The sequence below is a fragment of the Harpia harpyja genome, chromosome Z, assembly GCF_026419915.1.
Source record: "Harpia harpyja isolate bHarHar1 chromosome Z, bHarHar1 primary haplotype, whole genome shotgun sequence".
NCBI lineage: Eukaryota > Metazoa > Chordata > Aves > Accipitriformes > Accipitridae > Harpia > Harpia harpyja.
This window is the reverse complement of record NC_068969.1, coordinates 70278229-70339176: the sequence shown is the minus strand read 5'-3', so window position 1 is coordinate 70339176 and position 60948 is coordinate 70278229. Positions and strand designations below refer to the sequence as shown.

The following is a 60948-nucleotide window of genomic DNA, read 5'->3' as shown; positions in this document are numbered from 1 at the left end:
TCCATTTTGGCACATAATACTTCACAATTCAAAAAAGATTTAGAAACCAAGGACTTCCTCACCCATACCCACTCTTCATTCTTGTACTTAAGACAGCTTTGGTATGGTATAATAAAAATGCTAGACAAAATACTAAAAATTCAGAAGAAGAAACTAAGCAATAAAATTAGATGGGACACAATGAGGTAATGAGTTAATTTTCCATATAAGGCTGTTTAGAGAGTTCAAATGTAAAATTCCTTTGACATTTATGTGTTTCTCACTAAGATACTGGGTGGTGGAAGGGGTATCCTGAAACACATTCATGCCAAACATACGATTTTGGTTTAGCTAAAGGGGTGTGTGTGTGTGTGTGTGTGTGTCTGTGTGTGTCTGTGTCTGTGTCCGTGTGTCTGTGTTACTTCTGATGAACCTGAAAGTGCTAATGGCTCTGCTGGTTACTTTAAAAAAGCCAAATTCCCATTTGGAATTTTGAAGGGATGTGAAATAGGCTGTTATTTTCAGATTAAAAACAAGGATGCTAAAAGAGGAAGCTCAGCTGAGAGAAGGGCAAAGCCAAACACAATAACTATTATTAAATCTCTCTTGTCTTGACTCTCGCCCTGTCACCTCACTAGTTTCATCCCTTCTGCCTTCCAGGATAAGAATTTTCTTCAAAAATAAACACAAATTCATATTTGCACAATATACCTACTATTGTGGTTATCTGTACTTCAGCTTTTGGGCAAGTGGCTTAGTTAAAGGAAACAAACAAACAAAAAAGTCAAGAAATTTTAATTGCTGTATCAGGATGAATTCAGTCCATCGCTTTTAGGTGCTTTTCACCTAGAAGAAAATGGTGGTGAGGGTGAAGATTAAGAGGAAAACAAAAAAGTATTTGGGGTCTGAGCCTCAACGGTCCTTTATTTTGCACCATACAAGCCTCTTTGGTTTTCTTTCTGTATTTGCAAATTTTGACTATCCAAACTCAAGGATGCTACCTGTAAGCTTACTTACACTTCACATCCTGCTTCCCCTTCAACTTGTGATGCTCTTGCCACAAAATGTTTTCAAGCCAATGTGGGGCTATTCATAATGGCATTCAAAAATCACCAGCCTAACAGAAAGCTTAATTTTAATTGAGAAGGATGTAGACTGAAACTAGTCACTGAACCTGCCCATTTATATTCACAAAGAGAAAATTCTCCCCCTTGCAGAGGTAATCTGTATCTTTAAAAATGTCAGTTATTCCATTGCTAACACTTCAGATCTCTCCATTTCTTTTACTTTCTACTGTAAGAGTCACTAAATCAACAGATAACTGTATCATATTTAAGGCTATGTGGTAACAGTCCTCATCTGAGGGATATGCAGCTATAAACTTCAGTTGGCAGACAAGGGTACATCACTGCAAAGCCAGCTTTGAGATTTCATAATGTGAAAAGTGGTAGGGAAAAAACACTGCCAGTGTTTGAAGACAATCTTGTAGTGGATGAAAATTTCAGTCTCAGATCCCTCTAAAACTTAACACTGCTTTTTAACAGAGGTAAGCTGTAGTTTTAAAAGTGTTAATTAGATGTTAAAAACTATACCTGCCCCTGAGTTCCACTACCAATCTCCGTTATACAGCAAGCTTATTTTCCCTTTTTTGTGTGCTGCACTCATTAAGTGTCTCAAAGCTAAAAACCAGTGACATCCACATGTTACCAAGTGTACCAATAAAACCTGGGAAAAATTCTTACCTTTTAGATATGGTAATCTAAAGTTTCACCTAAAAGACTTGAAGATAGGAAAATAAACAGTAATGACATTTCAATATGACAGCACTGCTTTAAATGGTAAGCTGTTTTTGCTCCCCCTTAAAATCATACCAGATTTGAAGCAATTACTAGTTAAAAGAGCCATTGGTTGTGAACAACTAAAAATCTATTACTATTAAAAACAAGTTACATTGCTTATAGGTAGTTTTTTCAAAATAAACCACACACAACCTTTGAAAATAAAGCACTCTTTGGTGGACAATAGTTACTTTGTGTACTCAGTACTGTGGCTTCATAAAAAACTTCATACAAAATAAGAAAGAATAGCCAATTAACACAGGAGAGTACCAGTACTAGAACAAAAAAGCTTTTGTGGTTGATTTTCAGTCTCAAGTGGAGACTTGAGCCCAGTCTGAACAGACAACACAGATTTATATATTTAAAAGCTCCCACCATCTTTTAATTTCTGGTGGTCAGCAGCTAAGTGATTGCCATCACAATTTATACACATGCATCATACATACTAGCAAGCCCTCTTTATAATAGAGAGCTTAAGTATTTACACCTGAGTCTGAATGTACACAGATTTTGTTGGTTTTCTTTGAGGAAATGTTAGCACGTTAAGAAAGGGTCTGCCAAGCATGTTGACGCTTCATTTTATTCTACAAGTACGGAAGAGATTCTTCAGTTTCACTTTTGCTGAAAAATGGAGCCAAAGTAATCTTCCTTGAATTGCATCAAGTCCCCTCTAGTCACATGCCCTCATTCCTGAATATCCTCTTCAACACTGGTTGCTTATTTGAAACTTAACGCAATACTGTTTTAGTCCTTGGGATGGATTGGCTGCTGAAATAAAACATATTTGAGGAAAAATTTAAGTATGTACTTAATATGTATTTCAAGCTAACATTTCTGGCAAGGTAAAATGAGCAAACAATACTTCAAAGAAAGAAACAGAAGATAGAAGTCACTGCATTTAAGAACACAGCAATACTGGTTGTAAAGAAGGCATGGACTGGTCTGATCACAGACAACATGAAGAAAGGTTCCGTTCCATACAGAAAAAGCAACAGAGGATTCAAAGTACCATAATTTCATTAAGCGCATTTGCTGTAAAGCATTCCTTTTCTTTCTCTCCCTCTGAGGTATCAGACTGTAGGAAAAGTAGAAAGAATAGTAAAGAAACATTAATTTTTTTAAAGCTCGATTTAGATTACATATAGACAAGCTCTGAAATGCTGCAGGTAGTTTTCAGTGTTTGAACAAGGGTGCAGAAGGCTGCTTTACAATTCCCAGCAAAGCAAAAGCATGAGATTTTTAAAGCGTGTTCCTCTTTGTTAGTTTTTGTGCTATAGCTCTCTGGTTAAAAGAAGTAAAGGAATCTATACAATACAGTTTTCATACATCTTCCCCCACACTCCCAATTTTTTTTTTTTTGCAGTAACTTGACCTGCATTCCCTTAAGCACCTCTACCTACCAAAATTCCTTCACCACTCAAGATTTCATTTCTAATCAACTGCTTACTATATACATAATCCTAATCCTGTTATGTGTAGTAACATGGAAAAGACTGTTTCATTTGTGTCTTACTATGATTCAGTTGGTTTGGATCTGGTAGATGCACCGTGTTAAAATACAAACACGAACTTCTCAGTAATTGGCAAATCTACGTGGAAGACGTCTTAACTGGAGAAACAAGGGCATCCACTGAAAGGCTATGGATAATGCTCCAGTAATGTGATTTCTTGCAGTTCAACAACAGTGTTATTTCAATCACAAGATACAATGTGTTATGTCTGCCAGTACTGGTCTTTCATAGATGGCAGCTGACATCTAGAGATGTTCTGCAAAGGAAATGCAGTGAATGTTATGAATAGGATTGAAATTCCCTAAATTCTCTTTGCAAAGCCAGAACAGAGTGTTTTAGCTGTAAATGGCTGTTTTGTCTGAAAAACCAATCTGGAGGCATTCTATGATAGTGCCTCCAACAGTCTGAAGGATGAAATGGCAAATGAATTACCCAGCTCTGTGGATTATGCTGCGTTAGGATGGGTCGCATATGTGATTCATCTACAGTAAGAATTGACTAAAATGACCTAATGCATCAACAAATAAGATTAATGTAAAAATACTGCAAGATGTTTCCATGGAACATATCAGACAAGAAAATGAAAGAGTAAGGGTACACAGTAAAGTTGGAAGTTCAGAGAAGCCAACAAGGTCTTGGCAAAGACAGAAGTTGGTTAGGGCATGATCTCAATTTTGTAATAATAATTACTCTCCCCTACCCTGCAATCCACTTGATCTGGAATAGGTCAATCAATTTGAGCACTATGAGGTAATGCAAACTACACAGACTTCAACAAATTAAAATAAACTTAGATGAAAAAACAAAGGGATGCTTAAAAAAAAAAAAAAAAAGTGTGACATTTTGCCAAATGCTACAGGAAAAATAAAAGGATACCTACAAGATTAACAAGGTCCTGCATTCTAAGTCCATGAAATTGTACAGTCATACCAAATACCCTTTAGAGGGACCAGCACCCAACTAGCCCTCTCGGATGACAAGATAATTAGAACTCCAGAACTGTGATATAACTATTTAGGACAAATTTGATCATTGGATCCAAGCATAAAGTGACTGAAAATCTTTGACCTCAAAAGTTAGAAGAAAAGAAACAGTATATGGAATGAAATATTTGGGGTAGAAGTTTTAGAAAATCCATTAAAATATGAAGTAGTTTACGAAGCTTAAGATCAACCTGATCCTTGTTCCTCAGAGTCATAAATCTGGCAATACACCTAAAGGATTTATTTCAAAATAACTGAAATCTTCTATGAACTCTATTTTAGGGAACTTGTTTCCTCCTAAGGATAGGTATTCTCATCTCACACAACACAAAGGTCAACTTGGAGATGTGTTTTCCAGGAACTAAAAATCTCTGTTCAATTACACATGTGCATGTATACAGCTACCAAGTGTTGCAAAGAGCTTAAAACTGGGAGAGGCATGAAGAATAAAAATAGCAGGCAGAATCCCATCAATTCTGTTTGGACCGAAACAGACATGGTGAAAATGTTCCAAAATGAAGATAAAAACTAACGAACCAAACAGGAAAACCCTGAGAAATACTTCAGATTTTTAGTAAAACATGCATTTCAGGAAAAAGAGATTTTTTTTTTAACATATTATTATACAAATCAAAATGTAATTCGTATAGCCACTGCTAAAAATTCTCTGACTAGTATTTACTGCAGTCTACTATTAATGACTATTTCTGTTGCTTGATAGAGTGAATTTTTCATAACTTCTGTTACCTTCAAGGTAACAGGATGAGGAAGGGAAAAGAAGAGCTCTGTGGGGAAAAAGCTGCAGAAGAACTTGGAATTTTCAGCAGTATTTATAAACAAAGCTACTTAACTATTTCTTACGTTATTTGCCACCTTTTACTTTTCCCAACAAAAGGAAGTCTCTTCAACACCTGACAGACCCATTCAAAAGTTTTCCACTATAAGCACAAGACAAATTCTGGTCAATTGTAACCACTGGAAGTTGCTTGGAAATTGTTTGAAGCTCCACTCTCAGGCTCATCTTTGATAATGACCTGGAGAGCTGCCATAGAGGGGCATGAACACATGCACACACAAAGAAACATAGTAGTAGTGTGGCCACATGCTTCTGGGCCAGAAGTCACTTTCAGCCTTGCACAAATCCATCCAAATTTAAAATTTCACTAAGCTTTACTGAACAGGCTAAGTTCAGATTATCAGCCATACTCCCAGTACAAAATCTCATAGCGGTATACACATGCATTTTACACACTTCACCCTCTCCACTACTACTGCATATCAGTTGTCCATCAAATTCCTCTTAGTTTTGACTTTGTGTACTGACTAATAATTGACTTAATGCTGTGAACAACTTTTCTACCTCTTAATCCAGGCAGAGGTGTGGCAGAGAAAGGCACTTTTTTGTTACCAAAATCCCTCACCTTCAGTAATTCTGACTCACATTAGGAATTACAATATAAAATTCTCAAAGCTGAAAGACTGAGCAATGTAAACAAATGACGTAAGATTTAAGGTTCCAGATATTCTCAGTACATGACATAAACCATAAAATTGTTTCTCATTTCCTATTGCTAGAAGGAGTTAAATTGTGGCAAAAGCTCCTGTCAGCGATGGATACGCCAGCTCAAAGTATTTGCCTAGAAAACAGTTACTGGATCTGTAAAGAGGGTAACTCTCACCTTTTTTAACTGTTTTTTCTTGCAGCAGACCTGGTAGTTCTTTTAGTAATGTCTGTACTGTCAGAAATGCTAGGTTCAGAGGTTTTATTTTTCTGAACACTGGACTGCAGAATTACTCTGGAAAGAGTAGGAAAAAAGACAGATTATATAACCTGAAAGTTTCTAGGAAAACACTGAAAAGAGGGTATTACAGTTGCAGCAGAGCTAACAAGTATCAGCTGGCTTTTCACAAATCATTCTGAAAAGCAAACTGTTCTGCCTGAAACACATCCTTCTCTTCGTAACATCCTTGTTACAATTACGGTAATGCAAGTTGTTTTATTAGGAGCACAGCAGTTTGTTTTGTTCGTTGATTATTTTTTTTTGCTTTCAAGGAATGGATTAAATTAATGGTTTTGGATTTCCTGTTAGGTTTTGGGAAGACAAAAAGCTAAGAAACTGCATTTTAAATTACTGCAACAAAACAACAAAAAAAGATAAAATCTGAAGTATGCAACCAAACTAAACATTATTTTCCAGACTAACACACAAAGGAACTCAGAAAAAAAACCCAAGTAATTCAATTTGTGAAGATCAAAGTCTAAATCTCCTGCAATTAACCATGAGATATTCCCTTCAAATATAGTAGGCTAGGAAAATCATTGCACATGCTGGCATTTTGCTCTTACAGGGAATTCCTACACCACAGTCAAAACTGAGCTTTACATGCTGGTTGTGCTCAACTGGTTCTCTGGAAGACTCTAGAGCAATATATTGACTACTTCTTAAACAGGCAGATAAATCCTAGTGTTTAGTGTTACTTCAATAAGAAAGTAATTCCAGATTGTGAAATGCAAACAACTATTTTTAGCCACCAGCCAACTGGTTCATATGGAAACCATGTCTTCTGTATTCCTAAATACTTGCAGTGAAATTATGATACTATGGAGACAAAAAGTGACAACTGGTCAATGGAGTCCACAGATATCTATTTAGTGCATCATTTTATACGCCTATTCCCCAGTAATTTGTCTGTGCAAGATTCCAACTATAAAACTATGCATCATTTTAGAGGTTTAGAGCTACAAGTAACATAACTGTTACTGGTTTTTTCCCCTGCTGTTATTAGACTCTAATTTTCAGTGGCTTCACTGAGTCCATCTCTGCCAGCAGATTGTATTAGATTGGATATCAAAACCTTCATTAACTTATATAAACAGCAGTCTGGTTGTTTAATACTCCTAAGAAACTTTTCAAGATACAAACATAAAATGTAACTTTTGCAGCAAAAATGGACAGGCATACGTGGAGGAAAATATGAGTATTTTCATACTCATGTAACAAATTCACCAAAAACAGAAATGGAAAAAAACCCCTATGCTGTCATTGTTTTATATGGGTTTGATACCAGAATTAGAATATGCATTGGAGATAACACAATTTCATCTAAAATAAACTCTTTACAGCAGTAAAACTGATCAGCAACCTTATTTACCACATACTTTTAGACTATTTAGCAAACAGATGACCACAAAGTTCAAGTATTTTAAATTTCTACTTGAACAAGTCTCTCTTAATATTTCAGACTTGCAAAATCTTGTTACTTCATTTGCAAAAGTCCAAACCAAACAGTCTTCTATTCCTCCAAAATAAGATACAAGATTGTAATGGCAAGGACTATCAGAATGCAAAGCAAATTCTACTGTAAACACAACACATTCAAAGTTGGAGGAATCAGTTGAGAGGCTGAAAACAAAAACCATACAGCTTCAACATCATATCATGCTTCTGTAGACAACACAAATTCTTCTAACAAAAATCTGTTTTCCTTGCATGCCCAAGGTGAAAAAGTTCAAAACCTGGAAGTTCACTTTATAATTTCTATTGTGCTTGTAAACCAGTCCTAACAAGTTCTAATATTAAAACTTAAAATTCTCTTCTCAGTGCCACAGTTGTCATACAACACGAACAAATTTGAGCTACTGCACTTTCAACTACGCTTTAAAAATTACACCAGTGGTGAAAAAAGACTTGTACTGTACCTTTTATCTGTGCCACTAGCAACTTCCAGGACTGAACGGAAAGGTACAAAGCTGGTTTAACACTATAACATTTAGTCACTGAAATATAAGCATGACCAGATCATGGCACATGCTGGTTTAGTAGTGCTCATGCAGACAGAAATATGGAAAAATCATGTTTCCTCCTTAAATATATACCTGAAGTGTCTCTCTGCATAAAATGCATGCAATGTACATATCTAAAAGAGCAAAGTTATTGAAACATGATCTAATGGTTATAATCTTTCTCTTACAGGTGTCCACTCTTTCCAGACACCAGAAGTTCAGAAAACAGGTCAGTATACAATGGCTTAAACCCATATACTTATCTAATATGAACTGAAAGACTATGAAGTGTTAAGATACCACCTTGCATAAACACTAAAATATTCATCTTTTCAACTTATCATAGGTAAGTCCTTACTTCCCACAGATTTTTATATTACCTGTTCAAAACAAAGAAAGAAAAGAAAAGAGGTTCTAAATGGGAACACGACTTACAGCAATAGTCACCATATATAATTACACCTTAAAACCAAACCAACCACAACATCATCCTCTTAAGATTGCTGTATTTACCAAAGGGTAGGGATAGAAGGAGCTGCCTTATGGGATCAGCTCAGAGCCAGCTGTGAGCATGGTAGAACCTTTAACATCATCTGCTCTTCAGTTGATATACCATTTTTACATCTCAGCAAATTCACACAAAATTCATACCCCTACCCAAAAGTAAAGATTAACTGAAATCCCTGTGAAAAAAACATTTGCTGAATGATCGAACAGACATGTTTAAATCAGGCTAAAATTCTAGACTTTCAAGGCTGATAGCACCTCAGGGAAAACAGATGAGGTCCCATTTACACCATCATCTGACATGGTGTTACAACTAAACACCCCTGAGCTGTCTTTGGGCCCTTAACTGTCAGCTTAGGAGCAGTAACAGTGCTAACAGAGTTTTTGTTAGAATGCTACTGCATACATGTTTAAGGTAAGAGAAGAAACTATCTTTAATGTATGGAATTTTGATTTAACACTATTCAACTAGCAGCCTCACTTGACAGCAGGTTCATTAGATAGTTTTTATAATGGACATGAGATGAGGCCACAGTAGACGAAATCCTCCCAAAATCTCAGCACAAACAAAAAATCCCAAACTATATTAGAGAAGGGTAAGGTCCTCATTTCACCTACCTTACTGCTTTGTAACTGTTAATGTAAAATAGCATGTCATGCTGTACATGACAAGGACAAACTTCCAGAAACACCAGCAGAAAGCATATCTGATGTACACAGTTTTCTAAATCATTGAAATATGATTTGGTTTTTTTGTAAAGACAAAGCAGAACACTTCCTGAACATAGGCTACAGGATGCAGTAATAGCCACACTACTAAAATAGGTAATCCATGTATCATTAAGAATTTTTCATCTCCAGTTCATCTATAACCGAAGCATGACTTGGTAGTTCTGGACCTAATATACTCCCCAAACACCAGACTACTTTATACACTACTTTCTTATTCAAGCTAATATATTGGTGTATTGGCTTTGTGTGGCAAGGTTTTGGTAGCAGGGGGTGGGGGTTACAGGGGTGGCTTCTGTGAGAAGCTGCTGGAAGCTTCCCCTGTGTCCGACAGTGCCAATACCAACCAGCTCTAAGACAGACTCGCCACCGGCCAAGGCTGAGCCCATCAGTGACAGTGTTAGCGCCTCTGTGATAACATATTTAAGAAGGACAAAAAAGTTGCTGGGACAGACAGAAACGGCAGCCAGAGAGAGGAGAACATGTAAGAGAGACAACCCTGCAGACACCAAGGTCAGTGAAGAAGGAGTGGGAGGAGATGCTCCAGGCGCCGGAGCAGAGATTCCCCTGCGGCCCATGGGAAAGACCATGGTGAGGCAGGCTGTCCCCCTGCAGCCCAGGGAGGTCCACGGTGGAGCAGATATCCACCTGCAGCCCATGGAGGACCCCACACCAGAGCAGGTGGATGCCCGAAGGAGGCTGTGACCCCGTGGGAAGCCCGCGCTGGAGCAGGCTCCTGGCAGGACCTGTGGAGAGAGGAGCCCATGCTGGAGCAGGTTTTCTGGCAGGACTTGTGACCCCGTGGGGGACCCACGCTGGAGCAGTGTGCTCCTGAAGGACTGCACACCGTGGAAGGGACCCATGCTGGAGCAGTTTGTGAAGAACTGCAGCCCGTGGGAATGACCCATGTTGGAGAAGTTCGTGGAAGACTGTCTCCTGTGGGAGGGACCTCAAGCTGGAGCAGGGGAAGAGTGTGATGAGTCCTGCCCCTGAGGAGGATGAAGCAGCAGAGATAATGTGTGATGAACTGACCGTAAACCCCATTCCCCATCCCGCTGCGCCGCTGGGGGGGTAGGTAGAGAATCTGGGAGTGAAGTTGTGCCCGGGAAGAAGGGAGGAGTGGAGGGAAGGTGTTTTGAGATTTGGTTTTATTTCTCATTACCCTACTCTGGTTGATTGTTAATAAATTGAGTTAATTTTCCCCAAGTTGAGTCTGTTTTGCCCATGACGGTAATTGGTGAGTGATCTCTCCTGTCCTTATCTTGACCCACAAGCCCTTTGTTATATTTTTCTCTCCCCTGTCCAGCTGAGGAGGGGGGAGTGATAGAACAGCTTTGGTGGGCACCTGGCATCCAGCCAGGGTCAACCCACCACAACTGGCCTTTAAACAAATCAAAACCTGCTTAAATGGAAAGTTTTTGGGTCAGTAGCACCATCTTTTAAATAGTTCACAACTTTTTATCACCATTTAACTCAGAGTGGGGTGGGGCGACAGGTGCACCACCAGGACACAAGAGCCCAAACTCCACAACCCAAGACAAAATCCACAAAACTTGAAATGCCAGCAAGGTAATACATCTTGGAGAGAAATCAATCCACACGACAAGCTTTCTTAAAAGAAAAATGATTACAGTATCCTAGGAAGGGATGAGGGGAACAGAGGTTACAGAGGAGCATGTCTTCTCTGACTTGCAATGGGCATTTTATTCTTGCCAAGGTTACCTGTTTTATGAGGTCTGTTAAATGCAATATTGCTTTCTCCTTCATCACCTCATGATTTTTAGGAAACTAGGCCTGAGACCTGTTCCAAGACATTGATAGGCAGCAAGTGACTGGTACTCTTCAGTCTACAGGGCTCCAGCCAACAGGACTGCCAGGCTAGCCCAGAGAGATTCGCAATCCTGATTGATAATTTGATCTCTTAAAACACAAGGGACACTAGCTGCATAATGGAGAGAATGTTAGTCTAGCTTTTAAGAACAGCTGGAGTGTTTTCTCTTCCCAGACATAAACCAACATTGTATGATTGTCAATCCTGGATATGAGGCAGCAGCACCAGTAACCCTATTGCTTGCACTGTGACACATTTACCAACATCAAACAGTCTTTTCTCTTTCCCTCTAGCAAGGGAGTTTTTAGACAGAACACAGAAACCATAAGAGAAAGAAAGGATGATAGTTGAGTGAAATTGATCTTACAGTACAGGAAAACAAAGGACAGATTGTTTCACTTTTTTAACCCGTGTTTTAAGTTTAGCTTTTTAGTCTGTGTTTAGAAATCTGAGGTCTGACTTCTGGAAAACACTGAGACAAGAAATACTGCTACATTTGATGTAAAACTTTGAAAACAAGCCTCTTATTTAAGTATGTTCTTTGACAAAGTTAGGTACCAATGGGGAAAAAAAAATAGCTAAAGTGATCTTTAGTTCATTTTTTTTTTTCCTCCAAAAGAACTGATTAAGATAACCTCAGCTAAGGCTAATAGGATAACTAAGTTGTCCACAAGTCCCTCAGTTCTCATTCTTTAGTTATTAGGTCATTTACTTCAGCAGAAAGAGTCCCATGCTTTTTAAAAGTGCAGAAAAAAAGTTGCAAGGCCAAAGGTAAGGACAGAAACTCTTAACCTTAATGCTCTGCCAGGAGAGAATGCCTTTTCTTACTTAGTACTCTGGTGTAAAACACTTTTCCTGACCTATTTTTTCTCTGAGAGCACCAAAGTTTCAAGCATTCATCCAAAGTAACCATTTCACTTTGGGGGGGGGGGGAGGGGTGGAGCAGCTCCAGGGAGACAGGGTAGCAAACAAAGAGTTCCTGTTTGGGTTTCCTGGAAGTTCTGCATGCTTCTGAAGTTTTGTTTGGCCAAAAGGTGGAAGTTGTCATTTGATAAAAACATTGCACCTTTTAAGTGGAAGTGAGGCACAGCAATCACTGCAGCCACTCTGACAAAAGCAGAGTGGAGAAAGAGTGAAAACTGTGCTCAAGGAACTAGTATGTTTTTAATGCTTTACTCAGCCTCCTGAATCCAAGTAACGGAAAGGAGGGATTTAACTAGTCTCATAAAGCTCTATAAAAATGTAATTGAGAACAAAAGAAGATTAAACATGATTGGCTGGGTAAACAAGTGAGCCTTGACCTAATACTGCAACCTGCCTCATCTTCTGTTATGTTAAAAAGGAAAAAATTACTGTCTCTTATGGCATGTAATACTATGATCTCTTAGAAAAAACAAAGACCTACTGACATTTCTAACAAATTATAATTCCTAGCATTTCATGTGAGTAAAACCATGCTTTGGGAAACTAACCTCCTTTGCAAGTTCATGAATTTTGAAGTAAAACTGGAGCTAACATCTTCATTTGCAATACGCAAAGGATAGGATCATATTTTAAAGCAGTACTTTTTCCTTTTTACAAATACAGTTTTCTTTTTTGGAGGAGCATGCAGAGAAGAAAGGCTTCAAAATTATAAATTATCCTAATTAAAAAAGCTCTGCACCTTTTTGTATTGCAAGCCAGCCATAAAAATCATTCAGTTATTCCAAATAATATATACAAAAATATATACAACAAAGCCAGAGCAGTGAAATTTACTCTTGCAACAAAGCCAGTAAGAAACATGGTATGAAAACATGCATTTATGAGACATACTAGACAGAAAGTGTGAGCTATTGTAGAGAAATGGAATGGGACACTTACACAGTGGCTCTCTCTCAGGGGGTCCTGATGGTTACTATGTTCTTAAACCATCTAGACAGAATAGCAGGCTGGGCAGAAGGGAGCCACATACAATCCACCAGATGACAATGCTACACAGTGTAGACACCAGCATAGCTAGGAGCCATCTAAAAAAGGGGTTGGAGGGGGAGGAAAAGATGAACAAAAATTCAAAAGCAAAAGCTATTGGTGCATTTTAGCTTGTTTCAAGTTCTTCAAAAGCATATTGCTCTATAACCTTTGCCAAGCATTTTCTTACTTTCTATGACTGTAACAATCCATGCAACCATAAATTGCCAAATGTAGTATCCACATGTTGCTGGAATCAAAGCAAATTTTCTGAAATCCTCGCTAAAGTTGTCTATTCCAAAGAAAGCCTGTATCGCTCTTTTGAAAATAAGTGCATGCTGGAGCAGTAGTACATCTCTTAACACTTGCTGCCATCTCTTACGCAGTTTGATCAGCCTGTACTCATACATCCTACTTCACAATCATATATTTTAATACTAAAACATTAGATCAGAGCCAGATCAGCTTGTTGGAAGAAACAATTTATGTAAACACCCAGATGATGGGGTATATTACCTTCCTGTGTTCAGAGTAGCAAAACCTAATTCATAATCCTTTGCCAAAGGTGCAGAATATTGCTTGTTAGAACATACACAAAATATCCATTCATCAAGGCATATAGAGTTTATACAACCAACTTCAATAAACATTAACAAACGTTATACACAAATCCTTTGCGACTTAAACATAAGCAATGCCTCTAGTTCTCAAAGACTGTAATTGTCACACCTTCTGGTGCTCTTATTTTGCCTTTTTTTTTTCTCTTCTGTGAAATAAAACTACATAGAAGATTTAGAAGCTTCTTTTTGTTTGCTTAGATAAAATTAATCAATCTCACTGCAAGGTTAAAAATTTCTAACAGTCTGAGCTAAAACGGAAAAAGACTGATACCTCTTCTAGTAGGGAAGACTTCTGACTCATATAGGGCAGCTAAATATTCCTAGTGATATTTTGGTTTAATAATAGTAACACAAAGAACGTAAGAAGTTATACATCCATTTTTCACCAAATTATTTCAGTACAAGCCGCAAACCATACAAATAACTTGGGGGAACAGGAGGAGGGAAATTCTAACTCCTTGTGCCACAATGCACACTATAGAAGACAACTATAAGCTCTAGATCAATTATTTTAATTGTACAGAAGTACATGCTAACTAGTGTTAACTAGAGCAGTCATGTTGCAGAATGTTTCATGAATGCAGTAATATTTTAATAGTTGATAGGCTTTCTGCATATTAAGACAATGGCTCTGAATAGATTATCATACAGTCTACATTTACTCTATGGAACATACAATAAATGAGATCTTTCACAACCTTTATTATATGACTTAAAGTACTTTTTATGAAAAAATATTATGAAGTGGAAACTAAGGCACTATGTGCCTTAGAAACTAATGTGCAAGGTATTTTTTTTTTTTACTGTGCTATTTGAGGTAACTGAGGTGATGTGTTTTGGGTTTTTTTTAAATGTCAGTTGGGTACAGGCTTTGTTCTGAATCTGTTGTTTCTTATCTGATTGCCTGTGTAAATGATGAGCATGAACAAAAGAGAATCTTTTAAAACAAAAGTAGAATTCATACATAGCAATGTGTGATGGTTTCCAAGGACACATTCCTTTACATTCAGCACATTCTTACTACGTACCTCTCACTTTCTCTAAAAGTCTGATGACACTGTTTGGTCTTAAAAAAAAAAAAAAAGAAAAAGAAAAAAGGCCAGCAGCTAGCAGCATCATCCCCTACAGAAAGACAGCACAACGAAAGCCTGGTTGCCTTTGGTCTGTGACTGGTGCTGTGTTATTTGCAAAAATCTGACAGCCAGGGGTCACCATTCCTTTCCCAGCAATCAAATGACATCCAGATATGTCTTGCAAGTCTTGCATTCTCTTGTAGTTTATTTAAGGGCAGACAGAAAGTTTTTCTACCTACAGTTGCTACAAGCTACAACAGATGCAAAGGTGACTACAAACTTTCTTTTACAGGTGGTGTTTCAGTACTTGTCTAAAATCAAGAGACTAGTATACCAGGTTCCCTGACAGAAAAGGCACTCCTTTTGAATTTATTTACTGAAATAGTGCTAATCTCTGCCTTCCAGATCTACCAGCCATTATCCTAAAGCCCACAGGATTTAGGGAAAGTTCCCCTCCAAGGAAGAAGAAATGAAAGGAAGCTAAAGATTATTCTTTCAACTCTTCTTCTTAGGTAGCTGACTTTACGTCCAAAAGCAGTGCGCACCTTATTTCAGCCAAACACCACCACACCAGGTCATATTCTTCCATTTTTATACTACCACGGTAAAGACAAGATAATGTTTGTGAATAAACTAGAAGTAAAGCATTCAGAAACACTACAGGAGCTTGTAAAGCGCAGACTACCGGAATCAAAAACAATGCAGAAAACTAGAAATTGAGTAATGCAGTTCTTTAACCAAGTTCTTCTGCCTCCTTAGTGCTCACCAAGTCTTCTGAGAAATGAACATCATGAATCTCATGCTTGTTTTAAATGAGTAAAAGCAGCCTTGGCAACAAACTTTTGGGGCCAAAGGGAAGTATGTATAAAGAAGAGGATAAAAGTATTTCTGGCATTTATACATTCAGAAACTGACTTACGTTAGAGGAGATGCAGTTGGAACTTTTGCCTGCCTTCTACTTTTCAGAGCACGAAGCTTATCACCTTGTGTTACACAGTTTGTTTCGTCTTCATCACTGTACTGGATAAGCGGAGAGGGGGAAGGGATAAACCAAGATTAAAATACAGACACTTAGACATTTAAGAATTAACCTTATCTTAAATCTTAAAGTTAGAATTATCCCAATAGGAAAGTATGCCAGCATAAAATCAAAGAAAATTCACTTGCATAAATACAATTCTGTTCTTTCCAGTTTCCTGTTTGCTGCTCTTACAGCTGTGAACCATTAAGTGGTATCATGAATTACATTCATCAGAATGTTGTCTACCTCTAGAACAGTGGACATGTATTATCAAATCTTTGCTTAGGTACAGTACGATCTTCAATCAAGTACAGTATTTCCCTCCTTCACTTGCCTTTTTAAAACAGCAGTACTGTTTTTTTAAAAGGCATGACCAAATGGTATTAGAGAAGTTGCAGTTACTTAGAAACTAAAAGGAGCAAAAAACCTTTCAACCCTTCCCTTTAAACACACACAATGAAGTAACAGAAAATCCAAAACAAAATCACAGTGTTTTTGATTGCAAATTGTACTTTTTTTGTTCTAATATTTACCTAAAGACTAAAGTATGATAAGGGTGCTCCTACTTCACCTGTGTACTGCACTTCATTTTTCATACTTGCTCTCCATACCTTTTTCCCCCCATATCCCTCAATACAAAAAGGGCAAACAGAAAAAGAATCTGATTAACACAGTTCTAGTGTACACACAGGTTTGTTCAGAACCTGAGAGATTCTCAAAAGCAGTTACAACTTTTACAAGAGCACAATATTTGGATGGTTACCAGTTCAGTGTCCTTTTGGATGGTTCTCCTGCTTCTTGTGTCATTAATTGAAATATCAACTACTCCTGACAAAATTCTTGTTACAGCAATTTTATGGTTTCCTTTCAATTTTGCACGGAAAATATCCCCTTCTGTCCAAAGTTCTGCCTGTTTGCTATCATAACATGGAAAAAAAAAAAGCCCCAAACACAACAAATTAACACCAACGATTATTAAGTGTACAATAAAAGAAGAAGAAAAAGAAATCTAGCTCTATTTTTTAAATCATTTATAGTCAATCTACTTACTCCATCAGGAAGTGTTGCTGCGGTCCAATCACTGAACCAGGTCTATTTATTCTAATCCAGGCAATAGTTTCAGCAGCTGTCATCCGATAATGCTTCATAATATAACAGGCAATAAGTGTGCCAGTTCGTCCAAGACCAGCTGTGTAAGATAAAAGAATGGCTTCTTTTATATACCCATCTTCATCTGGAATCTGCAGTAGCTACATTGTTACTTGGACAAATAGTTACTTGCCTAGTTTATTAAACAAACCTGTTACTGATCAACTTGGTAAGTGCAACTTACCTTTTGAATTTTTGTTTCCATATACAAGGTTATTAACACATTTTTCACAGGTTTTTTGAGTGAGGTAAACTTCCAAAGCCAGTGACTTTACAAATATCTGTAAGTCTATCTATCTTTATTTACCTATCTATCTATGAATATGTTTATAGGTATGAGAATTATCCCATGCATAAAACCAAACAGCTGGCTTTCTTCCAAAGTTCTCAAAGCACCTTCTTGCAAATTGATCATACACTACACTGAAACCAGTTGCTCTTCCAATCCCTCCTCTTACTTACTTCTTACTTTAGTTCCCAAGGAAAAGGCAAATTTTGCAATCAGCAAGTCGGGGTACTAACTGACACAGGCAAAAAGTACTCCAGAATGAGGAACCTTCTTTGCAATGGCCCTCAAAACAGTTCTATTTACCTTGGGAAAAATAAGAAGGAAAGGAGGACAGCTCCAGCTAAGTGGTTCCTCTCCTCGATCATTTGCTGTAAATGTCAAATCACACATCACCTTCTCTCATTTAACAATCGACTGATCAATCCCAATGTAAGATCTTCAGTATAACCCAATAGCCAAGACAATCATACAGCATTTTCCATGCCTCGCCCAGCTTTAAGAATACGCTACAGCATTCTACTCTTTCTCAATAGTAAGAGCAGGCTGAGGAACAAGGTAGTCTAGACACCATTAGTATGATAAATATCAAAGATCTTAATTTGAATGAAAACAAAGCACTTCTACCACTGATACTCAATATTCAGTTGTAATCAATTAAACAATACGCCCCAAATTTATCCTCAGTGCAGAGTAAGAGTATGCACTTGCTTCCTAACAGTCAAGATGCTGTTTTTACAAATTCTTCCACTTCATGGTATAATCCTGTTAAACATGCAGCAAATGGGTGGCAGATCCGGGAACAAAAATGCAGTCTTTGCAGGTCCCAGGCAAATGGGTTAAAAGGCCTTTCTCCTTCAATCACAGCATTATCAGGTACACTAGTGAGGCAAAGTTTGTGGAGAACTAATGTCTGATAGACTGCTGAAGATAGTGTGGGAAGGGAAACGTAGTTCCTCTAGAACCACAGAAAACTGTATCTTTATACTAGCCGCATTGGGCGTGCTCTGAATATCTTTTCCTTGGCAGTCTCAGAGCATGCCCAGTGTAGCTAGTATAAGAGGTTTCTGAGGGATAAAGATTTCCGTGGTTCTGGAAGAACACTCATACTTTATGAGTGTTTAAGAATCCCCTCCAAAAGCTGCAATGATATTTTCAAAAGTTTATAACTTGATATATGTAACTGTGTATTTACAGAAAGATCTATAAACCCTGTCAGGACTTCAAATTCCTGCTCAAAAGCATCCTTTGAAAGTGCTAACACTTTCTAGCAGAAAGAGCTGTTAATATTGGCAAATTCAGTTTCCCCAGCCTCATTCTTGGAAACAGCTGGGAAGATTTTTCTGGAACTTAAAAAAATTAGAAGATGAAGTGCAGAGCAGAAGCACAGAAAGAACTTCTACAGAAAAGCTGCAGTTTGGCAGAGATGTTAATAACTAGATATAACGGAATTATAGCACAAAATACCTTAGGAACTGTAACTATAAGCATCACGTGTAATATAAAATGTTTTTACACTATACCTTTGCAATGAACGGCTATAACACCTTCAGCATTTTCACAAATATTTAGAAATGTTTTAACTATAGTATCAGTAGGTGTGCTTCCATCAGCAAAGAAGAGGTCAAAATGCTCAAATCCAGCATCTGTAAATCGTTTGGCATCATACAGTTTTTTGTTGAGGCGTATTATAGTGGTGACCTTATGTTTCCTGAAGTATGGGAAATAAGCCTCTGGAGCATGGTGGGGATAGCCTATTTGAAAAAAAGAAGCAAAAAAAAAAAAAAAAAGAAGAGAGTAAGGCTCAACTGCAGAAATAAACAAAGACTCAAAAACAACAGATGAAAACACTTTCAAAATAGGACTCATGTTCAACATAAAGAAATAGACTAACTGAAAATGGAATTTTAACATAATCACCTAGGTTAGATACAATTAAACCAAGCATTAAAATTTTACCGCCAGGGTTCTTATAAAAGAAAAAGAGCCAAGGAAAAAACACTGTTTGAGGAACAATTCTTAAAGCTTGTTCTTACTAATAACAATCAACTAAGAAAGCAGTGGGCTTGTGTCCCCCACCTCCTTTTTTAAGCATACCATTTTCAATTTTACTTCTTGAATGAGGTCCACTGAAGGCAATGAATTTGTTTGGTATTATCCAGTTAAAATCTCCATTTTCTGCTCTCTGTCAAGAGAAAATGCTTGGTTTATCATTATCCCTGTATTTTCAGGCTTTTCCTTATTGTTTCAAAATACATGCTAGATAGAAGTGATGTACAGTATTTGCCAAAGGAAGTTATGTTAGTCGCCTGCTTTCCGTTCCATTGGGAGGATGCCAGGTGCTCTCAACCTCACTTTTCTTGCCTGTGTTCTCCTCTTTCTAAATTAGAGTTTTAGAACAACAAAAATGATGCCCTTCAGATGAAGGGAAACTTCCAATTTTTGAATTTTTTATAGGTTTCTAAATTATGACCTTGGCCTTATCTCTGTTGACACTTTAAATCGTGACTTTTTAGATTCTAAGAGCACTTAATTTTCTCTTTACAGATAACTGGCAGCTTTGCATTTCTGAGACTGCATATAGTCAAGAGTTGCAGTCCTTCACTGTCTCATTTGTTTCCCATGCCCCAGAGTTAATTTTATAGGCTTGGAGCTTCCCAGCCCTGTTTCCTTCTTTACCTCAAAGAGTGTTATTATACTTTGCCATGTGTTCACAGACACATACTTTAATTGCTCTCCAGAATTCAGTTAGACTTGGACTTGTATGCCCTTGAGTTTCTCATCAAGACTGCTCAAGAATATGCATGACCTCTAAAAGGTGGCCAAATTCCCACTGCCTGATCATCTTCCAGGGCTTTAATAATAATGGAAAAAAAGTATTTATTTCCATTTTGGTTTCTGCTTTCCCGCTCATGTTTGAGGCTCACTACACTTAAATCTGAATTTTAATATTCTCTCTCTGATCACACACCTTTATTTAATGATCAAAGTTTAAAGAGACAAAACAGAAATGGAACCTAATACTACAAAAAAAAAAAACCACGTTATAAACAATCAGCTTAGCATTAGTAACAGCAAACAAATCAGAAGATTGATACTGAACACTTACTTCATAATGCTCATATTCATTTACATCAAACTTATTGAAATCCAGGAAACCATATTGCAAAGCCTAAAATTCAGAATACAGCTTTTAACAAAGACAACACCTTTTCAATGGAGACAGTTTATCACTCTTTTAGGTTACTGAAAGTGCCTTAATACCTGTTCTACTCTTTCAGAGAGATTTCTTCATATATTTGAAAAATATAGATAACTCAGTCTTGGTTCAAAAACGATATGAAACTTTTAATATAAATGAAGTTAGACAAGCAAATCCACTCTTTTATGTTTTCATCGAATCAGTACAAAATTCCAGACTACAGAAGCATTCAGTCTTTTTATTATTGCTAAGTGTACAAAATAAAAAAGAGAAAGATAACTGGCAAAAAATATCTACTGAAATTATGAGTACATTCTGAAGTCTGCATTCAAGGATTGCAAATATTTTTGTGCATGAATGCTATTCAGTCTCTTTACGATGCTAATGTCTTCACTGACTTTAAATTGTTTGCAGACACAGTCCTAAGCAGACACTAATGTGGTCCCTGATGTCCCATAATTATCCATGACCATTACATTAATATGGTATAAAAAATGTAAACATTTGGGTAACTGGCAGTTTACCCACTTGTTAAGTCAGGAAGTACAAACACAGATAATCTCATATCTCCAGATATTTAAAATACTACATTCTAATCTCCTCTTTCACTGCATAATCTTCTATAGTTTTCCTTGCTGTTCACCAGTACTAAGAAGAATAGTAATTCAACACTCTTGGCATACAAGCAGCCAATATCAAGACATCCAAAAAAGCTGAAAATCACAAATCTGCAAGAAGCTGACTTAATCAGTAAAAATACCAGTATTTGGCAGAGATACCCATAATACAAAAGACAGTAGTAGGGTGGAGAGCTGCAGAATTCCCCATTTCACTACTCATACAGACTAAAAAGAATGCATATAAATTCCCCTGTCCTTCAATGCCATATTACTTCACCTCTGTATTGCTATAAAACACTAGATTATGATAATTTGTAGTTAAAAAAAAAAGCACCTGCCTCATAACATTTTTTCTATTTGTATTACTAAAGCAAAACTTGAAGTCATTAGCGCATGCTGCAAATGCCTAAAAAGTATCACTAACCAACTCAAAGCCACTTTCAAAGGCTATATTCAGCCTAAAATGTAACACCAGGGGGCATATAATAAACCTATCACACAAATCTTAGGGATTAGATGTGTGAATTACTGTCCTGAAAGATTACTCAGAATAAAACTCAGAACTCCCTCTTTAAAAATCTTCACTAGTTGATTATATAAGGTATTGGTTGACTTCCATGGATGCTGTATCTAGTTTTGTTACAATGCATAATACATAATAAATTAGGCAACAATCAGAAAATCTGCTACTGCACAGCTCTAATTGGATCCTAGCTTCCTAAGCCTTCTTTTTCTACTGGGCAATATTTAGTTGACCTTTTGCAATACGAAAAATATTGTTTTACTGACCTTGTTTATTGCATGAAAACAGTCCAGCAATGTCAGATGAAAACTGCAAGTACCAAAGGAAGCATCCCTATAAGATATGATGACCAAACCAGTAAAATTATCCCGTTTTAATCCAAGTGAAAGCAACTGAGGATACTTCTCTAAAACACCTTTAAAAAATTGCTTAAAGATAATTAGTATTACAGTGAAATAATTATGCCAAGTGATTACTTCCTGTCCCCCACCTTGCATCTTATAATAATAACAGAACATAAGATAAGTTATCTTAACAGATGATCCAAGAGTAAGATTACTCCAGGTATAGTTTTGGTAAAGCTGACCTGTTCAATTTCTAACGTGAACATTGAAAGTGGCATATTTCAGTGTTCATGACAACAAAGGACAACACAAACTCCTTGTGGCAGAAGCTAATGCCTAAATTAGTATCATATTCTAACATACAATCTTAGAACATTTTCTTCTGAAGTACACTTTCAAAGAAGTCAAATTATAATATACTGCAAATTTTTTCTTCAAACTCCATTTAAAAGAAAAGATGCTGCACACATGCATTCTATGTATATGTGAACAGCATCTTCTTACTAAAACTGTCAAGATACACATTTATGTAGATATATTAAAAGACTTCCCTTAAGATGCACAAAATAGTTTATGCTTAAACACAAGGAGAAACTGGTTTTCATTAAAACCCTTTCTTTCAGCTACGATTTTTTAAATTCTGTTGATCCAAGAATGGCATGTGCTTAGTATGTGACCATTATAAGATTCCATAAGCACTGCAGAGTAGGCATTCTACAGGAATACTATAGTCAATTCAAAAAATAAATTTAAATTGAATCTACATCAAAGAATATTATGTCTTGGGAGAACACCTTCTTTTGAGACCATGCAGCCCTCAGCAGCAAAGAATCATTAATGTTTCAAAAAAGTAAAAAAATATATCATGTTCAAATTTCAACTGAGAGGAGGAAGAACTTCTGAAGAACCTGGATGGCTGACTCTACAACTTTTTTGTATCCTTTTCCTCTCTAATGAATTGGTGTGAAAGCTGGGGAAAAAAAGCAGGAAAAGGAAATAACAGAACCCCATTCAAGTGAAAGAAAGGGCAGGTGAAAGTGACATTGTCTCTTAGGCCACCTGACCAGGAAGAACAAGTGGATTAGGCCCTCTACAGAGAGATAGGAGCAGCCTCACATTCACAGGCCATGGTCCTCACAGGGAACTTCAACCACTCTCATATCTGTTCGGGGGGCAACACAGCAGGACATAAACAATCTATGAGGTTCCTGCAATGAACTGGTGACAGCTTCCTCCTCCAGGCGATGTGGAAGCCAATGAGGAACAATGCTCTGCTGGACCTCATACTCACCATGGAGGTGCTCGTTAGGGATGTGAAAGTCAAAGGCAGCCTCGGATGCAGTGACTATGAGATGGTAAAGTTCAGGATCCTGAGGGCAGGGAGGATGGTCAAAACCCAGGTGACAGCCCTGAACTTCAGGAGAGCAGACTTTGGCCTCTTCAAAGATCTGCTTGGAAGAGTCTCATGGGATAAGGCCCTGGAGGGATGATGGGCCCAAGAAAGCTGGTTAATATTCAAGGATCACTGCCTTCAAGCTTAAGAGCAGTTCATCCCAATGAATATGAAGCAGGCAAAAATGCCAGGAGGCCTGCATGGATGAACAAGGAACGCCTGGCTGAAGTCACACACAAAAAGGCAGCCTACAGAGAGTGGAAGCAAGGACAGGTAACCTGGGAGAAATATAGAGACATTGTCTGAGCACCCAGGGATAAAGTTAGGCATGATAAAGCCCAAGTGGAATTGAATCTGGCCAGGGACGTCAAAGAAAACGTGAAGGGCTTCTATAAGCACACAGGCGACAAAAGGAAGACTAGGGAAAATGTGGGCCCATTGCTCAATGAGACAGGGGACCTGATTACACAGGACATGGAAGAGGCTGAGGTACTGAATGCCTTCTTTGCCTCAGTCTTTACTAGCAAGATCACCCTTCAGGTATCCCAGGTCCCAGAGACCAGGGGGAAAGGCTGGAGTGAGGAAGATGTACTCTTGGTGGAAAAGGATCAGGTCAGAAAACACTTCTGCAAATGGGACATACTTAAGTCCATGGGCCCTGACGGGATGCACCCCTGAGTGCTGAGGGAGCTGGCTGATATCACTGCAAGGCCACTCTCACACTGACGACACAAAACTGGGAGGAGTGGCTGACATGCCAGAGGGTCGTGCTGCCACCCAGAGGAACCCTGACAGGCTGGAGAACTGGGCTGACAGAAGCCTCGTGAAGTTCAAGGAGGAGAAGTGTAAAGTCCTGCACCTGGGGAGGAACAATCCCAGGCACCAGTACAGGCTGGGGGCTGCACAGCTGGAAAACAGCTTTGCAGAAAAGGACCTGGGGGTCCTGGTGGACACCAAGTTGAACAGGAGTCAGCAATGTGCCTGCCCTGTGATGAAGGTCTACGATATCGCAGACCACATTAGGCAAAGTATTGCCAGCAGGTCGAGGGCAGTGATCCTTCCCTCTCCTCAGCACTAGTGAGGCCACACTTGGTAGCACTGTGCCCAGTTCTGGTCTCCTTAGTACAAGAGAGGTATGGACATATTGCAGAGAGTCCAGCACAGGGCCGCAAGTATGATTAAGGGACTGAGGCATCTCATATAGAAGCAAGGCTGAGGAAGCTGTGACTATTCAGCCTGGAGAAAAGAAGGCTCAGGGGAGACCTTATCAATGTATATAAATACCTGAAGGGAAGGTGCAAAGAAGACAGAGCCAGGCTCTTTTCAGTGTTGCTCAGTGACAGGACCAGAGACAATGGGTACAAACTGAAACACAGGAGGTTTGCTCTGAACATCAGGAACCATTTTTTCTCTCTGAGCATCACTGAGCACTGGAACAGGTTGCCCTGAGAAGCTGTGGAGTCTCCATCCTTGGAGACATTCAGAACCCATTTAGACATGGTCCTGGGCACAGAAGTTGGACTAGATGACCTCCAGAGGTCCCTTCCAACCTCACTGTGATTCTATAAGTGAAAAAAGAAATTCTTTGCATCCTGCTAACAGAAGTTTTCATGTTGATAATGACCCTAAGTAGCAACTACCTGACTGACTTTTTGTTATTCTACGGGAAGGTACTGTTTTTTGCAGAGATGAAGATGATCTTAAAGGAGCGGAGCCCAGACCAACATCTCCATTGATCATTAACGTAATCTGAATTCCTCTATTTGCACCAGGTTTAGTTGCACTAGTAAACTCGAGAAAATGGTGAAGTTTGCAGACACTTCAGCAGACTGTATTCTTTATCCCAAAGGCTGGACATGTCTTCAGAAGTCAGCTCTCAGTAAGTCTTATTATGTAACACATCTTTGCATTTCTTTCAGTAGTGCTGTTGACCCAGTGATGGTCTGGGAATTTGGGCAGGGTATACAACCTGAGTAAAAAGCTGCTATCTCCATCACCCACATACATCTTTTATGATATTTAGAAACAAACCTTACACTCTTCCTAATGAGGACTTTTGTTCTCCTGGGAATATAAAAATGGAATTTAAAAGTGAGAAATGGGATGATGGAAATACACAAATAAAGAGAGGTGCTACTACACCATTATACTGTGGTAATGGCAGGGAGGAAGTAATAGAAATTCAAATCATCAAAAGCCCGTCTCTTGGCAAGAGAGCTAGAAAACACAAACAAGCAAGGACTGAATTAATCACCCCATAACAATATATGTGGACAGTAAACTTGCCTCCTAAAAAGTTTTTTGGCCATTCTTTTCTGCATACTGTGGCAGCCAATGGAACACTAGTTTAGTCCAACTTTTAGAAACTCGTTTGGAAGAAACTAAGAAGCTGCTGCTCTGCATGACAGATCAACTTTATTTGCTACCTTAAGCAGCAGAGCATATACCACAAAGAGAAGTCTGTGGTCTCAAACAGCTAGGATTACATTCCCTCAGGGTCAAGCAACCATGAAGCAATGGTTTTACACGCTTCCTCATTGGTAAAAAGAAATACTTTAAAGTCATGCTAAGTCATATGAGGTTAGCTAGCATTCTTTATGCACAAAACAGTCATCGCGGGTTGCTGCATACATTCAACAAATGGGAAAAATGGAGTGCTAAAAGTATTAAATTACAAGCCATTTGTGATGAATGACAGATATTTTGATATGTTTAACTATCAACTACTGGCACAAATCCAGACTGCCAAGTGAGAAGCAACGGAGATCAAAAAGCTCAACAAGAGTGCACACAAAGCAGTGTGGCTCCTTCACCTTCTGTCAGTGCACTTCAGTACCAGCTGCTAACACCCCTGTTTAGCAGTCTGCACTTAAAGCTCAGGCGGTGAATGTGTCATGTGTTAAAACCAGCACCACCCCCACCACCCCAAATCAGTACTGATAAATGCTACATTCTTCTTCAAAATATCAAGTTACAAAAAGTTCTAAGAACTCGTTATTTACCTGAAAGGAAGATATGAAACGCTTCCAGCCAATATAAGCCTGTACACGTCTTCTGGGGATTCTCTCAGGTATATTATCTATTTTTGTGCAAAAAGACAGAAAACAAAATAAAAAAATTATTTTAAGATTGATATTAATAACTTCAAGTCACTTGTTTACTACAGAAGGCATAATTAATTATCACAGAGCTCAAATGTGATGGGGAAGAGTGGCATCAAGAACAAATGTATGCAAGTGTGCAACAATAAAACTAATATAAGTGATATAAAATACTGGTCAACCTAGAGGAATATATATTTTTAAACAAAATTTATAGATTCATGCAGGAGTTGTTCAACTATAGGCTAAAGCGAAAAAGCTTCTGTCTGTCTGGATTCTTCCATGTTTCTACTGCAACTCTGCTGGACCAGTTTGCAGATTTTTTTTTTTTAATTAAGCTTTCAAGATGTAAATCAAAACACAAAACCTCACAGAGATATCAACAAAGCTATGAATCATCTGGTCTACAAAACAGTGTGTACCCTCAGCAAACAAGACTAAAACAGTAGTTCGTGTATGTTTTGATTTTCCTACAGCAGTACATTTGCTTTATTCCAAATCCTGTACTTCCTCCTTTGTACTCGTGAACCAGTATCCAATAACTAAATCCAGATGCCATAAAGAAAAAAAAAAAAAGAAATCTGTAGCTTCAGAAGCAAAAACCTAAGAACAGAATGAAGTAACATACTTGAAGCACTGTATCAAACTTTCTACCGTCAAAAACACTCAGAAAAGAATTCACAAAGGACCAACTCACAACAAATATCCATATGGTCTTCCATCATGACATGCCTGATCCCTCTTGGATAGCCTCTAACACTAAGCTCTCCTTAAAGAATACCGTTAAAACTCCTCTTTTATGCAAATCAGGTTTTCCAATCAAACACCATCCCCAGCATAGCCAGGAGGTAACAACTGTTAATAACAAGCTGTCATTACATTAACAGGTAATTTCAAGTGAATATTTTTTCTTTAAAACTGCATTAACTAAGCTTTAACACACTACAGAAAGTCATTTTTTTGTCATTAACATTCCGTAAAATTATTCACATCTCTTATATTAATGACCTTTTTCCTTAGAGGTTTTTTGTAAGTAAGAATCCTAAGGAGTATTAATTAAACATCCCCCAAAAATATAAGTGTGGCATTTTTGCTTTCTGCTGCTTTTGACATTTTTTTTCTTTTAAAAGGTGGCATTGCCTTTCAAATTTCTTTGATGCTGCTGCAAAGCCAGTTTGAACAAATGGCCTAACACACCTTCAACATCCTCTCTACACATACACACATTCTTGTGAGGTAGAGAATCAGAGGTGGAACAGACCTTGCTAAAAAAAAAAAACAAACCACCACCGAGCAACCAAACCCAGCCTGAAACATATCCTGAACAGACAGCTAAAACATACATGGTAACAGGTGACCCCTTTCATTTTTCCTCTGATTTGATTACTGTGTTAAGTATTTTCTGAGCATTCTTCCTGTGCAATCAGCAAAACCAAGAAAAAACTGTCTGTCTTGTTTTAAGTAGTTTAGTTAAGTAATGAAAACTGCATGTTTTTTGTGTGTGTGTCTGCTTTCACTGGGGAGGGGTCAGTGACTTTTGCATTAATATTTGCAAGCATACACCCGGAATAGAAGAGAGACTTAAAAAGCCCCCAAAATATCACTGAATAGCTGCTCCTCAGATGCCAGAGTTCACTTTCTATTCTGCAGGCATATTCATTGCCTGAATTGGATATAAAGGTTATATGCCAAGAAATTTCAAGTTGTGTGCTTTGATATAGTCACACTTTGCATCTTGCAGCACAGTGAACACATATTGCTAGCAACCTTATAAATCTAGCACTGCTTATCATAAAAAGAGCCCTGCCCCAGAAAAACTTATAAACCACAGATATGAAATGGCATTAGCAAATAGAAGGTAATTAAACAGCAGAAACAGAGTTTGTAGCCAGAAATTAATCACCCGGAAAAAACTTGGGATTCAGTGCTGTAAGGGTGGGTAGTATACAGAGTACTACTTCTATAACAGGCAAGTAGAAATGCAGGTAATACTAGCTAATCCTGTAAGTGCATGTAGCTCAGAAGGATTTCTCCCATATCTCAGCTGAGCTTTTACCAGCTTCTTAAGGCAGAAGCATTTGTTTGCAAGTGTAACAGCTGCAAGATGCAAGTTTTATCCATAACCTTAAGCATTGTACTAAAGTAAGTCTACATAATGTTACAGTATACTGAAACATGTTAGTTCTTAAGCACCGATCAAACTTCTGAAATTACATTACCAGTGAAGTTGCTAGAAACACCATTTTAACATACATGCACGTGCATATGGACTTTCCTTAACATAGTTATATGAACACTTGCTACATACAAGGACACTTAAAAAAAGCCAACCTGATTCTGACACAAAAATCCAATGTCTACCATTGTTTACTATATACAAAAAGCACACTGCAAGAAGATGGCATTTTTCAATATGCACAAGCTACTAAGCAAAAATATGCAGTAATTCCTGTACAACTGAAGCAATATACAGTATATTGACTGAAGAAGGAAGCTCTTCAAGTTGGATTTCTCAGAATTTTCTGAAACAAACAGAGATCCTGCTACACTTCAGTTGTGACACTATTACACACACAAGATAAGACACGTGAACAGTTGCAGAGACAGCAGTTGATGAAATGGTCAGGTGGTGTTCTCAGTGAAAAGTGCCTTGCAAAAAAAATTAGGTTAATATGAGGATATCTGGACAGGTGCAATGGTGTGGAGTACTTCAAAAGGGAAGAATGGCATTCAGTCTCTACACAGAACGGGAAAGACCATGAACAGATACTTACTTCACAAGGAAAGTATCCTGGCAGTAACACAACACAAGAAGCTGTGACAGTCAAAGTAGAGACAGGGTCAGTTTCTGTCACAGCTTAAGACCATGAGAGAGCTGGAAATCTTGGATGCAAGCAAGGCTGAATGGAGGCTTAACATGGCTTAGCCTGGGTTCAGGTTATGGGTGAACCAAATTCCAGATATGGAAACAGGTAAGACTGAAGGAGTGAGGGAAGGAGCAGCAAAGCCCAGGGGAGCAACAGACATCAAGGCAGCAGAGGCCACATATGCATGAGGAAGTAGTGTGCACCAGCAGAAATGCATCTCTAGACTGACAGCCAACACTGAAGGCCTGACACCTGCACTATACACTTTCAGCAGCTCTTAACCTTAACAGCTAGTCCTAATCTGGTCCTGTGGACTGAACACCCATTACCTGTTGGGACTGCTCCCAGACTGCCCTGTGAAGTGAACCAAAAAGCAGTGAGCTGGGTTTAAGGAAAGGTTCACTTCAAAAACATACTCCTGACACTAACTGAAACTGTTACAACTATATATATAAAACTACATATATAACTGTATATAATACTGTTTCTGACCAGGAGGAGGCCACTAAAGCCTTAAAGATGAACAATTTATTTAGAATGATGTGGGTGAACAAACTGCAAAAGAAAGACAGTAAATGAGAAAGGAAAAGTGATCAGAGAGACCTGTAGCAGACAGAAGTGTTGAAAGACAGAAGGACTTTCTGAGGCAGTAAGCAGAACTGAAGTTTCACAAAAAAAGAGAATGGAAATGTTGATCTGATGAATAGCAAAACAAAGATGTATTTGTAAATTCATGAGGTATGTACTGGGGGAAGGAGGGAAAATAGGAAAACACATAACATCCAGAAATCAAAACATACAACAGCTGAAACCAGTTTGTCTGGATGCTAATTGTAAGTTATGTTTCTGCTGTGCTTTCTAAGATGACAGAAACTTTCACAAATAAAGTTGTTTTCTTAAGTTAATGTCAATAAAGCAACCAACAAGAAGTACAATTAAAAAGTTGAAAAATATCAAAATAAATTGCAAACAATTATATTAACTGTTATTTAGCAGAAGCAGGCATTTTCTGGCATAGTTTTTGTCCATTCTTGTATATGCAAATGGAGAGAAGTCTATTAGAATTTTACATTGATTTCCCAAGGGTCTCCTTCCCTGCAGGTCAGGCAAGTATTTAAAAAAAAAAAAAAAAAAAAAAAGCAGCTTTTAAAAAAAACTTAGAAACTACAGCAGACCTGAAATAAATCATCCACAAGTACAGTTGCATTGGTTTTAGAATTTTCCTACAATCATACACAAGTGGAGGTGGGTGTACATACACATCTACATACACACACACACAAATACACACGGAAAAACTCTTAAAATCCTTTACAAATCTGTTACTTCAGTACTTTACTTCCAGGTAAATTGTTACTATACGGAACTGACATCTTTCAAGCCAAAATAACATACCATTTTATCATACTATGTAATCACTCATATACCCACAGTTTAGAAATTTGCTTTCTTTATGCATAGAAAAAAATATCCTACTGAATTTCAAAATACAGCCAGAAATATGCAATTAGCAGTTGAACCATTAACATTGCTCTAATCATCCTTTTCATTTAGGACATCTGTTTCTAATTAAGGGACTGTAGGCAGCTCCGTGAATGGTCAAGAACCATCCAAGCATTGAGTACTGGGAAAGGTGCACTCAAGCACCACTCCTGCCAACATCCCTGTGTAGTCAAACAGCTGCTACAACTTTCACTGAATAAAACAGAAGGGCTTGCAGGACTAGGTGACCCAGTGTTTATTTATGAGCATTTAAAATCAACCATAGAATGAGAGTTCTTTTAGCAAGCTATGTTATTGTCAATTCATATTAGTGTTTTCAAAGCAGCCCTATTTTTTTTAAACAAAGGTTTCCTAGATTAGTGTTATGATCATGAAAACGGTATTCACGACAGGATTAAAAGTATTACTGGTAGAAAAGGAAAGGAGGCTCTGGTTTAAAAAGGCATCTTAATCTTCAATATATGGGATTGCCAAGTGAAATAGTAATGCTGCAAGACAAGACATGTTTGATAATAATCATCTATGACATAACTTGTTGCTTTTTCATGAAAATTACTGTACTGTTAGAAACTCTATCAACTCAAGTCAGTAAATACCACTTTAAATTCACATCTATGATGTACTTAGTGTAATCAAGTTTATCCACCTGCTCACCCTTAACTGCAAAATCTACATAAGGTTGCTACCTAAATCACACCTTTTACCCACCATGCTGACTTAAAAGCAAGAAAATAATGACATGATTCATTTTAAACTGCTTACAAGCAAATTTCATGTGATACAACTGTGTTCCAAAAATGTCACTCACGTAAAATAGCCTGAACTGCTGTAAATTGCAAATAATCACAACCCACCCATTCTGAACAAATACAAATAACTACAGTGTGTGACCAGACTCAAACACAAGCTCACACACATGCGTAATTTAACTAGAGCTTAAAAGCATTAAATACTTCATTTCATTAAAACCTCCATTGGATATACTAGTCAGTTAATACATTAAATTTTGTAGCAATATTCCTTAGAAGAAAAGGTTAAATACAGCAAAATTAAAATAGAAATATATTAGAATGAAAAGCTTCCTGTATGGATTTGTGGTGTACTGAAGAAATGCACACGTGGCCAACAGTCCCTTAATTAGCAGAAACACAGTCATTACGTGGATAAAAGTGGCAGAGAGGAAATAACTGCCCGTCTCTGGCAACTCTGTTCATCATAAACAAAAGCAAGAAACCTCCAATTAGCTTTTAAACAGCGGAGGAGAGATATAGAAAACCCTATTAGCTGGGAACTGGCTGGGCTGGGCACATCAGTACTTCAGGACAGCTAAGAAAGCAAGCTAGTACTATAGTGAGGGACCCCCAAAGAGCAACTTTTCTCCTATGGAGACAAGCAGTCTGGTAAGAACATCATGAGGAAGAACCTAGTAACAAACAGCTGGAAAAGCTGCCATCATGAAGACTAATCATGATTTCCCAAATACAGTTCAGAGAAGGTAGCTTTTTAGAGGACACAAACAGAGAAAGCCAAAAGACTCCAGGCAACTTTTGCTTAAATGAAGGGCCAGTACTTTGACCATCTTCCCTCTGCCACTTGCTTGTCAAGCACAAGCACCTCTCACCGAAACATAGCTGAGGGCAAAGACGGTTTACCCACCCGTAATTTGAGCACTGCAGCAATTACCCATTTACCACCACTCAGCCTGGACCACTAAACAAACAGGTTCGCCTGCTTTTCCACGGCTTAGCCAGAGATAATTCTGCAAATGCCACGGTAAGAACAGAGCAGTTCAACATCACACAGACTGGTGCTAATTGCTTCTGCAACCTCCAGCTCCTACCCAGCATTAGGCCCACAGGTAGGAAGGACACTAACAAATTGAAAAGGCAAAAAACCAGTACTACAGATCAGAACAGATGAAGGAAACGCTGCTTACCCTGAAGAAAGAAGATGAGAAAATAGACAAAGTACAGAGATGAGTCCTGGAGAAGGTGACCTGAATTACAGCAGTTCATGGGGTGGTACCCTCGGAGGGTCACCCTCCAAGTACATAATTAGTGCCAGGCCTGAGAAAAAAAACACTGTTACTAAGTTAATGCAGCCAAGGGGAGAGGGGGGAGCTTGGGAATTGGGTCGATAGGGCACAGAGGGTACATTTTCTTTCTTAACATAGAAGGAGCAATGATGGAAGAAGCAGACTTTCCTCACCCACAGCCAAGTCCTGGTGAAAATCAAGAGAAGCCACTGTAGAGATCAACTCAGATCACTGCTGCTTTGGTGGAGTAGTAAGGCCTGAACAGTGAAGATAGCTTCCAAGAAAAAGCAATTTTTCTTTAAAAAGTGAAGAACAAAGGTGGGGTTTCCCCCCTGCCCCCCCTTCTTTCCCCTCACCCCCTCCGCCCAAATTAAGTATAAACATTCAACCCCAACACATGGAATTCTGGCTACCCTTTGTGTGGCTGAACTTGCCAAATCTATGCTAATCTACACAGAAGAGTATTATTCCCATTATACAGTATATCATCTGTAAAAATGAAACAAAATACAGAATTAAAATAGATGGAAGATGAACAATAAAGGGATTAAGATCTAAATTGTTAAGATTTACTCTAAAAAATCATATTTTATTCTAAAGCTACATATATAAAAATGTATTTGAAAACTTTGTTCTTCACTGTTAAGACCATCTTATACTGAAGAGCCCTGTAGCTTGAGTTAGGCTGTGCTGTCACATCAAAGTACACCTAGAAGGAAGCAGCAGATGCAGGAGAGGGGAGAAAGAAGTGTGTAGCCTGGAGAGTTCAGAAACTATCTCCACTGAAGAGGAAAGAAAGACAAGTTAGATGCAGGTGAGAGGGGAAAATACTGAAACACACCAACTGTGAAGAAAAGACTGGGAGCAGACTTTGCTTGTAAACCAGAACACTAACAGCTGCCCTTACACCTCATCTCAGTTAATGAAGGCTTTCCTAATTCCCTTAGTCGTCAAAATGAGCATATCCCCACACGATATATACACACACACATATATATATAAACAAAAGGTGCTGAATGATAAACCATGCTAATATATCCCAATTGCTTTAAGCAGAAGTTAAGCAATACTCTGTTGAAGAATACAAATTTAAGGTCAACAAGCCCTTAAAATGAAAGGCTTGGAAGTTGCTAGCATAAAAATATTGAATGCTTATGAGGACACACAAGTTCCAGAGAAGAACTAGCTATAACAGTTCATGATAGTTTTATAGTTAAAATGTGACTGCATTTAAAAAAAAGAGAACAAAAGCAGAAAGCACACACTTAACTGTGTCTGTGCTATTCCTGAAAACCTGGCAGACTGTTATTTCTAAGAAGTAACTTAAACCACCTGCATCTACAGAGCACCTTGCACCCAAAACTATGCTTAAGTTATCAGAGGCCTTACAACACATGCAGACAAGCACTATTTTCATTACTAACTCTGTGAAGGCTACTTTCCCTTTCTCCTTCCTTGCTCTTCCCACCTGAACTCCTCCAACCTGACGCACTGCCATCTTCAACCTAAGGTAAACTGCTGAAATGGGAACCCACCGTGAAGCTAAAAAACCAAAATCAAACAAGAAAACACATTCAACCCACAGAAAACAAAATACAGTGGCAATCTACCACTTAGACTGTATGGGATCAGAAATTAAATGATGATACTCAGTTCAAGCAACAAAGAGCATTACCGACCAGACAGGGTCTGATTAACTAAAATTACAAAAAAGCTTCTTAAAGTTTTGACGAATAGCTGGATGGATCCTTCTTCATCAAAAAGCAAAGCACTCTGAACTGAAAAAGTAGGTGGATGCTTAAGCCCACTTTAAGTTTTAAATAAAAAAGGCCTTGATATATTTCCTTCCAATCAGGAAATATGCTTACAGACATATATTTATCATGCATTCTGTACAGATCTTATACTATGGCTCACCCCATAGAGAACAATCCAATTCTCCCTGCAGAAAGCGGAAATTTGGGATGTATATGTTTGAACACTTCAGCAGTGAGTGCTGTAATTAAGCCTGCCTCTTCATGAAAGATCATCAAAGGGCGCCAAGGAAAAAAAGTAAGCCTCAGGGGCACAGTCTTTCTTCTGTGATCTTCCTTCACTGGAATCCCTCCCACATCAATCTGGGAAGAAACCGTACCCTACTTTATAGAAAAAGCAGCACCAAAGCAGAAGTCTGTTGCACTGCAAAGAAAATCAGCATCTTGCTAGAGCTACCTCACCACCTATGACTTGTGATTCGGCAAGACAGACATGCTCCCGTTCAAGGAGGGGACTGATATTCACATGGTCCTTCACTTTGCCATGGGTCTTTAAGGGAAACTGCTGAAATATTCAACCTATACAATGCAATAACCTAAGCACAAGTCTCTGAACTCTGAAAATTAGCAGTGGTTTGGACTAGCCTTTTTCTGCCATACGCCAGCTGTCTGCAACTAGCCCTCCCACATGCATGGCTAGTCAGTCATGATCTCATGTCATACTTCAGCTGGATCTGTGTTAGCATTCTTTCTGTACCCCGTAATTCCTACCTCCTTCACTGCAGTTCTCTGAAGCAAAAACTGCCTACTCCTCTGTCCAACAGCCTCCATTTTTAATTATCACGCTTTGGACTGTCATAATCCATCCATATTAATCTTAGAGCTTTATTCAAGTCTGTCCAAGCATTCCTCTTCAACTGCATGTTGTTATTGCAACATGGCAGGGCTACTGAATGATCAGAAATAAGATTTGTGTTAGGTTTTTTGTATACTTTTACATAGTCAACCACAGTATTTTCATATTAGATTGTTTTGCCCTTAGTTAATTTTCAGTACTGTGGATTCTGCTCAAAATGTCAGCTGCAGTGCTGCACAACACTACTACATATATTCAGAACAAAAGTTTAGGGAAAAACAAAACCCAGCTCCTTCCAAATAACGGCTGATAACTGAAACCAGTACCCTCTCGCTTTCTGGGCCTCCATTAGGATCAAGTCACTAGGAAGAAGTTTTCCTAAAAGCTACAGCTGTTTTGTCAACATAATGACTTAACTGCAAACAGGTTTAGTAACTCATGTTGCCGGTTTCCAAGTGGTTTAAGAATGCAAAGGTCTACAGCAACATTCCTAAGTGCCTGTGTTTCAAATATCAAGAGTGACGTATTTTGAAATCTAGTTCTAATTTGTAGTAAGTACTGTAGAAAATAGACAACTGAGAAACCCTGGGGAGCAGGAAATGGACCTCCTGCATGATGTAGAGAGGTAGCAAGGAGACTACCAGCATCACAGCAAGTACTGTATAGCCTTGCAGCTAATAAATAGGAATGACCTAAGGCTGTATGAACTTTGACCCCTCAAATCTCCAACATCAAAAAATGCATAAGTTCTCGCTTCATTTTATTATTCAGTAAACAAGAGAGATGGTTACAATCAAGGTGTGTTACAAGTCAAAGCAGAACCTGAATATGGTACATCACATCTTCCACTCTGAAGCATTCAGCATTTTATTCCTTGACTACACTTTTGTGTACCAAACACATGCAGCTGTGATGTCATCTTCCCCTCTGCAGTCAGGCACCTGGCTCAGTACATTTCCAGCCACCTTGTATATTCCCAGGCTTTATACTAGCTCTAAGCCTACCACATGATCTCACTCCTTCTCCTAGGTTAACTGAAGAGATCACCTTACATTAGAAAGGAAGCAGCTGGGGAAGAAAAGGTATATTTAAATGTGCATGCAATGGGAAATGATATACTGTACTTAGTGCAAGATAATATTTCTCTATTTTAAGAAAGAAAAAAGAGAGTATGTGTGGGTGGGGGAAAGGAAAAACATCAAGAAGCAGTCATTTTTTCTAAATTAAAATATTCATAAAGATTTTTTTTTTCAGTGGTGCTCTTACTTCTTAGGAGCACAGATTGCAGTAGAGAGGAAAAAAACCAAAACCATTCAACTCCATTCACATACCTGCTAGATTTTAAAAACTGTCTTAGTATGTGGTACCTTACTATAAAATACATTAGTAGAAAGATTATTCAAGAGAAAAGAATTGTTTTTATCTTGCTGTTTTAAAAATTGAGTATGAAAAAATGAACACATTTAGCAAGCTGATGCAATGTAAAAATTTAAATACTTACTGCGTAGGAGCCTATGAGGAATGCAGCATTTGCTTGTTTTTTCTGATCAAAGCCAGTATAATGAATTATTTTCTTCCTTATCAATGAAAATGACTGTATCAAGAAATGAACAAGATTATGATTTTGCATTTTAGACTTCTCATGCTTTCTTTTATAAAATTAGAGGAATGCAAGGGCCTGTTCACCTACTTTCAGCCACCTGTATTCAGAGGACCAAGTATACTGTAGACTAGACCCTCAAAAACTTTGGAATACTCTATTGCATTCCTACCTAAATTGTTCCAGTATTTTTCCCAGTATCCAGCCTAAATAATTTTTGATAAAAATTACAGTAATATTTCTTTTTCTCCTTAAATGCATTTAGTATTTCTAACTTCAAGCCCTATGTAACAGATAGGCATTTATGAGAAGTAAATATAAAGTGGCATTCTCAAAAACATCACAGGCATGTTAAAGTCACAATAGTTTTGAAAACAGAATTTAGACTTTTTTTATTCTTAAAGAAAACCTGACTCTAGATAAATCAACTAGTAGTTGTTTCTAAGGATCAGAACCACTGGAAAATACATGCTTAGATTAAAATATTCTTAAAGTATTTCTAAACTTTATCATAAATAACTTTAAAATTTCATCTCGGCTTGGCATATAGTTTCTCCAGTTACCTTAGAAAGGGGGTGGAATGGCATTGCCAAGAGAAAGGACACTTACATCTGTGGTGGCAGCAAACACTATCTCCTAACTGGCCCTTGAAACAAATTTTGATGCGCTTGAAACTGTATACTTTGATCAACTGCTAAGCTATCATAAAATGTCACTATTTAAATAGCAATGTTACTTGCTCAGATACTATTCAATGCACTCAAGACAAACAAACCCCAGATCACTAGCAGTAGTATGTTCTCAGCAATCCTAACACACCTCTCCAATATCAAACCCAAGATATTCAAAGGGATTGTAATATAGACTTGTGTTGCTTCAGAGCATCCTGTAAACAAAAATCGGAGAATCTTGTCTCCAGCAAACCTGTCTGTAGTGCCACAGGGACAAAGGAAGTCTGAATTATGCAAACTAATACCAGTGACAGGCATCAAGGAATGAAAAAAAACCCCCAATCTCTGTTAAACTATAATGTTCTGCATACTTCCCAATTTTCACAGTTCAGTGGCAGTTTCAAGATCTAAGCAGTTTTGAAGAGGCAAACTGTGATTCACATTAATGCTAATAAGCTTTTTTATCTGCCTAACAGGTTTTATATTCCAACATCTGTTAGAGGTCAACTAACTTGAAGTCATTCATGTTAATTAATATATGAACTCTCTGTTTTAAAGACACTATGCTCTATCAAGACCCCAATCCCCAAAATTACTAAGCACCCCTCAGAGAAGCTAACTGGCAGTAGGAGCATAGCAGTCTCCTTCAGGACAATGCCATAAACTCTATCAAAGATCAAACGTTGCTTCTTACCAGATATGTCAGGACCAGAAGAGAAACCCAAATCAAACAAAAACCATCTCAAATAAAAATGTGTTGCATTGCACCCTCAAGCTCACTCAATACTGGCAGATTGCCAAGAAAACTGAATTCCAGGAGGGGAGCTTTTCATTTAAAGAAGTCTGTACCCATTTAGCAACTTATCTTTTAGGAGCTTAACATTAGTTACTGCCACAGGGGTGCATCTTCTGGATCTTAAAAGTAAGTGGTTTTTCTCTCCTGATCCTCCTTCTCCTTAAATTTGCCTTGATAAAATTTAGCATTTATATTCAAAACTTAGCTCGATTAGGAACCCAGGAAAGCACTTGAACAAAAAAAACCCATTTGTTTTTGTTCTTTAAAAAGTCAAGAATATTGAATAAAAAACCCAAGTGTTACCTTTAATTTCTTATTTAGCTTGCAGCAGTATCTGTAGACCATTGCCAGATTGAGTGGTCCAAAGTCTGCATAGAAGCTGGTAGGAAAAAGGGGAAAAATTGTACATGACCTCTGTAACTGCCTTTTTTTTTTTTTAATCAGATGCACAAAGCAAGGAGTAATAATATGTATGTGATATAAGTGCATCATTTTAAAAACAAGAATGCCTTCTTACACACATAATTTGTTGGAGGAAGCAGTATTGTCATGTTTAAACAGGGACTCAACCTTTCTTCTTTGTTTTCCACACACATCGCCATTCAAAACCAAACTGGAATACTCAAGGTTTCAAAAAATTCTCACTACCGTATCACCCTGTGACACCAGTTTAGAAACTCTATTTTAAGAGCAACCCAAAAGCTTTACTTTAAAAGAAGGCGATTAATATTGCAGAGAAAAGTGAACACAGAGAATAAAAATTTATTAGTACCTTCAAAAACAGTAAGCATGCCCTTGGTCAAAAATATTTAAAGAATTAGTAGCATTCCAGATCACATACAAAGGCATACACTGTTCACTATAGCGGAAATAATATATCCATTGTCAGCTCATAAAGGCCTGAATTGATTTTGCCAGTTTCTTCTCTTATTCTCGGAAGTTTAGACTTAACTTAAGATTCCACTTAATACGTGAGCAACCAAAGACATCCCCTTCAGCTCAGCAGTCCAGTGCACACTTCTGAATATATATTTTTGCATCATGTTACTGTCTTCTAACAAGAATGGGTACAGTGAAAGCATCTGCTTTGAAAAGATTTTTAAGAAATCCTGATGGGAAGCCAGGAAACCATTCTAAGACATATAAATCATTGTGGCAGATAAATCTGAGAGGACCAAACTCGTGTAATTAGTTCTATAATGGGAATAGTATGTTTCCCTCAGCTACATTTGAAAACAGAATGTCAATTAGACTGGTTCCTCATTGCTGTTGTTCTGACTATTTCTGTAAAAAACAGGAAAAAATAAGTCTGTACTTACTTCTCATATACAAGTTCATCATCTATGCAGAAATAATGGGTATTTGCAGCTCCACTCTTTGGTTTTTGGCAGAGAATTGCAAAATAAAGGCGATCTGAAATGCAAGAAAATTTAAAGCTTTTATGAACATACACTTTTCTGCTTGAAGTCAGAAGTATTACCCGTCAACAGAACAACTTTAAATGGTTTAAAGTGAACCAAATATTCTTTTAAGTATTACTGAAGTAGATATTATTATTTCTCCGGTGTTAAGCAACAAGACATACAAAGATTGAGGCTTTTTGCTCAGCAGTGTTCCCATAATCCGCAGCTCTTTAGTGTTCTTTCTCAAATAAAGAGCTCACAGGAAAGCTACCTGTTTGATGACTTTGCAATATAGCAGGAGCCTGACTTGCACCCATGCACAGAGGAGAGACCCACCTCCTTTTGGCAACAGACCCCACCTGTGGCACTCCGAATACCAACACCCCCCCCCAACTAAGCCATAAATCCCTCAGCACCTCATAGCACCTATGTTAAATCAAACAGCGAAGCGCGCTCGCACTGAAACACAGGCACTTCCCATCTTTCCGTAAAACGATGATTTCCACAGTAGAGGCATGCAATTAAAGCCTGCCGGCAACAGACACTGGAGGGATGTGAGGAGGTGAGGTGGCAGCCCACTGCTGTCCGCAGGAGCACCAGCACAGCTGCCACCTTGACATCCCTGTCCACATGTCCATCCCCACCCCGGATGCCCCCTCAAAACCTGCGTGCATGCAGGCAGGAGGCACCTTATGTTTGCCCTGGCTTTCTTCGTTAGGCTGAAGGGAAAAAAAACGCCAACGGTATTCACATAGATATAAATTATTTTTATGGCTGGGGGAGCTGTAGCCCCAGTGAACTTTAAACATCAACTGTGCGGCTGCTGTAAATTGCTGTGCTTGCGGTAATTGGTCAATAAAAATTGAGGCCTTGCAGCACCACGGCAATACTTTTCTTCCTCCTGCTGAAAAAATATCCTTGTAAAATACAAGGATTAAAATTCAAACCTAAAAGGAAAGATTTTATTTTTTGCAAACTAGTTGCCTGGAACAGATATATTACTTAAATACCAAAACAGATCACCTGCATATAAACCTGTAATTTCAAGGCATAATTTCTGATAAAGAAAAATTGTATCTCCTTTTCCAGAGAGCAAGGGGGGGGAATCACTTTATGCTTCAAAAAAAAATACCCCATGACTAGCACTTAGAAATCATTACTTGCATCTTGAAAATACATGGTAAAGTATGCCATGAAAGGAGTCCCCACATCTATCTATTCAACACTCACATTCTCAGTGCTCACACATGTACAGCAATATCTCAGGGGGTGGAGGCAGACAACACCAAAAAGTGTACATTTGCTAAATGCACATTTCAGTAGAACAGCTGCCTGATGTGAATGGTTTGGCTTAAACATTTACAGGTCAGGTGCCACCAGAGACATGCAGAGTAACTTCTGAGCAAGTCAGGCACCTACTTCCTTACTCTCTCAGCAGCAGCAAGGCACCAAACTTGCTTATTTAATTTCTAACAGTCCCATCTTGCAGGCACAGTAGCTGCAGTACTAGCTGGGAAGTGCATTACCTGGTTAGAAAATTCTGTACCTCCCAGCATTTACCAAAGGCTCTCCTCAAAACAAGCCAAAGGATAAAATTCAGAGTAATGCTGTGCGTTTTTAAGAAGTGACTAAACTGGCCCACAAAGGGAAATAGTGTGGAGAAGCAAGTGCAACGCCACCCCAACTGGATGCAAAATACACTATGGCGAACACTGCTTCACAGAAAGGCAGTCCTGGGAAAGTGTTCAGGCCAACACTTTGGGAGCGGAGGGAGCCCCAGCTTCCCACAACTCCCCTGCATCTGTCCTCACCACTGTGTTACTCCCTGTGCTGTGTCTAGGTGGATTTGTGTGAATCATAAACTGTAACAGGTATCCTAGCACACTAAATAAATTTTAAAAAAGAAAAAAAAAAAGCTGCTTTGGTGGTTTACTTCCCTCTGCCCTGAGAATGAGTGCTAATGTCTGTGGAGGGAGGACTGAGCACAAAGGAGGAAGCAGAACAGAGAACTGAGAGGATATGATATCTAGGGAATGTGTTGAAACTGGCATTGCTAGATTAAACACATCACACTACAGCTCCAAGATATAATTTCACACTACTTGTAAACTGATTTAATGGCTAGCTGCCACCAGGTTGCTTACAAGGAAAAGTTTTCTTCTGAGTTAGTTTACTGAACCAGCGCACTGGGGGTTAACAGTCGGAATACACAGCCAGAATTTTTCCCTCGATGGCATCTGTCCTTTAGATCCGGTCTAATTATTGACTTAGACTGAGCTCTCAGTGTACACAAACAACATCTGCATCAAAGTCTGGGCAGAATGGCTGGAGTACTCAAACTGACACGCTACCTTCTTGCACACCAGCTTCTTCACATAAATTTACATCACTTTTGAAAGTATAAAAGCACTACACAAAGAGTAATCCAAAATCCTCAAATACAAAGGGAGGATCAAAATGAAAAGAAATATATTTGCACAGGTCAAAGAACTAAAAGAATTTAGCATCTTGCTCCTAAACAGGATTTGGAGTAACAGAATCACTTGCTTCCTCAACGATCCTACTTTTACTAAAAATCTTCTGCAGCTTTTGCAAAAATGTCCAACAAAAATAAGAACTCCTATCTTGAGTGAAAAGTGTGTAAATGGCCTTTTGAATTGCTATTCTTAAAACACCTGGAAGAAACTCTAGTTTAATGAATTTACAGAAGTACCTCACAATATGAGCAGTATGTGCCAAATGCCAATATCCTGACAAGCTGTCCGTTCTGCGCACCACTAACAATTGCTCCTAACAGCAGGCTCCACCTTTTTAACATGTTTCTTATAGGGAGATTTTAGAAATGAGCTACACGGAGAAGTCCTTTCCCATAAGTGTATTTACCTTTCTGCTGGCTTACCAGTCTGATAATCAGACAAATGCTGTAATTCTGACCACGTCTGGTTTTACCTCTTTTTTTGCAAACACTTTCCCAGTTCTGTTTAGCCAAGGATTACTGTGTTGATTTTTTAATAGGAGTTAACACATGCTGAGAAAGGAGAATTCCTTCATTAAGGATCTGATTGCAGGATGAGGGCTTATACATAAAATACACCAGAGCACTGAGGAATTGATTTCACTAGGACTCCACAAAGGTTTGGACTGCAGAAGCAAGGCTTCTTTTTATGCTTCCTTTGTGAATTTTAGCTTTTTAGTATTTCATTTACATATAGTGTGCTTGAGCATTTCCAGATTCCTGCAAATTTCTGATCAAGGGCCATCCTAAAACTATCAAACTAGAGCAGACCTTTCTAATCGTCTCTCAGAAGAATGAGGGGGTAGGGCTCACTGCCTTACAGGCTGCATCTGCACTGCAATTAGGAGATATGACTGCAGTATGTTAGATATACTTAAATTACACTTGATCTTGTTAGCCTCATGTAACAAAACAGTTAAAATACAGAAACATGGACGTCACTGTAGGCAATTAATTTGAGTAAGCATCCAACGTACAACAAAATGAGCCTGCATACCCCTAACCGAGGACTGTGTTACCACAGCTTTGCTACTGCTGGTACATGAACTAGGGAGATTAAAGCTAACACAAGCATGTCTACACAAGCTATAATAATCACACATCTGACTGCAGTGTGCATACAGCAGGAAAAGCATTTTGCTTCTTTTTCAGATCCACAGTGTTCTGTGGAAATAGATATATAGAAAACTGAGAGCTACCACTTCAAAATCATGTTAATGTGAATATAGAGATGACAAAATAATCTCCTTCCCTTTACTCTCAATAAGCCTGATGCTTCTCAGGATCTGCTGCACAGGCCTTGGAGAAAGAAATTTCAGTAATTCAAGAGACAACTAAATACAAAACAGGCACTCGCTGCAGGACAAGTCTGCATATGATCAGCAAAGATTATTTCATAAAAAGAGAAACTCTACAGTTCTATTGTTAAAAAGATGCCTTAGATGAGAAATTCAGAGGAGACTGACAGTACAACAAAAACCAACATTAGCTATTTTGAACTAGCAGGAATGTAACCAGAGAGTTATTTACTACTGTAAGAGGAGTGTATTTCTAAATTCAGAGTTGGTACATGGTATTTCATTGTGTTTGATTTAAAAGAATCCAAAATATCACAAAGACATATTAGAAAACGTAACAGACAAATTCTGTTGCAATGTCAAGACGAAAAGCAAAATTGCCCAAGATCTTCTTTTTAGTCATTCTGTCCTGGAAAAAGATTCATTCACTCATCACTACAGTATTTCAAATGTAAGTGACGACAGAGTTGGCAATTTGAACAACAGCCTGGCCTCTGAAAAAGAAAATGAAAGCACACTAAAAAGCTAAAGGAAGTTTTTATTTAACAGAAAACCGTGAAAAAAAGTATTTTCAGGGCCATGTCTCGACTGATCAACAACACTGTGTTACTTTACTCAAATACAGTCCCTGCACTCTGCTGCTCTTGTCTGATACACAAGACTACTTTACATAGGGTCATGCACTTTCAAGTGCTGATTAGATACTAAAAGCCTTAAACTCGTATTTAAAATCTTAACTTTAGGAAAGACTTACAAGTAAGTGAGATCATATTGATGAAAGAGTAAATACAGCTTTTGTACTAATTGGAAGTGTTGATAGTCAAAATGTTGGAAAGCTTAATGATACTCCATAGAAGTGTCTTTAGCATTCAAAAAATAGTTTTCTACATAATACACAAAGTTTATAATGACAAGCCAGCAATACTGGAAAAACAAAAGACAGCTCAATGGTTTGAAAAAAAAACCAACACAAAACTAAAGAAACAACCCACCTACCAATGAACATATGAAACTGAATGCTATCTGATAAAAACTCCAAGTGACAGTGTAAGTTAAAACAATTCTCAATAAAGAAAAAAAAGGCATATATAGTACAGCTTAGAGCATCCTTTAAGATGTTAGTTCCTCACTGTAAACAAACTGGATATACACTTAGCAGGAGGACAAACAAATGTCAAGAAATGCCCCACAGTGTTCTATCACTTAAAATTTAATTCCATGTATAGTTATTGTAATTACTTCATTTTAGAATTAAGTACCGAAAAGAAGTGAGAGAGAAACACACACCTTTTGCCTGAGGTTTACGCATTATAATTCCACATCTTCTTTAAAATGTTATTTATAAAATCAGAGCAATGACAAAGAAAAGCAGCCAAGGAAAGGAAGTCAACAGCTTTCAAGCATTTTACACAGAATTGTTACATTTTCTTTAGATCATATAAATTACTTCTTTCAGAGATCAGAAGGATATGGGAATATGCTTCTAATAGACAGAAGAAATGCATTCAGTTCCAGCAAATTGAATTCATACCAGCAAGCCTCACGCATTAGCTGACAAAGAGAAAATGGTAAGTCTTACCATGCAGCTTAACAGACCAAAACAATTTTTTACAAGAATAGCTTTTCTGAACTAGTCTTAATAGTAAACAAAAATATTTAGATTATTCTGATTAAAAATGATTCTGACATATGGCTGATGCATACATTAAGAAATTCATTAAGAAATAAAGAAATGCAGTAATTACTGTAAGTATTTTGAGCATAAAATCCATGCAAACAATGGATCACAAACTTTGCTGTTTATGAATGTAACATCACACAAGAAAAGATCCATAAATCTTCACAGCTATTTGGGTTTGTTTTCTGCCTCTGTCTTTTGGCAAAGATGAAAATGAGGGTAGCCTGCAATGTTCTTAATGAGTTTGGCACTGTTTCTGTAAGCAGATAAGCTAACACAGATCTCTCAGCCTTTACAGAGGCTAAAATATTTACCAGTATGTCCATTTGCAAGAATAACGCCTTATGCTTTAACCTATCTGCAGTCCAGAACTATTAATTCATTTCTCAGAACTGCATTATGAGAAGGCAGAACTGACAGTTCAAAACTTGAAGTAACTCCTAAAACAGCTGAATAAAAAGGTAAGCCTGTGGGCTTATTCTTTTAAGGTTTCTCTTTTAAAAAATAGGTATGACATACCAGCGTAATAAATATTAGACTATTGTTCCATTATTAGAAGCTTGTAACCAGCAGCCACGGTGCACAGTGAGAAAAGAGGATGAAGACAAAATGCAATATTATTAAATAACCTACTGCATTTTAATCGTTTCTTATACTGTGTACTGCTGCATATGGTGAAATCCTACTGAAAAAACACAAGTCAAAGCCTAAGTGCTCTACTGTATTATTTAAATGGGTGAACATTTCTTTGGAGGAGCAAATACAGTAATTTAAGGGTCCTGCTGATGCCAGATGTGCATTATCAGATCCAAGCAACTGCTGCGTGAGAATGGTTACACAGACCTGTTTGCTAGAGATCTGAGCCGGACAGGGCTGTACGGTATTCTAGGTAGTGAAATTACTTTGATATCAAAAAGCCATCACCTGCCAAATGAGAGGTTTCTACATTTAACCTTAAAACTGTGCCATCATCATTTCCGATATAAATGGTTGCAGTTACAGAAAAATACACATATGGAGTTATTGTAGCATTAGAGTTCTGCACATAAGTACGCTATTATGTTTCTCTGTGTAGATGAGCCCTAAAACGTTGCATTTTAGGCTGGAGTATTTAGGATTTTATTCCCTGACAGTATCAGAGTTTTTTAAAAGGAGGAATCTGGTATGCTTTGGGAGTTTACATTCTTCCTACATCACTACACCCAATTTTCAAAACAAAATCTTGTAGTTTTCTAAACATTGTTACCTAGGAGACACACTAGTTAATTTAAGGAACCCTGTTTCTTGGCACAGGTAAGACTGGTGCGTTTCGTCCACATTTGCTCCTTGTATTTTTGCTTGCTCTGTCTACAGACAATTTCCCATGCCCTTCACAGAGAAGCGGTAAGTGAGGTTTATTTCTTGGTTTTTAAGAGAAGTTGTAAATATTACCATTCTCAGATTCTGACACAGGACATAAAAAGTAATTTTGTTTTGTTTTGTTTTTTTTCTTTCAGGCAAACTAAACTCAAGCACATCTTTTAGCTGGGGACCTCCAACCCATATCCAGAATTATTTCGGCTGTGTTCCAACACGCTTCTCCACAGAGGCAGGTTCCCGTGCCAAAACAAAGCACGGCTCAAACCAGAGGGCCGCCGAAAGGACGGAGGACACTGAGCAAACCTGCCTGCAGAAGCCGTCGGCGCTCGAGTGTCAAGAGGTGCGACACGCGTCCATTATTTTACCCACTGGCCAGCAAGCACAACATTAGGAGGAAGACAAATACATCCCCAGTACAGAGAAAAATACGTTACTTCCCACCCCCCCCGCGCCCCGAAACCCGTTTTACTGGTTCAAATGCATCTTCCCTCTTGCAAGCAGAAGACGACAGCACAAGGCAATCGCTCGGTGCAGCCACAGTCATTAAAAAAAACCCCACGGTATTCACTCTTCTAGAAGCACGGTTGGACTAGCGATGCATTTTTAAAGAGTACTTCGCTCTGCGAGACGCCGGCGAGGCAAGGGCTGACTCCCGGCACGCGCAGACGGCAGAAGCGGCCGCCGCCGCCCGAGCGCCCCGGGGTCCCGGCGGGACCCAGCGCTGAAGGGAAGTTTTCCCGCCCCGCGGCCGCACCTCCCACCCGCGGGCCGGCGCGGCGCCCACCGCCGGGACGGCTGGGGACGGGACGGGACGCGACGCACCGGGACCGGGACGGAAACCGGGGACGGAAACCGGGGACGGGGACCGGGGACGGGGACCGGGGACGGGACACCCCCCGCACCCCCCGCCCCGTCCCGCCGCCGGCAGCCCGGCCCCGACACGCGCCTCAACTCTCCCGCCGCGCTGCCACCCTGCCCGCCCCCCCCGGCACGCCCCCCTCACCGGCGATCCTCAGGCAGCTCTCCGGCGCGGCGGGGGGCGGCTGCCGCCGCTCCGCCTCGCCCCCCGCCGCCCGCGACGCCGCGCCCCGAGTTCTCTTCAGAGCCGGCGGCGCCGGGGCTGCCCGGCGCCGGGCCTCGGCCCAGCTCTTCCGCTTCATGGCGGAGGCGGCCGCGCCGCTACGGTGGGTGCGACGCGGGCCGCCTCATCCCCGCCGCGCCGCGCCGCTCCCCGCGGGGCTCGGGCCGCCCGAGGGGAGGGATCCCGCGTCGACGACGGCGGCGGCGGCGGCTGACGCGTGTCCCCGGACACCGCCTCCTCCCACCGCATGGGAGGCATGCACCGACGGCCCCCCCCCCGCCCCGAGCCGGCGGCAGCTCCCGGCCACCTCCCGGCACCCCCGCCTTTGCTGATTGGGTCAGCGCGGTGTGGCGTCACCAGCGGGGAGCCGTGGGGACGGTGATGTCATAGCGGCCGCTGTAACAGGTGGGCCGGGGGAGCGCGGACGGGCGCGGCGCTTCGGAGCTGCTGGCGGCCGGCGGGGCCCTCGGCACCTCGCCCCTGCCTCGGCTGGCGGAGCGCTGCCGGGGCGGTGGGGGTGGTGACGGCGTGACCGAAACGCAGCTCGAGGGGTTGCGAGGGCCCCGGCTGCGGCGTGCGTCCGCGCCCACGGACGGGCCGGCAACGCTTGCGCTGGCATAAAGCCGCCGCCGCCTTTGGAAGCGAGTGTTTTCGGTTGGGTTTCTGGAGGCGTCGCGGTCTTCAGGTGCCTCTCGCGACGCGTACCGAAAGAGGGTCCCAAGGGGACGTGGCGTTGCGTAAGGCCAACTGAAACCGGTCTGGGACGCGCGGTCGGCTTCTGGTCTGAACATTAAATGGATTTATCTGGAAAGTGAAAATAGCTGGGTTTGAGTCTGCTTCTCAGACACAGCGATACTTTAAAACACACCATTATTTTAAGTAGGTGTTGAAGTAAATCAAGCTGGGAGTTAAAACAGCTTCTGAAAACTGCTCCCTCCCCACCTCTGTCTAATTGGCTGCGACAAAAGCCCTTGCTGAAGTGTTCTGCCATCTGCTGAGTGTGAGGCCAGTGTTTATCTCCCACTGGTTTCCGCCTTTGCCTGCAGAACTTTTTTAAAAGACTTTTTCTAAGTAACTCCAGAGACCTAAAATTCTGCTGGCGCTTCGAAACCCATTCCTACCATGGACGAATGTGGCCATCGTTGTTCCAGTTCGTTACGCACGTGGGAATCATCGTCTCGCAGGGTGGCAGTGAACTCGGTGAAGCTGTGGCCATGTGCAAAATGCAGGGCTGATGCCCTAATTAAGATTGCTCTTCTACTGAATCCTCCCCTCTGTCTTCTTCCCTCTTTCTGTCTGCTCGTTGCGAATCTTTCTGAAGAAGTGATGTTGCTGGGATAACACACAGGCCATGGTATGGTTCCTGTCAGTATTGAAATGGTGAGGGTGGATGACTTCAACCTACAGAGCTGGCACACTACAACTTCATTCATTCCAATCCCTTTTAAGAGTCCACGGTTCTTTTAGCTACAGTTAGTTTTAGTTAATGTATTAGTGGCAATAGAACTAGTCCCACTATGTATTATTTTAATTCTACTGAAAGCTAAACAAGCAGAAAAACAGCTAGCCAAACACTTCCTTTAAAATAAAAAGCACCACGAATACGAAAGTGAAGGGATTGCAAAACAAAAATGGAACTAGGGTCAGTGTCCATCAGGTGAATGAAGCAGAGTGGAAGCACTACAAATAAACTGGTATCATTCTTTCTCTTTGAAAATAATTTAAGTTTTCTGCATATCTTCTCTTTGTTTTACAAACAGCAGACCAGTTTTCTAGCTTGCTTTCTGCTGTGGTTTAAGTAACATAGAGGCAGCTGCATTCCAGAGTTTCCGACATACTCAAAAATACCAGTGAGCTGGAAAAGCCCTGAAGGGAGGGGGCAGCTCCCTGTTTATGAATGTAGGGGCAGTGGTTCATGAAAAGCAGACTTTACTCCCCTGTGAGCCTCAGCCGCTGGTCCCCGTCTGTTATGGCAAGTTCTGAGGAAGCCTCTGGCCAGCCCTGAAATCACACGGGTTCAGAGTCTGCACATGACTACTTTTAGCCCTGTGCCGACTGCCGTTTAGTCAAAGCAGGGAATTGAACATGGTGTTTTTACATTTATAATATCCTTCTTCTAAACACACCGTATCAAAATGTGTATGTAATTAATAAGGTGCTAAGGCATAGTAGCTTTAATGGAATTACATTGCTCAGTATCATTACGTTTCTTAAGCAAGCCTTTTCTTTTTTGTCAGGGAACACTGCATTTAATTTCACATGCTCTTAGTGGTGTAGAGCTCTCTGGAGCTTGCTCTGGGCCTGCCAGTGACCTTAATGGATACAGGGACAAACCTCTTCACAGAATACTGTTCTACAATGGCATTAGTGCGAAAGCTTGAAAGGGGAGAGAATTTGCAGGTGAGATATATATGAATAGTAGCATTTTACAGTGAAGGCCAAAGATCAGAAACTGCAGAGGAGGATATGCTCCTCCATAAATCTCAGAAAATCTTATTTTAAAATTGCTGAAAAGAAGAGGCTCATGGATGAAAGAGGGCACATCTACTTTAATGAAAGCAATAGATACTGAACAAAAACATTGCTAGAAAAATGGGTAATATGAAGTCTGACAGAACTGCAAACCAAAATGCTGTTGTCCTTAGCTCTGTTGTCTAGGACAGAAATAACTATGGACATTTTTTCAGAGACCTCTTGCTCTGAGAGGAAGTACATACACACAAGGGAGAATATTCTGCTGCAGATCTTCATAGGAAAACAAGTAATTGACCGTGGCCTACTCCAAAACTGACAATCTGATCAGAAATACGTTTAAGACACACCTCTCCTTGGTCTTACAGACCCAAGTTTTTGCATGACACAAAAGAATTGCAGACAATGGATGATGTATTTTAAATATTTATTTAAAACTATAAAATGTATTTCATAATATCTGCCAGTAGCAGATGCAAAAGGAGGTATGAGATTAAGTCCCAGTGTTCAAAACTGTGATTTTTCAAGGTATATTTTAATACAAGATTGTCACACAGTGCTGGAAGCTTTAAGACATCACTGAGAAGTACTGGATTGAAAGACAATGTGATCTGCTGAAGGCAAAAATCCCAAGTTCCTCCTGAGCAAAACCAGATTTTTTAGTTTAGTGCATCTTGAACAAAGATTTTTAAAATATATTAGCAAGATTGCTTGATGAGGAAATAATAAGCTACAGGATTTTTTGCTATAAGCCTCAGTTGTTTTAGTTTTTGTTATACGCAGTGGAAATAAATAGCACTTTCGTGTCCATCTTCACTGCCAGGTAGTTTATTCTGTGCTCTGATTTTCTCAATAAGGTTTCAGATGTCCATAGACACAACAGTACCAATGCTGGTGGCAATTCACCGGAGAATTGTTCTTGTAGAGCACAAATAAAAAAAATTATACATTGTATCAGTGTCATATGTCAATAATCTGGGGTTTGTTTGTGAAATTTACTGTTTTAACTCCTGCCAGCTGCAAAACTGTGTTAATGGGAACATGATCCAGCCTGTTTTTATCAAGGTGCAAAAAATGAACTTCATTGCCTGGAATGGAATGAGAATAACATGTAAATAGTTGAATAAAATATTTATTTATTCAAAGACATAAATGAATCAAAGAAGCATTCTGATTTCCTACTAGTTCTTGTACAAATGTGTACTGGCTCTATAGAATGCACAATATGCTGTATTTTAAACAATAACAAAGATTTTTTTTTTAGTTAAGCTATAGAAGCAAGGAACATCTAACTGATAAGTCTTCTCCTCATGCATTATTCCTGTACTAAAACCGCAATAAATGCCTAGAGTCAAATGTGAAAGCAGAGTGTAGGTGAACACCACAATGTCAAAAAAAAACCCCTCCAAACTTGGCGGCTGTTGTTCCATCAGCACTCCTATCGATTTCTGCAGGACTGCGATCAGCTTTGTGCCACCTCTGTGGGAGGTGAGACTACACAATGACACTTCCACAGGTTCCTTCAGCTGGCAAAATCACACATTTCAACACAAGACTGTCTCACTGGGATCCACAGGGACAGCAGCGGACAGGGTAGCATTAAAGCAAACAGCTGAAGGAGAAGACTGTAACTTTCACACAAAACAAAGAAGCTCACCTGGGCCTAAAATCAGAGCTCCTCCCTGCTGAGCAGGGTCTCCTTGAAAATCAAAAGCTGGGCCAGTCATTGCTCTCCACATACTCCTAATACTTCCCAGGAACGTGTTCGATTTCACATGAGGGCTCCGCACTAAACAAAACGGCAAAATACTTGTTATCTAGAAATACAAAAGTATATAAGGAGAACAACAAACTCGAACAGCTGCTATGAATAGGTTAGAGTTTCCTGATTGCCGATGTTCTGAAAAAATATAGCCTACGAGAGATGGTCTGATGGGCACCTCCCTTCCTACTTACATTGTGATCATACTATTTTATCAGAGCATTCTTGCTTTGTTCTGTGTCAAGTCCAAACAAGACGAGAAAATTATTCTTACCTGATACATTATTACCTTCACCTCTTTTCATGCCAAGCATTTTATAAATTTCCCTTTGTGGATCTACATACATTTCGTGTGTATACCCAGTTAAACTGCAAAAGGGCTGTAAAACATATGCATACAAAAAAAGTAGTATTTTTAAGGTTAAGATGGTAATTAGGATCTACTGACAGTGGAAAAAATACTGACACCCCCACCACCCCTACCCCCGCCCCCCCCCCCGATTTGGAAACCTGTGGATTTGTCATGTTAAATTAAAGACCAAAAATTTTTCACCCCAAAGCTTTTACTTAAACAAAGCTACCAGTGAAATCAAGAAAAGATGTTTCCTTAGCAAGCCCCAGTGGTTTTTAAACTGAAAGTTTTAGTTTTTTGCTTTATTCATGTACTACTATTAGAATTGCTTCATGAAAAAGAATACTGTCCTCTTTGTGGTTGCAAATCACCATCTTTTCACTCAGAGCAAAATCCCTCAATGCAGACCATTAAGACACAACAGAGGATACAATGCATTTAATGACTACTTTATTTACCTTGATGTGATGATAAGATGACTGTCCAATAACTATAAGCCTCACATTTGCTTCCTAGAACAGAACATGGGTATTAAAACTGTAAAGAGGAGCTCGGTGTTTCTGCATGGCTGCAAAGCATTATCAGAGTCTGTTGTCCTGAGTTAAAATTATTTGAAATTAACATTGCTTACATATTTGGAGCCTGCACCTTTGTCTATCAACAACAGTTAGCAGCTACATTAATTTACTAAGTGAAAAATTATTTTTAAAGATACCTTTTAAGTTACAGATGTGTAAACTTTTAAGTTTTCTGTAGCATAATCTTTTCAATTGATTGCAACCTGCTATGATTTTGGAAATTCAAAATTTCCACTCAGTTGCACCTGCATCTAAAGAAGCAGCATGCAAATATTGGTGCACATACAAGTACGTCTGTGATTTACATATATGGATACTCATTAATAGATCTACCTTGCATCCACATGTACTGCTGTCTTTTGCAGGTGCAACATTAGGCCTGAGTCTAAAATAGAGACCAAAACATTAAGTTCCTTTAGATGCCAGTAAAACTCTTAATAAAATATAAGGTTGTTTTAATATTAAGGTGAAATACTTGCCTTTCCCACATAGAATCATTTTGCTTGTTATGAAAAGAAACCCTCCTAAAACCAGAATACTCACACTAAGAAAAGCATGGATGGTTTTGATTCTCTGTATAGATTTATTTGAGCAGCCAAATTAAGAAAATGTTATTCTGAGTAACACTGATCAAGCAGCTCAGAAAAAATCTGTCCTGAGAAGGGGAGCTGACAAAGAAATTGCCCAAGTTCCTAGTCTATCTAAGGCCTGCTGTCAGCAAGGAGCTAGGTCTTTGTCATCAGCTATGCTGCTGTTGGGAATAAAATATGACAGAATTTCAATCAGCAGCCTGGAACAGACAGATTGACCTTCCACATTTAGCAGGGGATCATTGTCTTTCTCTGGTATCTCCTACCACCCAACAAATACCCATCCATAGCAACCTCTGCCCACCCCATTTCTCCTTTCTGTCACTATGTCACTCCTGTTTGTGCAGCTGCCTGGAGAACAGGTCACACAACTGATGCAGTTTACAAATAACCGTAGAAAAAGATATTATTTTTAATCCAGATCAATTTCCTGAACTTGTTCCATGCACAACCATCAGTCAGCCATACAGGCATAATGGAAGAAAGGGCAGTAGTTAGTTAGTGGTCAGGAGAAAACAGCTGCCCAGGCTACTACTAATACCAAAAGAAATGCCTGTCAGGTGTTGTCTAACTGTTGAGAACACAGCAGAAAAAACAGCACCCAGCTAATGGGGCAGGGAGAAATAATGCTGCTGCAACAGAGCATGTAGTGTAATAAATCCTTTCCTGCGTCTCCTAGGCAGATCCATTAAGGCTATTGTAGCAAACGATGAAAGCGCTAACTTTCTTCTGAGCCTTTTTTTGATTCCTAGAAGGTTTAAGCCTCACACAAGCCTGCAGCGGGACATAACAAATCTGCTCGACTACAGCAAGCCCACGTACATATTGAGGGCAGAGTACTCACTTGTAAAAATGCCTCGGGGACTTTTGCCAGGTCTTCTACATACTCCTTACAGGTGTAACATAAAAAATTCTGCAACATAGCCAGTTGGACTTGTCAGACACAGACATAATTGCATAGCAATGAAGCATCAGACTCTGACCTGGGGCACAAACTGTTTTGGAGGTGATCGGGAACTGGGGAGAGGGAAGATGACAGTTCTCTGCAGTCACTAAATTTGGATTAGGATCCCGGTTTAATCCAAGCCTGAACAAGGACACCGGGCTTGGGGCCTTGCTAGTATTTTTATCTCCGGATATTTTAGGAACGTGGGGGCTGGCCTGTCAGCTAGGAAATCGGGGGACACACAATACTCGTTTCCCTAAACACACGGTTGGAGAATTGTTTCCTTCCAGGTGACTACTGCATCATTCCACCCAGGAACGGGGGTTCTTCGAAGCAGATCCGACCTGCTCCGTGCTCTCTTTTCTCTCTAGGGCTCCAGCCTAGCTCGAGTCAGCCCCCCGCGCCGCCTCCCCCGCCCCGCTCGCAGCCGAGCCGGGGCTGCCCGCAAGGAGCCGGGCGGGCCGGCCTGCCCGCCCGCCGGCGAGCCGACCCCTCCCGGGCAGCCGCTCCCTCCTCACCCGCACGAACACCACGATGGCTTTTCGCTCCCCGTACAGGGCCTTGAAGGGGATGCTCCTCCCGTCCGCGTCCACCACCAGGCAGCGGGCGGCCTCCCGCAGCTCCCCCACCTCCGGCCGCTGCCCGCAGTCCCGCGCCCGGCCGACCTGCTGCGTGACGGGGGGCACCGGCGGCCCGGCCATGGCCCCGCTCCGGCCCCGGCCCCGGCCCCGGCCCCGGCTCCGGCTCCGGCTCCGGCTCCGGCTCCGACCCCGACCCCGGCTCCGACCCCGACCCCGACCCCGGCCCCGGCTCCCGGCTCCGTGCGCCTCTGCCTGGCCCGGCCCGGCCCGGCCCGGCCCGGCCCGGCCTGCCCTGCCCAGCCGGGGAAGGAGGAGGAAGAGAAAGGCGGAGCCGGGGAGGAAAGCTCGGGGGCTCTGTGTGGCTGCGAGGAAGTGCAGAGGCTGGGCGGGAGGGCATCGGCTCCTTCCCGTTCCTGGCAGGGACGCGGGGTCGGCGGGCCCGCCGCTCGCTTGAGGGGGAGCCGGTGAGTTGAGGGCCTGCGGGTAAGAGGAGAGAGAAGTCCGCTGCCGAAACCGCTGCGCCTCGGTGGCAGCCAGAATGCAGTTTGTGCCGGGAAAACGGAACAAAATCAAGCCGAGCCTCCCAGAAGCGGTGGGGCAAACAGAAGCAGTGACGCTGCTGTACAGTCCTCAAGGTCAGGGTTCGCTTTGCAGGGGGCCGCAGCGTTTTGGCGGACTGTGAGCTCTGTTTTCGAGGAACTGTCGAGCTGCTGCGTGAGAAAAAACAGACCCCGTTTCCTTATTGAAGTAAAAGCAGAACTTCATGGGACCTTGGCAGGTGAATAGCAGAGGATGCTGAGCAGTGCAAATGCTTATGTGAGTGGATGTATCAAGTGCACATAGAAATGAGTGAACAGATCTTTAAGAACACTAGACAGCTGAAGAGTGTTGTAGTCTCTTGGATTGTTGTGTTAGCTGAAAGCTCATGAGGAGGAGAGCGCTTTCTTTAGTGGACAGAAAAAAACAAGTATCAGAGGGAATAGGACTGGGGGAACTCCAGAAGTTAGTCTCCTTTATGAAGCTCTGATAATGTTAGTTCCAAAGTGTCTCTTGGCAAGCTGTCCCAGTGTCTATAATCTGAATGTTATTCAAACTTACATCCCCTGTACGTTGGGTTAAGCCCATTGCTTTTATATTACTGGGAGTGAGCACATAGAGCCAGTTAATCCCCTTACTGCATTGACTTTTCAACTATACACAGACTACTGCTATGTTGCCCTCGAACTCCTGTTTCCTAGACTAAATAATGCCTCCCCCCTTTTTTTTACAATTCTTTCTTCTCATAGGTCATGTTTTCTAGAATTTCTAGAATACAGGTTTTGTAGTTTCCTCTGGACTTTCTAGATGGTTTCTGCCATTCCTGAAGTTCAGTGCCTAAAACTAGACATAGTATTTTAGCTAAGCATTAGGTTTTCTTCACGTCTTGGATCTGTACATCCACTTACACATCCTGGCATTGTGGTTGTGCTTTTTGCAACAGCACATTTTTATTGACTCCTTTTCAGCCTGAGAGCTGCTGTCACGCCCAGCTGTTCTGCTTCAGACCTTCCCTAGAAGGGAGGGCATTACCACCATTTCTTTTACAATAATTGGTGAAAGAAATTCTCTCTAACGTCACCATGTCTGAAAAGTCAAATTAGCTCTATGTAAGACATTTACACAGGATGGTACAACATAGTTGGCCCTCTAGTTGGGATACCTCCCAACTCTGTTTTAAAACTCTTGCCAAAAAGACCTTCAGGGCACGTAAGTTGCTTTGTGCCATGTTGACAGCAGAGACAAGTCAGCTCTGCACTGTAAGTAACATAAGGGAAAGTAATGCCTGACGGATAGCTCTTTACAAGTTTCCAGCATATACACACAGGTGAAACTATCCAGCCACTAGTATAGCCCTGTTGTTTCAGTAGTGAAAGTTTATGTCATGATATGGATCCAGCTTGGGGCTTTGCCATGTTAACTGTGATCATGATAATAATACTTTGCTGATCTAGCATGTCAGTGTTTGAATGTTAGCAAAGCACTTGTGTATTTGCCTATGGCTGTGTACTTCAAGGACTAATCTTGCAGTCCAGTGTGCCCTCACAATGACTTTGATTTAAAAGGCAATGAGCTCAAATCGCTAAAGAATTTCTGAAAATTGTGAAACTTACATTTTGCTAGATAATGGTTGGACTGCATGATCTTAAAGATCTTTTCCCACCTAAATTATTCTGTGATTCAGTAAGAATTTGGGCAGTATTAATTCCCCATTGTTGTTGTCATCAGGCTTCTTTGTTCACTTACCAGTTACCTATGTATTATGCTGTCAGACAGATTTCTTCAACTGGCAGCTGATGAACCAAATGTGGGCTGTGCAGCACTGCTCTGCGGCTCTTCAGCAGTACTGATGGGAATGGCCCGCCTACCCTTGACTACCGCAGGCTGTAGCAAAGCAGGGAGAACTGACCACTTTTGATGTGCTTTGCTCTTCGTTTTGAGGCTGAAGTGGGCAGGCTGGGCACATAACCTTGCTGTGTTACGGCTGCAGTAAAACCTGCGGGCAGCGTTGGGCAGGGCCCAGGGGCACGGCTCAGCACTTGGTCATCAGTAGAGCTTGGACCAAGGCCCTTGCCACTGCAGCTGGAAATCAGAGCCGGCAGAAGAGGCAGTCATACCGCTACAGGGGATCTGCTGCCACAGCCTCTGAGCAGAAGCACAGATAGGGATGAGCCTACGGATGAAAAGAGTTGGGCAGAGTGGTGTCACAAACTCAAGGGACACTGTCCTGGCTCAGTCTGTGCATAGCTGACCTTGTGCCTAGAGTCCAGAGAGCTCGTTCTCACTTGATTTGAAATGAAATCTTTGAGGAGCCCAGCCTGTCTGGGAGAGCTGGTAAACATTCCTACTAGGCCAATCAAGACTGCCCGCAGACCTCACCCTTTTATGCTATTTGGCCTCCTTAAACTAGCTGAAGAAGCATATACTTAACACCTGGTTTCAGCAGTATGCAGTTGAGGAATAGCAACTTTCTTCCAAGGATATTCGCCAAAGCATTCTCTAAAGCCCCTCAAACAGTGTGGTTCTAATTTTTGATGGAGATTCTTAAGTGTTGCTAGAATACAAACATAAATTGCTGTCACCCCCAGTTTTACGGAGAAAGAACAGAGGTGAAGGCAGTTGAACACTGACATGTCCTCTGAAAGACGAAATGCTCAAAATTAGCAGTCACTTTTGAAAGCTGAAGCTTAAAGCCTTTCATTTATATATGCTTAACAAAAATACACATTTAAGTTCCACTGACTTAGATGGGAAGAAAGACACCATATCTGCTGACATTATGGACAGTACTGTCTAAGAGTGCAGTCCACTAAAACCGTACAGTTCTTCAATGTGAGCTGTGATTATGGAAACTTCCCCTTTTTTCCCCTCGTCTCTTTTCTTTATAGCTCTTAAATATAGAAATGTTGATAACTTAAAAAAACATAGTCGTCAGAGTGATGTCTTTTTCAGTGTCTTAAGGAGACTAAATTAGTACATTGGCATTATTAATCATGATGTAACATTCAAGGTGCAAGTCACTTTCTTTGCTGCAGTGCAATTTACAGTTGTAAAGAGAAACTTCGCTAATATTTAATTAGCCAAGGGTTGGGTTACTTTGTGCTGTGGATAGGAAATTCAGATTCCTACCATTTCAAGAGCAAGAAAAATAATTACACACAGATGTGGAATAATATATTTGTTCTGAAATGACTAGTGAAACAAAATACCAGCTGTAATTATGCAACCTGAATTCCTTTATTTACAACAGCTGAACAAAATATCTGACAAGAGAGGTGTGGCCTATACCAATAGCATAAACACTGTCTAGAGTATGTGGTGTATATTTGTAAAGCAACATGTTATTATCCATTTACTGCAAGATGTATTGTTTATTTAGCACAAGTGTATTTGTTCTTGTTTATCTAAATATTATTTAGCTAGAGATAACATGGTTGTTATATTAATCAGTGTTTACAATTCCAGAGTAAAAACTTCATGCTAAGTGCTAGCTAAGAATGAGGATTTTTTAAACTGTGTGCACTGTCCTGTAGGTAAGAGGCTTTTTCCTTTATGGCTGCCTTTCATTGATTCCTTAGTGTCGTGATATACCAGGGGTACACTAGAGTCCTTGGCATAGGCTCGTGGGACTGATTGTTCTGATCAGCAAGGGGAATAATTTGCAGCCTTAAAAATCATGTTGCAAACGCTGGCTTCATCTCCATTTTTTCTACCTGGTGTGTGCTCTTATCTCCTGAAGTGGTTCCTCTTTAGTTTTACTTTCTATTTTTTTGCTGAGGGAGGCAATATTACAGTTTCAAAACTTGGGCAAGTTTTGCACTTTGCTTTTTCACTCCTAAAAATTTTTCAAGATTATTTACAAAACTAAGGGCTTCGTAAGTCTGGCTGCAGTGTCAGTATGTGTTGCATACTGATTAACTGTTGTTTCACAACACAAATAAGGTAAATATAATTAAAAATCTACTCTAATAGTTTAGTGATTATACTGACACATGGAGAGAAAAAAATTCTCCTGTTATGTTTGGCATATTGAGTTTTGTAATACAAACCCTACAGAGAGAGCAGTAACTACAAACTTTACTATACAACAAAATGTAACAATATTAAGTGAAATGCCCACACTTTGGTTAATATAGCCTCAAAGCGTAAAGAAAGCCTTTAATGCATTTAGTAAGAGCTTTCTGTATTTGGTCTATTTCTGTTTTGCAGCTCCCTACTCTGCTGCAAATGAGAAACAGACATGACCATCTATATGTCAAGAATAGTAAATTATATGTGAAGATGCGGTTTAGATGCTCTTAAGTGCCACTGGTTTGAATCTTTCTGTAAAGAACTAAGAGGAAACAAGTGTCTCACCTGAAGAAATCACTACTTAAATAGATCAGACACAGTCAAAAAGCAAATAAAAGATACGCTGCAATCCAAACTGGCCAAACAGACGTGTCTTGTATCTTGTTAGCAGTAAGGCTCTTAGAAAGTAAGCTAATTATCTTTAGTGTTTAAATTATACTGTAAACTAGATCAGAGGATTAAGAGATGAAGAACGTGAAGAAGAGCGGAGGTGATCTCATGGGGTGTTCATGCCAAATTAAGCCTTGTTAGTTAAGACTCTTGCACTGGTGTCTTACAAGGTAACCCCAAAATTTCTTAAAAGCTTTAGATACTGTTCCTTTTTTTACTTCCATCAGAGCAATCTAAAACTTTTTCTCCCCCCCCCCCCCGCCCCATATTCTACTGTTTTTTTGCCTATGCAGGAAAAGCATAATTTAAGATTTAAGAATGTTGTAGTTCCTAGCTGCTATATCTATTTTCTGTGTTGATAGAGAGCTGGGTGTGTACTTAGCAGTGGATCAAGTTCAAATGGCTCTTTTACATATGGCAACGTTGACATTTACTTACAGTTAGGAATTCCCTTCTTGAGGCCAGTGGATGGTACTATATCATTGCTGGAGGCTAATAACTGGAGCTAATTTTAGCACACACTTAAATTGATCTCATTTATTTCCTGGTATATAATTGAGTAGCATCACTTTAACATTGGACACCTCTCTTGTGCCTCTTTGCTAGAGGGATCAATTAGAAACCCAGGCTAATTCCCCTATAGAGGTAGATTTGATTTTTTTTGCAAGCACTTAAGCTTGACTGACTGCTGATATCCTGAGGACTACAAATCCATGGCCCGTGTCCACCCTCTTCCCTTTCAAAATGACTAAAATGTGTCACCTAATTATCTCTTATTATTGTGTGTCTGACTGAGATGGTGTATGTGC

General features: G+C 39.9%; 2 protein-coding genes across 10 annotated transcripts; both read right to left on the bottom strand.

Moving 5' to 3' along the window:
• Positions 1 to 403: 403 nt before the first annotated feature.
• On the bottom strand, positions 404 to 48065 carry CDC14B (cell division cycle 14B). Of its 9 annotated transcripts, none has more exons than XR_008233444.1 (15): positions 47783 to 48065; positions 39846 to 39939; positions 38830 to 38905; positions 36961 to 37053; positions 26346 to 26422; positions 21873 to 21939; positions 20371 to 20433; positions 19359 to 19446; positions 18785 to 19015; positions 16877 to 17015; positions 16590 to 16743; positions 15725 to 15825; positions 13026 to 13171; positions 5991 to 6107; positions 404 to 2585 (listed from the first exon to the last, which is right to left on the bottom strand). XR_008233444.1 is itself a non-coding variant. In XM_052776489.1 (14 exons), the coding sequence occupies exons 1-13, from the start codon at positions 47937 to 47939 to the stop codon at positions 13060 to 13062; spliced, it is 1452 nt and encodes a 483-aa protein (XP_052632449.1). In that variant the 5' UTR covers positions 47940 to 48065; the 3' UTR covers positions 404 to 2585; positions 13026 to 13059. The 9 variants fall into 9 exon arrangements, 6 of the variants coding, with proteins under 6 accessions (XP_052632449.1, XP_052632450.1, XP_052632448.1 ...); XR_008233445.1 differs by lacking the exon at positions 5991 to 6107 and adding an exon at positions 2827 to 2892; XR_008233446.1 differs by lacking the exon at positions 13026 to 13171 and adding an exon at positions 2827 to 2892.
• A 2677-nt stretch (positions 48066 to 50742) lies between these two features.
• PRXL2C (peroxiredoxin like 2C) lies at positions 50743 to 55334 on the bottom strand. Its single transcript, XM_052776494.1, has 6 exons — positions 55079 to 55334; positions 54459 to 54527; positions 52905 to 52958; positions 52369 to 52474; positions 51990 to 52121; positions 50743 to 51420 (listed from the first exon to the last, which is right to left on the bottom strand). Exons 1-6 carry the CDS (start codon positions 55259 to 55261, stop codon positions 51293 to 51295), a joined length of 672 nt encoding a protein of 223 aa, XP_052632454.1. The 5' UTR covers positions 55262 to 55334; the 3' UTR covers positions 50743 to 51292.
• Positions 55335 to 60948: the final 5614 nt, after the last annotated feature.

Coding starts and splice junctions, on each gene's coding strand:
- CDC14B (XM_052776489.1), bottom strand. CDS start 47,939: ATGAAGCGGAAGAGCTGGGCCGAGGCCCGGCGCCGGGCAGCCCCGGCG. Junction 16,744..16,876: donor CAGCAACACTTCCTGATGGA/GTAAGTAGATTG, acceptor ATGTTATGATAG/CAAACAGGCAGAACTTTGGA. Junction 13,172..15,724: donor CCAACTGCATCTCCTCTAAC/GTAAGTCAGTTT, acceptor CCCCTTTTTTAG/ATGGCTCCTAGCTATGCTGG.
- PRXL2C (XM_052776494.1), bottom strand. CDS start 55,261: ATGGCCGGGCCGCCGGTGCCCCCCGTCACGCAGCAGGTCGGCCGGGCG. Junction 52,959..54,458: donor TCCCCGAGGCATTTTTACAA/GTGAGTACTCTG, acceptor GTTCTGTTCTAG/GAAGCAAATGTGAGGCTTAT. Junction 52,122..52,368: donor TGAAGGTAATAATGTATCAG/GTAAGAATAATT, acceptor CGTTTTGTTTAG/TGCGGAGCCCTCATGTGAAA.